At 49.6% G+C, this 50,926-nt stretch overlaps 6 protein-coding genes across 9 annotated transcripts in view; 3 read left to right on the top strand and 3 right to left on the bottom strand.

Annotated features, from left to right (window-relative positions):
* The first annotated feature begins 3,014 nt into the window (after positions 1–3,014).
* Positions 3,015–4,376, top strand: b3galt1a (UDP-Gal:betaGlcNAc beta 1,3-galactosyltransferase, polypeptide 1a). Its single transcript, XM_047031187.1, has one exon. The coding sequence runs from the start codon at positions 3,276–3,278 to the stop codon at positions 4,260–4,262; it is 987 nt and encodes a 328-aa protein (XP_046887143.1). The 5' UTR covers positions 3,015–3,275; the 3' UTR covers positions 4,263–4,376.
* An 8,986-nt stretch (positions 4,377–13,362) lies between these two features.
* On the bottom strand, positions 13,363–27,209 carry abcb11b (ATP-binding cassette, sub-family B (MDR/TAP), member 11b). Its single transcript, XM_047031169.1, has 29 exons — positions 26,874–27,209; positions 26,647–26,732; positions 26,530–26,548; positions 26,390–26,419; positions 26,250–26,301; positions 25,426–25,766; positions 25,083–25,170; positions 24,739–24,872; positions 24,060–24,231; positions 23,725–23,849; positions 23,469–23,643; positions 23,102–23,215; positions 22,748–22,858; positions 22,208–22,333; positions 21,837–22,040; positions 21,440–21,610; positions 20,849–21,050; positions 20,067–20,142; positions 19,718–19,838; positions 18,806–18,970; positions 18,536–18,640; positions 18,274–18,435; positions 17,410–17,613; positions 16,895–17,136; positions 16,411–16,567; positions 15,996–16,193; positions 15,524–15,730; positions 14,892–15,038; positions 13,363–14,552 (listed from the first exon to the last, which is right to left on the bottom strand). The coding sequence occupies exons 2-29, from the start codon at positions 26,720–26,722 to the stop codon at positions 14,352–14,354; spliced, it is 4,125 nt and encodes a 1,374-aa protein (XP_046887125.1). The 5' UTR covers positions 26,723–26,732; positions 26,874–27,209; the 3' UTR covers positions 13,363–14,351.
* A 1,701-nt stretch (positions 27,210–28,910) lies between these two features.
* Positions 28,911–31,997, top strand: LOC124474754 (retinol dehydrogenase 7-like). 4 transcript variants are annotated; one of them, XR_006956854.1, is made up of 6 exons: positions 28,912–29,029; positions 29,546–29,985; positions 30,383–30,641; positions 30,997–31,160; positions 31,376–31,683; positions 31,838–31,997. XR_006956854.1 is itself a non-coding variant. In XM_047031171.1 (5 exons), exons 2-5 carry the CDS (start codon positions 29,673–29,675, stop codon positions 31,597–31,599), a joined length of 960 nt encoding a protein of 319 aa, XP_046887127.1. In that variant the 5' UTR covers positions 28,911–29,029; positions 29,671–29,672; the 3' UTR covers positions 31,600–31,997. The 4 variants fall into 4 exon arrangements, 3 of the variants coding, with proteins under 3 accessions (XP_046887127.1, XP_046887128.1, XP_046887126.1); XM_047031171.1 differs by having other exon boundaries at positions 28,911–29,029; positions 29,671–29,985; positions 31,376–31,997; XM_047031172.1 differs by having other exon boundaries at positions 29,649–29,985; positions 31,376–31,997.
* Positions 31,998–32,065: 68 nt separating this feature from the next.
* Positions 32,066–34,781, top strand: LOC124474755 (putative claudin-24). The gene is made up of 2 exons (XM_047031173.1): positions 32,066–32,135; positions 32,851–34,781. The coding sequence occupies exon 2, from the start codon at positions 33,181–33,183 to the stop codon at positions 33,850–33,852; it is 672 nt and encodes a 223-aa protein (XP_046887129.1). The 5' UTR covers positions 32,066–32,135; positions 32,851–33,180; the 3' UTR covers positions 33,853–34,781.
* A 3,504-nt stretch (positions 34,782–38,285) lies between these two features.
* LOC124474853 (claudin-34-like) lies at positions 38,286–40,114 on the bottom strand. The gene is made up of 2 exons (XM_047031311.1): positions 40,041–40,114; positions 38,286–39,616 (listed from the first exon to the last, which is right to left on the bottom strand). The coding sequence occupies exon 2, from the start codon at positions 39,340–39,342 to the stop codon at positions 38,563–38,565; it is 780 nt and encodes a 259-aa protein (XP_046887267.1). The 5' UTR covers positions 39,343–39,616; positions 40,041–40,114; the 3' UTR covers positions 38,286–38,562.
* A 361-nt stretch (positions 40,115–40,475) lies between these two features.
* LOC124474939 (protein Shroom2-like) overlaps positions 40,476–50,926 on the bottom strand; it is a 14,338-nt gene continuing 3,887 nt past the window's right edge. Inside the window, 10 exon segments of the mRNA XM_047031404.1 lie at positions 40,476–41,930; positions 42,302–42,574; positions 42,909–43,095; positions 43,555–44,136; positions 44,617–45,291; positions 46,949–47,028; positions 47,255–48,925; positions 48,927–49,547; positions 49,623–49,758; positions 50,594–50,755. Of these exon segments, the coding sequence (XP_046887360.1) occupies positions 41,658–41,930; positions 42,302–42,574; positions 42,909–43,095; positions 43,555–44,136; positions 44,617–45,291; positions 46,949–47,028; positions 47,255–48,925; positions 48,927–49,547; positions 49,623–49,758; positions 50,594–50,755 (4,660 nt within the window). The 3' untranslated portion in view covers positions 40,476–41,657.

The raw sequence follows: 50,926 nt of genomic DNA, 5'->3' as shown, positions 1-50,926 counted from the left end.
TCACATACAAAGCTCTACACGGACAAGGACCTAGCTACATTGCTAACTCTCTTATAAACTACACACCAGCTAGAACACTGCGATCATCAAATGCAGGCCTATTAGAGGTCACCAGAAGCAGTCATAAGAAGATTGGTGACTCGGCCTTTGTCAATTACGCCCCAAAACTATGTAACAAATCACCCATTAATATTAGTAATTTTATCTCAGAAGGGTTTTACAACTTTTATTGGTTATATTATTGTTTTTATAGATTTGCTATTTTAATTATCACTTCTATTATTGTTTTTATTGATTTTATGTAAAGCACTTTGAGCTACAATTCTTGTATGAAATGTGCTATATAAATAAAGTCTTACTTACTTACTTTACCTACTCAAGGTCTCCAGCGAGGCTTCACAGCCAGGATTTGGGTGTAGCTCGTTCTGAGATGAACATTAGACAGGATGGAACAGAGGTCAAGGAGAAGGGATCAAAATCATGAATCAATGAGTCAGGCAGAGACAAAGATGGAAAGAGGGAGGGGGGAGACAGAGAGAGAGAAAGGGATATGGGGGGGAGAGAGAGAGGGAGAGGGAGAGGGAGAGAGAGAGAGAGAGAGAGAGAGAGAGAGAGAAAGAGAGAGAGAGAGAGAAAGAGAGAAAGACAGGAAGGAAGAGAGGGGAAAGACAAAGAGAGAGGTGAAAAGAGGGAAGATGTTCATGGAGATTGAAGTGTGGGGGCTCTGTCTGTGTCAGCTAGGATCCGGTAGGATCAGATGAGGGAGGGGGGGAGGGAGGGAGATGTGGCGGAAGTGGTAAACGCTACAAAGAAGGAGTGTGTGTGAGGGTTCGGAAACCAAACTTCCAACTTGGTTGTCATGACAGCACGATGAAGACAGTGATGCTTTGTCAGGAGAGAGGAGAAGGAAGAGATGGTGAAAGACGAGTGCAAGCAGCTGGATTCTACTGTGGCCCTAAATCACCCTGAACACCCTGCTCCTTAGCTACTGAACTGACGGAGAGGGGGGGGGGGGGGGAGTGGGAGGCAGACGTAAGAGGGAGTAATATAGAGTAGAGAGGGCTGCAAAAGGGAACCTGATGTGCGGCATCAACTGTGAGTGAAAAAGAGAAGGTGGGGGGGGAGCTCGAGGGAGAGGAAAGAAGAGAGAGAGGGGAGAGGGAGCTTGAGGGAGAGGAATGAAGAGAGAGAGGAAGCTCGAGGGAGAGGAATGAAGAGAGAGAGGGGAGAGGGAGCTCGAGGGAGAGGAATGAAGAGAGAGAGGGGAGAGGGAGCTCGAAGGAGAGGAATGAAGAGAGAGAGGGGAGAGGGAGCTCGAGGGAGAGGAATGAAGAGAGAGAGGGGAGAGGGAGCTCGAGGGAGAGGAATGAAGAGAGAGAGGGGAGAGGGAGCTCGAGGGAGAGGAATGAAGAGAGAGAGGGGAGAGGGAGCTCGAGGGAGAGGAAAGAAGAGAGAGAGGGGGGGGATTGGGGGAGAGGGAAAAAGGAAGGAAAACATCATGAGATTGATCAAAATTGTCCCCAAAAAATGTAAGGGCTTTGAGAGAAATGATGCAAAAAGTGCAAGATGGATCATTCTGCCAGAGAGAGAGGGAGAGAGAGGGAGAGAGTGAGGGAGTGGGTGAGTGAGTGAGTGAGGATAACGACAGAGTGAAAAAGAGGAGCCAGATAATGAATGTGAGTATTTTATCCTCTCTGAACTGTAACAGATAAGGCTGGGGTCTGACCAGAAGTACAATGGCAGAATAACTGTATTAATATCGCTTCAGATAAGTACACAGCGCACCATCCCCAAAATAATCTCCCGTATCTCAGCATTATCATTCTGGCTCGAACAAAAACATGCTGTTCACCCCAGGGAGCGCCTGTGTAGCGGCAGGGCAGAGCGGCAGGGCAGAGCGTCCGGGTACGGCACGCTGAGAGGATTACGTCTCTGACAAATAAGTGACTGTGTAAAACGGGATTAAATTCCGCTCGCCCCTTGTTACGCGTTGTTACGAGTGAACGATCCATTCCAGTTTCCTCACGCAACACACAAACCACAGGCACACACCACACACACACACCACACACACACACACACACCCATATGGCCCGCTTACATATCACAGTTTTCAAAACAGGAGCTTAGGCCCTCATGCATGTGATGGGAGGGGGAGGGCGTGGGAGAGAGAGAGACAGACACATAGAGACTAGGAGAGAGACAGAGAGAGAGAGAAGGAGAAAGAGAGAGGTACTTGGAGAGAGTGAGAGAGAGAGTGCGTATAATACAGGACCAGCAGACAAACTATTCATTAGGACAATTTCATATTCTTCTCTAGCACAGGAAGTGATTAAACTACTGGGCTACTTTTACTGTGTGTGTGTTTTGGATGAGAGAGGGAGTGTGGTGGGTGGATAATTGCCTGGTACAGCATTCTAGAATGTCTGATGCCAAGCCACAATCTCTGCAATGTTGTTCAGTCCATTCAGTAAGGAATGCTCATTACTGATGACTAAGTTTCACCATGCCAAGATCACAGTGACATTAAGGGAGAGGGATGGAGAGAGAGATATAGGGAGGGAGAGAAATAGAGAGATAGAGAGATAGGAACACAGGGTGGGAGGGAAAAAACAATATGGAGATGACTACAATTAAGCTTGAGGACATTTTCCATCAGTCTCGCTTTCCCTTGGAAAGACGTGTTGTTGATGTGCTGGTCCACATCTGCCCCAGGGCACACATAAACACACTTTACAGACACCAGCCGTCTGGCTGACGAAGACACATCACTGACAGATCATGGTTTAGAGTGTGTTAAACCAAAACCTTTTCTCTTTTATAAACATAAAGCGGCAAGAAATCTATTACATGTGACATTTATGATCAGCAAAGAGAAATTATAGACAGCAACTATATTCTTTTATCATGGGTGTATCACTTAATGTAATTACTGGTTGTTTTGATGAACTAAGGTAAAAAAAATCTTATAATTCTAAATATGATGTTTTTATCCTTCACCAGGTTGGACAGAGGAGAAGTCAGAGCTGTTGCCCGAACAACAGGGACGGACACTAGCAACACCATGGCCCCTCCCCAAAAACTCACCAAGGCTGCTTTTCTAAGTAAACTAAATCCGTAGACTTTAAAGTTAAAAGAAATAGAAAATCCACAAAGTTTCGCTGATTCATGTCAAAGGTCTTGTAGAAGGAAGCCTCTCGCTTCTCTTGGAAGCAACAGATGGAGGCTCTGCCTCTGGGTTTTCAATGTTGCTAACGCTAGCCGAGTGAACAGCTATGCCTTCAAAGGTCTCCTGTTTCTACCTGTTGACCGTGGTTTGCTGGGCTAGTGCTCTGTGGTACCTGAGTGTGTCCCGGCCGTCCTCCTCCTACCTGGGCCAGCTGTCCATCCCCATTCGCAAGACAGCCAAGCTCCACAAGAACTCCACCTACAGCAACATCCGCTCACGGCCTCTCAACCCGCATGACTTCACCTTCCTCATTAACGAGCCCAAGAAGTGCGAGCCCGATGCCCCCTTCCTGGTCATCCTCATCAGTACCACCCACAAGGAGTTTGATGCCCGCCAGGCCATCCGGGAGACGTGGGGTGACGAGAGCACGTTCAGCGACGTGCGCATCGTCACCCTCTTCCTCCTGGGCCGCAACACCGACCCGGTCCTCAACCAGATGGTGGAGCAGGAGAGCCAGATCTTCCACGATGTTGTGGTGGAGGACTTCATCGACTCCTACCACAACCTGACCCTCAAGACCCTGATGGGCATGCGCTGGGTGTCCACCTTCTGCCCCAAGGCCCAGTACGTCCTGAAGACGGACAGCGACATCTTCGTCAACATGGAGAACCTGATCTTCAACCTGCTGAAGCCCACCACCAAACCCAGGAAGAGGTACTTCACGGGCTATGTCATCAACGGAGGGCCTATCAGGGACATGCGCAGCAAGTGGTACATGCCCAGAGACCTGTACCCCGAGAGCAAGTACCCCCCGTTCTGCTCGGGGACGGGGTACGTGTTCTCCGCAGACGTGGCCGAGCTCATCTACAAGACCTCCCTGCACACCAGACTGCTCCACCTGGAGGACGTGTACGTGGGGCTGTGCCTGCGCAAGCTGGGGGTCCACCCCTTCCAGAACAGCGGCTTCAACCACTGGAAGATGGCCTACAGCCTGTGCAGGTACCGCAGGGTCGTAACTGTCCACCAGATCTCACCTGAGGAGATGCATCACATCTGGAACGACATGACCAGCAAGAAACACCTCAAGTGTTAGCTACGCTGGTAAGAGGCTGTGGAGCTGTGCCAAGCAGGAGAGACATCATCACCCTCTCCTCTTTCCTCTTCCCCCTTCTGCCTCTCCCTCCTCCTTCTTCCTCTCTCCCTTCCTCTCTCCCTCTCCCTGCCTCTCTCCCTCTCCCTGCCTCTCTCCCTCTCCCTGCCTCTCACAGCTTCTCATTGGCTATGTATAGCACATGACACAGTGCGTATGTAACTGTCTGACCTTTGTCAGGGCATCGGATAATTTCACCTTTTTACCAGGCCGGGGCTATTCTCTTCACAGATAACCTCTCAATCATCCAGCACTGTATTATTCTGCTCACTGAATGTCTAACCAGTGTGTCCGACTAGCAGGCTTCTTACTCCTTCACGCAGACCAAATCAAACAGAGGATATTACCGCGGCTACAGCAACAACCTGTCTCGTCTGTTCATAAGTTGAACAAGCGTGTAACAAAAATCAAATGACTGTATATTCCACTGTCAACAGTCTTAGCAACAGAAGATACAAATCAGTGAAGGCTTAGAAGCTTAGTAACAGAGCTGATAGAAGAGTGATTAGCTTGGGTGCTTTCAGAGTCATAGACACACAGCTTGATAACTGCTAACATAGATATCTCCGTCCCCTATGCACTGAGATGGTACCGGTGCAAAACATAAGCTGCACCGATACACACTAATACTCACTAGGTCATCTGTAGGGTTGATGAAGAATGTATTCTGTTCATTCCGGTTTTACGAGATCATGTATTGTATATGTGGGATGTACTGTTTGGTACGGTTTTAGTGAAGACCATGACACGTGCTGTGTTTATATCAGATGATGATTCATCGCCGTACTGATCATACAGGTGATCTTAGATTGTGAGAAGACCATGTAACAGTCACTTGTATGACTTCAAGGTCCTGTTTGCCTCTGTAATTAAGTTGTACATTTTTATTTTAAAGATCAGACATATTTTCTTACTGCTAATTCAGAGTTGTGCTATACATCTATCACCTATGACTGTATCTCTTGAACACCAGTGGATTTCCTTTGGGACAAACAAACAGCGTTGTGAAAATATAAACCACTTTGGGGGTGTCATTTGTCTGTGTCGTTTTGTTTCTCTCTTTCCAGCTGCTGTCAGAAGACATTGTGTTTTATCACAGTATTATTTGTATGACTTCGTGCAGAAGGACTCCATTGTTGTATTGCATTGCCAACTTTGTTCATGTTTGAGTGCATTTATTTTTTTGTTTTTAAATATTTTGGATTAAAAGATGTTTTACAAGACTTTGTTTCATTGGAATTGTGTGTGTGTGTGTGAGTGTGTGTGTGTGTGTGTCAAGCTCTGTAAAGGCATTGTGATGTGTCAAAGAGGGGGACATTAGGCTCCAACACCTGTAATGGGTGTGTCCGTGGTCTCCCCTGCAGACTGATGCCTGTCTGGCAGGAGAGCACTTTAGCACCAGCTCCTTTCATCCACGGCCCTCTGGTGTCTCCGAGGGAAGAAAACAGGAGAAAAGCTTCACAGCCAGGTCCCACAGGGATTCAGACACCTACGGTGCCTTAACAAATGGTACAAAATCTTTTGGGACTACAAAGAAGACTGTCTATATATGTACCATTCACTGAGAACCATAGAGCGTTGCAGATTGCAAGTACTGTTGTTTGTTGACTTTGGCTACCTTGCAGGGTTTGTAGTCAAGTCGAAATAATATCCTTTTCAGAAATTTCGTTTGTCAGTCGGCATCTGTGAGTTTTGCTCACTTATTTTGTCATCGCACAGTTGAATCTATTGTCTGAATTGAAAAACGAATGAAAAGCCTGCATGGTAAGTGAGTAAATAGCTTCTCTGTGGAGCATTTAATAGGGTAAAGCTCACAGAGGGTAAAACAAAGACTAAATAAAACAAATTCAGGGATTCAGGGAAATTAGCCTTGTAAGAAGCGGTGTAAAAAAATAATAAGTAGACCTCGTTAAAGAAAGGGAAAATTACACTTGTGTCATCGCTGTGACACAGTCGTAAGCGGTCTTGATTAGTTAATGCCTGTTGCTGTTATGTCATTAAGTATTACTGGTAGAAGCGAAGGCATGTGTCACCACACAACCGCACGTCCCAAAGTGTCACATAAGATTAGGACCTAGGGGTTTCTGGGCCATAGTAGAACGTGACAAATAGTAATACAAATACATTCGTTTTATGAGGGAAACATTTCATAACAGTGTAACTAAATTGAATTGGTTTTACTCGTTATCAATCCTCAGTATAAATACCGCTGGTTAAAGCGGTGTTTATATAGATGGTCGGCACATTGTCAGAGAGGACCCGAGTTTACATCCCGCCATGGGCAAATCCGGAGGAAACTACGGATGAGTGATGACACTTGTTAAACCGGCCTACCTACTCTGAGACAAAGCAACTGTTTCAGCACATGCTTTTAAAACTCTTCATGTGGGGCTGTGGTACTGTATAGGCTGAAGATCTCTGTTTCTAATGCATGCTTTTACATCAAGCGCGAAGTAAAACTAGCGCAAACAAAAACATGAATATGGATATCAGACATTAATATTGATATGTGCCTTCAGAGGCTCTGTCATGCCGTCCTTGTCGCCTGACAGACAGGATTTCAGGTCAAGATTTTTTTTTTCTGTCATCTTTTATAGATGGATGTGATTTAAATGGAGAACATACATCCGATGGTTAGCGCTGGGCGGGGTGGCTGGCGGAGATAAGTGCGGCGCCGTGAGGGGAAAATCTACGATGCCATGCCAATAAATTAACGGTTTAAACTGCAGAATGAACCCCCTCTGTCTGGTTTGATGAAGGGCAGTTACTCTTCACATCCCTCCTGTATGGGTTTCAATGCCTAGTAAAGAAGCTGACTCATATCAATGCTTGCAGGCCTGAAAACCACTATGAGTTGTGTGTGTGTGTTGTGTGTCTGTGTGTGTGTGTGTGTCTGTCTCAGCCATAACGTTAGTCGTTCGTCTCCTTGCCTCCTGCCTCGCTCCATGGTAGCTTCGTAGACTAGCTTACGTTTGCATGATATCCAAGAAATGAAGGCGCAATGACAAGAAATAATAATGATCATGCCACCAAATATAGATAAAACTACTTTATAAAGTAGGCTAACAAGCCTGGTTGGAAAATGCAAGAATTATTAGAAAAAACATATCTTTGGGAAGAAAAAGGGACTGTGTATGACGTAAAGTTGTTGCAACATGGGGGGTCTCAATGACCCAAAGTTAATAACAACATAACAGTGTAACAACAGTGTAAAAACAGCATAATAACAGTGTAATAACAATGTAGCCTAATACTTAGTGAAGTAAAGTACTGATACCAGAAAAATCTACTAAGTACGTACAGTAACAAATGATTTGTACTTTGTTACTTCCCATCTCTGGTGTTTATGTATGTGTAAGCTTGTGTTTGTGTGTGTGTGTGTGTGTGTGTGTGTGTGTGTGTGTGGTACAGGCCTAAATACCAGCAACTCATAAAGTACATCCTTTGTTTCATAGTTGTCAGAGCTAGGGTTACAAATACACTCAAAATCACATCGTCGCTCCATTAAGTAAAACACCAGCCTAACCCAAGGCTAACGACATTTAATGTTCAAATGCCTCCTTTAGTGCAGTACTTAGTCTGCGACAAAAACATGCTATCATTAACTGTAGCTTTCTCTGCCTGAGGGGCCTGGTAGCTTGATACGCGAGGTGTGGAACAGTGCATGAGTGTTGTGTGTGATCATATTACATGATCATAACTGTTAAGGCCTCACAGGCCTATTCTGCGTTTTAGCGCTCTGCTTACAGAACCCTGACCTCAGGCTAGGCAGGCTGCGCTCTGGTAAATCCTTCTATTTGTTCTGCTAGTCTCTGTGTGTCGCCCATCCAGGTCATGCCCTTGTTTCTCTGCTCGACTCTGCTGCGTTTCATGTCAGAAGTTCACAGCAGTGCTCCTAACCAGCCCAGACAGACTATACCTGAGCTCCGGGTAGCATCATGAATAAGGAATCATCTCAACGTCAGGCCCCGGTCCTCACAACACGCTCCGCTAGGCTGGAGAACTTGGTTCCTGATTTCTGAATACGAGTTCCCCGTATGCCCGTTTTTTATAAAAACGTATTCACACCCATATTTTCATTATTTACTATTCAATTTATTTGTCAATTTTCCACTTTCTCTCACATAGCCTGTTCCCCATTAGAGAAACAGGGTGTGGGTTGAGGGATTTAGGTGGGTGTGTGGGTGGGGTCAATGTAATGTGATACATAAAGTGGATACAGAATGTTTTGAAAAAGTTGAGCTGGTATCCAAATGTTATTAACTTAATATACTGTAATAGTAATGAAAACAAAAATGTATAATTTTGCCTAAGGCAAGGTCCTGTGATGAAACTAGATAAACACCTTCAGCATAAATTGGCTAACGGGTATTTGATTTTTTACAGCAGTTTGTTGGGCGGATGAATAACACTGTCATTTACACTCATTCTCTGTTGCTTTGGAGTCTGTGATTCCTTGCAAATCTGTGATACCTCGCGCTCAGGATCATCCACAGGGCCGAGAACGCATTTCCGCAAAGTGGTCGTTCTCTGCATTCAAGATTAAAGGGAAAATTGAGTTTCACAGTCATTAGCGGAGGCGAGTTGTGCAGACATGCAGGCTGCATAGAATTAGGTGCCTCATTTGGGATGTAATTAATCTCTATTAAAATCTCATCCATCTCGCTTTCTACCTGATCTACATCCTCCATGCTAGCTGCCACCAGAGCAACTTAGAGAGGAAAGGGTGTAACAGGAGTGGAGGAGGAATGGAATGAGACAAATGAAGGAGGGATGAAAAGAAGTAGAGAGATGGAAGGAGAGAAAAAGAAGAGAAGAGTAGAGGAGAGGTGGAAGGAGGTAGGGATCAAGAGGATTAAAGGAGAGATGGCAGAAGGGAGGAATGAAGAGGAGTGGGGGAGTGCGAGGAGGCGTGAGGTGGTGTAGAGGAGAGAGAGAGAGAAAAAGGGAGGGGTGAAGAGGAGTGGGGGAGTGCGAGGAGGCGTGAGGTGGTGTAGAGGAGAGAGAGAGAAAAAGGGAGGGGTGAAAGTGTAAATGATAGATGGAAGAAGGGAGGGATGGAGAGGGTAGGGGTGGATGCGAGGAGGGAGAGTGAAGGAGGAGTAGGGAGGTGGAGATATCAAAGAAGCCTCACGATCGCATTTTGGTGCTGTGAATTTGAAACCTCTTAAAGAAGAAGTGCTTTCCAATTGTACAGACTTTAAGCTCACCTCTTAAGACTGCTCGCTTGAGAAAAAGATGAATCTCTCCTTTTCCAACTCTAACCCACAGTAGCTCCTTCTGGTCTTCTCTCTCCCTCTCTTTCCATCTCTCTCTTTCCATCCCTCTCCCTCCCTCTTCCCCCCTCTCCCTCTCCTCCGCTCTCACCCTGTTTTTCTAAGATGACTGTGGGTGTCACAGATATGGGCTGAAAGCCTGTAATCAGGTAAACCAGCTCAGAAACTTGAAGACGCCATCTCTGTCTCTAACAGCGTTTTGTTGTTCAGAGTGGAGGAAGGTTCTGTGTTTACCAGGAACAGTGTGATAAAACGACATCCCAGCTACCAGGCACAGTGCAACAATAACAATAACTTTTCAGCCATAGTAGACAATTAGAAAGTACAGTGCAGCAAAAACTACTTTATATCTGAAAGGCAAATTCCAACTGTTTAGTTGGTTCCTCCAAGACTTGCGCAACAGGATCTCAAATGTAACATGTAGAGAGAACACGAGTGTACCTGATAGTGGCACTCTCTATGGTCGAAAGGTTATTCAGTTTTATTAAGACAACGTCTAATTCCTCATGCTACGTCGATTCCACAATGCTAGTGTATGAATGTATAAACTCTAAAAATCTCAAATCTGCACATGACAAAAGAAGAAGGCTTTGCTGTTTCTGTGCTCTTGTGTTGTGAAGGGGAACACATGGTTCTACGGTCCTCTGAAGGGGAACACATGGTTCTGTACGGTCCTCTGAAGGGGAACACATGGTTCTACGGTCCTCTGAAGGGGAACACATGGTTCTGTACGGTCCTCTGAAGGGGAACACATGGTTCTACGGTCCTCTGAAGGGGAACACATGGTTTTACGGTCCTCTGAAGGGGAACACATGGTTCTACGGTCCTCTGAAGGGGAACACATGGTTCTGTACGGTCCTGTGAAAGAAAAGGAGCGATGCTGACATTGTAACATATCAGCCTGTTTCTGTCCCTGTGCCTCCTGACTTGAAACACGGTGCTGCAAGGACTCAAAACATTCTCTCTCTCTCCCTTTCTCCATCTCTCTCCTTCTCTCTAATTCTTTCTCATTCTTTTTCTCTCTCCCCCATCTCTCCATTTCTCTATACATATATTATTCTCTATATTTTCTTTCACTCTCCCCATCTCTCCATCTCTTTAACTCTTGTCTATCATCCTTATTTTCAGATGTAGAACTGTGTGCACTAATCTGAGGCTTCCAACTTCATCACAATGAAGTTCCTGTTAATCAGCATCAGAACCCTCTGATCAGGATCATTCACGTTGTCAAAGGAAAGGATCAGTCTGGAAAATGTTATCAGACTTCAAGTATCTGCCAGATTAATCACTGTCATATCCCCAGCTCAAGGCTCAAGGTTGCCATGCCCCCTCTGCATGACTGTCTGTATGTGTGAGAGAGTTTGTAAATGTGACTGAGTGTGTATATGTGAGCGAGTGTTTATATGTGAGTGTGTATGTGTGTGAGCGTTTGCATGCGAGTGTGAGTGTGAGTGTGTGTGTGTAATGGGGCAGTTGGCAGAATAGGTGTACTAGTACTTGTTTGTCTGTGTGGTCGTGACTGTGTTGCTAGAAGGCAAAATGACAGTTTGAAAAGGCTCAGGACACGAGACACAAGGTCAGTGATACTGACTCATCAGAGGGGTTTTGTTTCTGGAACACTTCCCCCAAACCCTCGTCCACTCCGCTCCGCAAGATAATGGAATCTGAAATGAAGGGGTAGCGGTAACTCTTGTCTCTGGGGGACTGTGGGAGATGTGGCTGCTGGTGGTTGATGGGAGATCATCTGTGAATATGGTTCTTTATGGTTGTAATAACCTAGACTAGCACTGCAAGGTGATACACACACACGCACACACACACACATGCTGACACACTTGCACCAACACATTGAATACACACGCATTAGAATAACGATTAGATCATATATGCTCCAATCCTTCTCACACAGACAGAAAGTCATGCCTTTCTCATGCATGGGTACTGTTTAAACATGGAGATTATTGATTTGCTCTCTCTCGCGCTCTCTCTCTCGCTCTCTCTCTCTCTCTCTCTCTCTCTCTCTCTCTCTCTCTCTCTCTCTCTCTCTCTCTCTCTCTCTCTCTCACACGCACACAGCTGAATTATGTCATTGTCAGCTGAAAGGCTGCCCCCTGGGCCAGTATTGACTCCAAACACACAGTTAAAGAGGCTCAACACTTACCCAATCATGACAAATCACCGTTCTGCATGCCTACACACCTAGCGGGGGCTGTAAAGATCGCTCGGGTGCGGATAAAGAAACCCTGACACAGAACCGTAGAGCCTTGCCTCCGCAGTAAATCCTCCTGTGATCAACGCTAATGTGGTCTGCATACTGTAGCCTCTTTTCCTTCTATTGACTTGTTATGGTTCAGTGTCTTCCGAATATTAGGCTACTAACTGCTTTCTCGTTGCCAGGTGTGTTGAATAGCGTTGGGTAGGCCCTAAAGATATCATCGGGGGAAATGTTGTTTCTGATTGGACTGTTGCGATCTTGCCGCACGCTGATTTGCATGTGTTAGCTACGGGGACTAAATGTGGGAAAAACACAATTGTGACTCCGTCATTATGCAAACAGGCTTAGCACAGAAATTATACCTTGTCAACCTCATAAAAAACACACACACAGAAACACACGTAGGCATACACACTAGCCTATACACACACATACACACACACACATTCACACACAGCATACAGACCTTGACAGTAGAATGTCTGTTAAAAACTAGGCCTATGTATTTTACTCTGGATTTCCCTTATATAGTAGCGCATTGTTTCGTACTCTCAACGGTCCCTGGGTTTACCATGCTAGCCAGCTGCACACCCACAACTACATGCTTTGTGGACTGGACAGGTTCTTGGAAACAATACGGGTCGATTTTGTGTCCTGGTGCAGATTGGAAGAGGGAACTCTGCCCCCTGCTGGATAGACAGGGGTATTGTCAACAATACAGGCCTTGGATTGAATAATGACAGTGTCTGGGCGGTGGTTATCATTTAGGTTAGCCTATATTTTATTATTTGATAAGGTTGTTGGCTGTTTGCTATTGATTGTAAATAGCTAGATATGAACGTCATCATTTTCAGTCAAAGGGATGTTTATAAAAGCTTTTCTGGAAGCGTATTTCGGTTGAGGCTGTAGTCTTTTGGTTGGTCTATAGTGTCTATACAAATCAACATATAGCCTTCCTCGAATGGCAATACCAATTTGGACATATTCTACCCTTCTCACCCTCAACGTCTTCAGGAATGCAGGCGACACTCGATTTCCATCACCCGTTTTTATGCGGCAGTATCAATCAATATGCTATTGGCGCTATGGCACGAAATCAAACGACCTGGTTTGGCGGCAGCGAGCAGCACAGATTAGATTCCTTCACCGGAATACTAATTCAAATGTTGTCATTCTGGATTGTTGTGATTAAGACTCCATTTCCCAAAGGTCCTGCGGTGTGAACACACATTACCGCTACGCGCTGGTCTCATCCGTCGTACCCCAGAGAGGCATATCGTGTCAAATCAACACCTGATAGCCCCCAGCGATAGGTAACCTTGTGTAATGGGATGTGGACGCAGGTTAGGGCTAGCCTGCTTGCCTTAAGTCTTCTGGGCAGTCTATGCCTTTATAAGAACCATTTTCGCCACTTTCATTCATCTCATAACTGGAAATAGGCTACATCGTTGTTCTGGGGCTTCCACACAAGGTGCGAGACGATACGTTTACAAAGTGGTGGTGCTCTGGTTTTTGAAAGCGTTCAGGAATTATAGTTTGGCGTATGTTCATGAAGCGTATTCTGTTTATTGAAAAAAGAAACATAAAAGGAGAACATTTAACACTGGTTACGAAAAACAGTACAATGCATTTGCCGTACAATGGTAGGGTAGGCCCCGATCTGTTTTTCGCAGCAAGATTACTCATTGTATGTTTGCATACAAATGGGCAATCTACGGTGGCCCTGAAGTGCAAACCACACCCCGTAATATGAGTACATCCCCCAAATGAAAATACTCCACCCCGTAGTGCGGCAATCAAACATTTTTACCTCCTAATAGACCAACTGAGAAACTTGTTTTCCAGCATCCTCTGAAAAATAAATCGTACAGGATATATCCTGTCCAAAAAATCCTAACAAGCTCAACATTGAAGTTGTGCTGCTATTTTCCTGTTGTTATGGATTATGCATGCATAATATATTTTGGTGAGATATGCCACAGCAAGTGGAATAAAATGTGTGTAAAACAACTTAAAACAGCCGCTGGCTTGTTTACCTACTTGATATTATAATGACTGACTTTTTATACCGTCTTAGAGACAAGGAAGGAGGATATGGAAACTGAGAGATAGTAGACAATCATCAGATGACCTCAGCGCTCACTGGCGTATCACTGAAATCCCTAAAATGGTTCTTAGCTATGCTGTTATTTTTCTAAATTCTGTCAATTCGAAACATTGAACAATTAGAACGCAAACGTATTAAACGTAAACATACTCAATTCAATTCACCTGTCAATAGTATCATTGAACTAAGTGTTTGTAACATTGAAACTCAATATACATATATATCTGACAACTTAAAAAAAGAGAAGATTATAAGACATTGAGCTTGATGACCAAAACCAATAACCCAGTGAAACCTCTTCTAGGTTCACCCACTTTCACCCTTCACAGCAAGACTCAAGCTGCGAAAATAAATAGACAGATCCGACTGGAGGGGAAGAGCATTTCCTGGTTCCGTTTCTGTCTCTTTTGATTGGTTACCATCCCTTTGAGCAGTTAGCTGATTGGTGCCCCCGTGGTGACTAGTTTGTAATAGGCCCCCTTGAGGGACATGAGGTGGTCATGTGATCCCTGCTCCATGAGGAAGCCTCGCGACATGACGGCGATGATGTCAGAGTTCTGGATGGTGGAGAGGCGGTGAGCGATGACGATACAGGTTCGGCCCTCCCTAGCTTTGTCCAGGGCATCTTGCACTGTCTGTAACACACACACACACACACACAGTTTTTCCAATAGCTCAGCACAGAGCGATGCATGTCCTGTGGTATCGTTTTTCAGAGCATTTACTGTAAGCAGCTACATGGCAGCAGCCACAAAAACCAAGATCGAATCTCAACCGCCTCTTATACTTTGAATATGTTGAAACGATCAATACATTTTGTAGTATTTGATTTAAACAAAAACACATTCATTCAGCGGGCGCTTTAATCCAAAGCGATTTACAAAGGGAACCTGTAACCCCTTGAGTTATACCGATCGTCCCTCCGATGTTGCTGTTTGAGGAGGGTGGTATGTGGTGTTCGTGAGGGCTGGTACCTTCTCGCTCTCCGTGTCCAGGGCCGAGGTGGCCTCGTCCAGCAGCAGGATCTTGGGGTCCCGGATGATCGCCCTGGCGATGGCGATGCGCTGCTTCTGACCGCGGGACAGCTGGGAACCCTGCGAGCCCACGTTGGTGTCGTACTTCTTAGGGCGGGAACATCAATAGGGGAGTCAGGTGGCTGAGCTGTTAGAGAGTCGGGCTATTAATCAGAAGATTGCCAGTTCGATTCCCGGCCGTGCAAAATACGTTGTGTCCTTGGGCATGGCACTTCACCCTACTTGTCTTGGGGGGGAATGTCCCTGTACTTACTGTAAGTCGCTCTGGATAAGAGCGTCTGCTAAATGACTAAATGTAAATCAACACTGAGAGGAGCCGGTGCCTTCCTTCAGCAGATCATGTTTTTCCTAAGGCAGTGCTTCTAAACCCTGTTCCGCTGTCCTGCAAGTTCTAGATCAGTGCTTCTAAACCCTGGTCCTCAGGGTCCGCTGTCCTGCATGTTCTGTATCAGTGCTTCTAAACCCTGGTCCTCAGGGTCCGCTGTCCTGCATGTTCTAGATGTTCCCCTGCTCCGACACTCCTGATTCAAATGAACGGGTCGTTAGCTGGTTAACGAGCGGCTCGTGCGTACCTCTGGCAGCGACATGACAAAGTCGTGGAGCTGGGCTTTCTTGGCAGCGGAGATCACATCGTTCATGCCCACTTCTCTCAGGTTGTCCCCGTACTTGATGTTCTCGCCGATGCTGCAGTCGAACAGGATGGGCTCCTGGGACACGATGCCGATCTTGGAGCGCAGGAACTGGACGTTGACGTGCGTCGAATCATGACCGTCGATGAGCTGAGAGGAGACGCAGGGAGATGGAAGGGTTAGGGTCGAGCTGCCTTGTGTTTGCGTTTACGGGGGGTGTGTGTGTTTGTGCGTGTGTGCGTGCGTATGTTTGTGTGTGTTGTAACATAACCGTGTGTTTCAGTGTGTGTGTATGTACGCACTTTATATGCATGTCTGTTTGTGAGTCTCCAGATGGGTGTGTGTGTGTGTTAATATGCACATCTGTACGCGAGAGTCTCCAGCTGTGCGTTGCCGCGGCGATGCCCCCACTCACCACCTTGCCGTGGTCGGGGTCGTAGAACCTCTCCAGCAGCTGGACGCTGGTGCTCTTCCCACAGCCGCTGCTGCCCACGAACGCCAGGGTCTGGCCGGGCCTCACCGACACGCTCAGCCCGTTCAGCACCTGGATGTCTGGTCTGGTGGGGTACGTGAAATTGCAGTCGATGAACTCCAGGTCGCCTTTGAAGTTATCCTGGTGGAGAAGAGAGAGAAAAGAAGGAAGAGGAGTCAGAGAAAAATAAAAGAGTGTTTCAAAACTTCTTCTTCTGCGTCTTTCTCCCCCGGCTCCCCAAAATGTGTACTCCGGGCCCCAAAATCCAGATCAAACAGGATAGTAGGGTTTCTACTGGGCCTCTGTCTGACGAGGGCCCTCGTCCTAATCTCCCCCGTCACGGCGCTCCTGAACACACCCACTTGTCTCCGTCCTGGCTGTACACGCTGATGGTGGGCACGCGGTCCAGGAGCTGGAAGAAGCGAGCGGCAGAGATCTTGGCCTTAGCGTAGTCTGGCGTGTAGGAGGACGCTCGGCCCAGCGCCGTGCCGCTGGTCACGATGGCAGAGATCACCCTGGAGCGGGAACACGGGGAACAGTTAACACACAGGTAAACACAGACAGTACACAGACAGGTAAACAGAGACAGTAGACAGACAGGTAAAAAGAGACAGTAGACAGATCAGACACACAGGTAAACAGAGACAGTACACAGACAGACAGGTAAACAGAGACAGTACACAGACAGACAGGTAAACAGACAGACAGACAGACAGGTAAACAGAGACAGTAGACAGATCAGACAGACAGGTAAACAGACAGACAGGTAAACAGAGACAGTACACAGACAGACAAGTAAACAGAGACAGTACACAGACAGGTAAACAGACAGACAGGCTCACCTGAACACCAGGCTGAAGTGCAGGCCCTCCTGCCTGACAAGGTAGCCTCCGAACCTGTAGGAGGCAGAGTTGGCCATGAAGACGACACACTGAGCGAAGCCGTAGCAGGCTCCGTACACTCTGGCCTTCTTCAGGGCGGCCTGGTAAGGACTCTCCAGCTGGGCCTCGTACATCTGGACGAAGCTCCTCTCCTTCCCCAGACCAGCGATGGTGCGGATGTTGTTGAGGGCCTCGCCGGAGATCTGGCATCGAGAGACAGGAATGAGCTGAAACCAAACGGACTCTGGAACAGTCGGAGTGATGTGATTACCGAGCAAAGACGACAAATGACATGTAAATGATGTAATGGTGTGTGTGTGCCTGTGTGTGTGTGTGTGCCTGTGTGTGTGTGTGCCTGTGTGTGTGTGTGCCTGTGTGTGTGTGTGCCTGTGTGCCGGTGTGTGTGTGCCTGTGTGCCTGTGTGTGTGTGCGTGTTTGTGTGCCTGTGTGCCTGTGTGTGTGTGTGTGCAGCCCACCCTCCCGGCTGTCTCCATGGCCTGCTTGTCCTGCTTAGCGAAGCCGGTCAGCATGCGAGCCTGGAAGCCTCCGGACAGAGCCAGGAACGGCAGGAAGCACATGATCACCAGGCTGAGCTTCCAGCTGAAGTAGAAGGAGATGATGACCGCCACCCCGATGTTGGTCATGGAGTTGACGATCATGCCGATCTGGGAGCCAGTAGCCTGCAGGGCATGGAGGAGGAGGAGGAACGACTCGTCATCAAGAGTTTGCAGGTTCAAAATCCCCCCTGGACATGGCTTTAGATAGAAGCATCTGATGAATGCATACATCATTATCACAACAGAGAGAGGAAGGAGAGAAGCTAATTCCACTACAACATTTGTGAACCAAAAACACATCCATGTGACGGGGTGCAGGAGGGTGCAGGGGGGTGCAGAGGGGGTGCAGGGGGGGTGCAGGGGGGTGCAGGGGGGGTCAGGGGGGGCAGGGGGGGTGCAGGGGGGGTGCAGGGGGGTGCAGGGGGGGTCAGGAGGGTCAGGGGGGGTTCAGGGGGGGTCAGGAGGGTCAGAGGGGGTCAGGGGGGGTTCAGGGGGGTGCAGGGGGGGTCAGGGGGGGTTCAGGGGGGTGCAGGGGGGGTCAGGAGGGTCAGGGGGGTCAGGGGGGGGTTCAGGGGGGGTGCAGGGGGGGTCAGGAGGGGTCAGGGGGGGTTCAGGGGGGTGCAGGGGGGGTCAGGAGGGGTTCAGGGGGGTGCAGGGGGGGTCAGGAGGGTCAGGGGGGTCAGGGGGGGTTCAGGGGGGGTGCAGGGGGGGGTCAGGAGGGGTCAGGGGGGGTTCAGGGGGGTGCAGGGGGGGTCAGGAGGGGTCAGGGGCCTCCACACTCACCCCCTGGACCATGGAGGCGTCTGTGGCCAGTCGTGTGGTCAGCGCCCCGGGGCTGTTCCTGTGGTCGTCGAACCAGCCCACCTCCTGACCCAGCATGGCGTGGAAGCCCAGTCTCCTCAGCCGGCTGGTCAGCAGCTCCCCCGACTTGGAGAAGGCGTAGCCCTGCAGACACACACACACACACACAGGAACACAGAGACACACGCACATTGTAGTCATCATCACCATCACCATGGAAACAGAGGAAGAGCCCAGGACGTACCTGAAGCATCTGTGTGAAGAAGGAGACCACGCCCACAACCACAAAGAACATGCAGATCCCATCGATCTCCTTCTTCTGAGCCACAGGGTCTAACACGGAGAACGTCTACACACACACAGGTACACACACACACACAGACGAACACAGACAGACAAACGCAAACAATGTTGAGCCCACATCACATTCTCCAGGAGTTTGAGAAAACGTTCACGTTAACCACCTCTCTCTCTCACCCCCCCCCCCCCCCCCCCCCCCCCCCAGGCAGCGTACCGCCAGGATCTGGCTGAAGAGCAGAGAGTACACAGGGTTGACCCCTCCGTTGATGGCGGCTCCGATGGTGCCCACCACCATGTAGGGCCACTCAGGGGCGTTGTACTTCAGGATCCTGGCTACTGGAGCTGGCTCCACATGCTCCTCCTCCTCCGCCACGGCACTCTGACCACACACACACATGATTATGCATACACAATAACATAAACACAGAGTCAGATGGCTGAGCGGTTAGGGAATCGGGCTAGTAATCAAAAGGTCGCTGGTTCGATTCCCGGCCGTGCCAAATGACGTTGTGTCCTTGGGCAAGGCACTTCACCCTACTTGCCTCAGGGGGAATGTCCCTGTACTGTCAGTCGCTCTGGATAAGAGTGTCTGCTAAATGTAAATGTAAACACACACACATGCACACACACAGATAAGACAAGCATACATATGCATACAAATACAGACATATAAATTACATGTATATAATTACCTATATATAATTGCATACATACATGCTCACAGTAGCCAGAAATAGATCCTTAATAAGGACCTCCATCAGCCGTGTGCACAAGCGTGAACTCACGGGGAGAGAGGGCGATCACACTCGCGTCACACTGTTTGACAGGAGGCGACAAACTTACATGGCCGTACGGTCAGTGATCCCGAGCTCTCTCTCACACACACACACACACTCTCTCCCTCTCACACACACCTCTACAACACACCGCCACGTGAAATATTCAGTATTATTAGATTTTTGTGATGTATTTGTTTGATTGTACAGCAGCTCATAAGGTTAGGACTTACTTTGTTATTTCTAGGTTTTGATTATTCTTATCGGTCTAGATGGGCTGTTAGCAAGGAGGAGCAGGGAGCCTAACATGCCTGCACTCGTCCAAACTGGCAACACTGACCCACACTGACCATTTTCCCATCGCCCTGGGAGACAGAGTAGGCCCTGGGGCCCAGCTCAGCGGCGATGGGCATCGAGGCCTCCGGGACGAGGCTGGACAGCTGGGAGCGGGACCTCTGGCGGATGGAGGCTCTGAGGGTCACAGGTCACCATCAACACACAGCACAACGCTCTGACACAAAATGGCTGCCAAACGTGACTGGTTTCCATTCAGCGTTACAGTAACTAGGCCCCATAATGGCTGCCAAAACACAACACAGTAGAATCCTCCCAAGGGAAGGAGAGCTGGGTTCTAGAATGTTCAAGTGAGGCTGTGATGTGGTGCTGTGGTGGCTGATGGGAGATGTAGTTCCTTGGTACCTGAAGCTGGTTCGGTAGCTTCCTGCCCTGGAGAGACTCTTTTTCTCCTCCTGTCGGGCTGCCTCGCTGTCGGCCACTGTCACAACACAGAGGGCAGAGGTCACTGCTGCGGTCTAGCAGGGAGACGCCACAACGTGCAACTATCCAGAGACCTGCTCTTGTACATCTTCTGTATGGATGTTTGTATTCATCTTTACATACAAAAATCATATTACATAAAAAATGTATATTTACATAAATAATGCATATTTACATAAAAAATGCATGTTTACATAAAAAATGCATCTTTACATAAACATACATTATTTAATAAAAAATACTTTTTTACATTAAAAGGTGAGGAGGGTGTGGAGGAGTGTGGAGGGTGAGGGCGGGCGTGGAGGGCGTGGAGGGTGTGGAGGGCGTGGAGGAGTGTGGAGGGTGATGAGGGGTGTGGAGGGTGTGGAGGGTGTGGAGGGGGATGAGGGGTGTGGAGGAGTGTGGAGGGTGAGGGCGGGCGTGGAGGGTGTGGAGGGCGTGGAGGGTGTGGAGGGCGTGGAGGAGTGTGGAGGGGTGTGGAGGGTGTGGAGGGTGTGGAGGGGGATGAGGGGTGTGGAGGGTGTGGAGGAGTGTGGAGGGTGAGGGCGGGCGTGGAGGGTGTGGAGGAGTGTGGAGGGTGAGGGCGGGCGTGGAGGGTGTGGAGGGTGTGGAGGGGGATGAGGGGTGTGGAGGGGGATGAGGGGTGTGGAGGGCGTGGAGGGTGTGGAGGGGTGTGGAGGAGTGTGGAGGGTGTGGAGGCGTACTCTGGCGAGCCTTCTGGTTGAGGGCCTTGTCTCCCTGGCTCTGCAGGGTGACCAGGGTGAAGTAGACCCCCTTCCTCTCCAGCAGCTCGTTGTGCTTGCCCCGCTCCACGGCCCGTCCGTGCTCGAAGCCCACGATCACGTCTGCGTTCTTGATGGTGGACAGGCGGTGGGCGATGGAGATGGTGGTACGCCCCATACGGACCTGGACACACATCCAGAACCACGGTTGAAATATTTTGGATTTTGTGCAAGAGACCGTTTCTTTGCTTTGTTACTTCAAAAAGTGACAGATCAGGCTGTCTCACCCTAACCTTAACCCTCCCCTTAACTCCCCTCCCCTCCCCTCCTCTCCCCTCCTCTCCTCTCCTCTCCTCTCCTCTCCTCTCCTCTCCTCTCCTCTCCTCTCCTCTCCTCTCCTCTCCTCTCCCCTCCCCTCCCCTCCCCTCCCCTCCTCTCCCCTCCCCTCCTCTCCTCTCCTCTCCTCTCCTCTCCTCTCCTCTCCTCTCCTCTCCTCTCCTCTCCTCTCCTCTCCTCTCCTCTCCCCTCCCCTCCCCTCCCCTCCCCTCCCCTCCCCTCCCAGATGTGTCTCACCTTATCCAGGGCCTCCTGCACCACAGCCTCACTCTCGTTGTCCAGGGCTGAGGTGGCCATGTCCAGCAGCAGGATCCGGGGGTTCCTCACCAGCGCCCGGGCGATGGCGATGCGCTGCTTCTGCCCGCCGCTCATCTGCCCTCCGCCCTCGCCCACCATCGTGTCGAACTTCTACGTGAGCAGAGACCAGGGTTTCCTCTGGTGAGGAGCTGAGTATGACCTGTGCTACCTGTGCTAGTGTCTGTGTATCTACACGTCTTATGTTTTAGGTTGGTTTATCCACCGGGAAAGTAACATGCTTTGTATGTCGATTAACCTCAAGGATCATTAATGTTTTAGGTGAACTACATTTTAAAAGGTAATTCAACCTAACTACGGTGCTGTTGTCTCAACCTACCTGTGGCAGGTCCTGGATGAAGTTGTAGGCGTTGGCCTCCTTGGCTGCCATGACGATGTTGTCCATGGAGACTCCAGGGCGACCGTAGCGGATGTTCTCCGCGATCGTGGTGGCGAACAGGACGGGCTCCTGCTCCACGATGCCGATGAGGGAGCGCAGCCATTGGATGTGGAGGCCTCTGATGTCATGACCATCCAGGGTCACCTGGAGCAGAAGAAGAAAAACAAACAATGTCGACAAAAAGCTTCCTTTTTTTATTTTTGGACCCAAAGTGTGAGTCTATTTGTTTATATACCCTTAAAGAAACAGACGTTTGGACTGCATAGATAGAGATGTGTTGTATCCTGGTGTCCATGGCTAGCTAGACGTACCATGCCCTCTTTGGGGTCGTAGAAGCGTTGGATGAGCTGCACCGCCGTGCTCTTTCCAGCTCCGCTGGGGCCCACGAAGGCGGTCGTCTCCCCAGACTTCACCGCTACGCTCAGCTGGTCCAGGATCTGACTCACATCACATCAGAAAATCACATTTTGGTTGTTGAGCACTTTTTACAAGCAATGTCACAGATGGCTTCACAGAGTCTTAGAGAACTGCATTTAAACTAATCTAAACTCTCAAGGAAGACGAGGAAAAACTACCTGTTTTTAAATTAAAACATTTAAGAAACCGTCCTCCAGAGGGGACTGACAGACATCCAGTTGTCTGGCTTTTTATAAGTCACATATGACAAGAATGTAAAGCATAACTCGCCAGGTTTCTATCTATACATGTTAAATATTAATTGATTCTAAAGCGGAAGCCATGACTGTCACTGATGATGTCACTGATGATGTCACGTCTCGTGAGATCAGGAAGACGAGGGTTGGATCTAAGCAGGAAAGAGGTGATGAGAAGCAGGTGTGAAGACTCTGTACCTTGACCTCCGGTCTGGACGGGTAGTGAAAGGTCACGTTGTGAAACTCAATGTCTCCATTGACTTTGTCCAGTTTATACCCCGCTTCAGAAAAACAGTCGATCTCTGGCTCCTGCCTCGCGGAGACAAACAGGCGAATGAATAATCAAGTTAAAAAAACGTGGAGCAATGGAGAATACACCTACATTCAGGCATACAGGCCTGACTGACATTATTAAAAAAAACAGGAGAATGTAGAAAACAGGAAGGGCACAGCTCAGTGGTATAGAATACGACAGATCAAGAGGTTGCAGGTTCAAATTCCCCTGGAGGCTCAAAGCGTGTGCTGGATGAACGTTAAGGTAAGGGTTCCCACCCGGTCGATGGTCTCGAAGATGATGGTGGCCGCGCCCCTTCCGGAGGCGAAGGCTTCCAGGCAGGGAGACGCCTGGCCCAGGTTCAGAGCCGCTATCAGTACGCCAAAGAACACCTGAGAGAGAGAGAGACAGAGAGAGAGAGAGAGAGAGAGAGAGAGAGAGAGAGACAGAGAGAGAGAGAGAGAGAGAGAGAGAGAGAGAGAGAGAGAGAGAGAGAGAGAGAGAGAGAGAGAGAGAGAGAGAGAGAGAGAGAGAGAGAGACATGCAGCTAAGGGCTCAGGCTGGATTTTAAACCAGGCCGCTGTAGTAAGGCCTACATGGTATACACACTTATCCGGTAGCAGGGCTCAGTGTAAGGTATGTTACCTGCAGCAGGGTCCCAGGTGTGTACTCCCCAGAGTCCAGCACCAGACTGGAGCCGTACCAGAAGGCCAGAGCGTAGCACAGGAAGATGATGAACCACATGTAGCCTGTGAAGAAGCCCATGATCAGCCCCTTCCTGATGCCCCAGCGCTGCGCCGACAGCAGGTTCCTGTCATACCTGGGCGACGGGGGGTCAAAGGTCAGAGACAGGGGATGTCATACAGAGGAAGGTGAGAGTGAAGTTCTGACGCTGCTGTACCTCTCCACTTCCTTCTTCTCCCCTCCGAAGGCCGCCACGGTTCTGATGGAGGACAGGACCTCATCGGCCACGGCCCCTGCCTTGGCGTACGCCTGCAGCTCCTGACCTGTTAGCTTGGCCACGAACTAGGAGCAGAACAGGAGAGTTAGGGAGCAGAACAGGAGAGTTAGGGAGCAGAACAGGAGAGTTAGGGAGCAGAACAGGAGAGTTAGGGAGCAGAACAGGAGAGTTAGGGAGGAGGAGAGGAGAGGGGGGGAGGAGGAGAGGGGGGAGGAGGAGAGGAGAGGGGGGAGGAGGAGAGGGGGGAGGGGAGCACAGCACAATGTGAGTCTTACCAGAGCCATGAGAGCAGCCCCTACACCAATCAGAGGACTGGCTGCGATGATGACCAGGGTGAGCTTCCATCCCTTCACGAAGCCCATGAGGAAGCCACACACGAAGGTGGTGAAGCGCTGGATGAAGATGCTCACCTGGTCCGCGATCGCATCGTTTATCTTATTGATGTCACTGTAATGCACCAAGGACCAAAACAAACAAGTCTGTGTTTGATAGTAATCATGTCACTTAAACCAAGTTCTGGGTAGTGTACTATGCCATGTATTCATTCGGCAGGTACTTTTATCCAAAGGGATGTACAGGCAGGAGTTTGAACCTGCCAACTCTTGGTCAGCTTAACAACTCTAGCACTAAGCTCTGTACATTAAGGTTCAGCCGTCCTCTGTACATTAAGGTTCCATGAACTACTGTGCAACTACTGCATAGGAGTCACTGGTTCAGTGTGTTTCTTTGGAGTGAATGTACAGTGTGTGGTAAATAAACACATAATAATGATGATGGCCGGGTTTCCCAGATTCGTTAAGAAGCTCTTAACGCTAACATCTTCTTAAGAATGTTCTAAGAGCGTTCTAGAGCGCTCTTAGAACGTTCTTAAGACACTCTTAGCGTTAAGAGCTTCTTAACGGATCTGGGAAACCCGGCCAATGCTTGTTCCTTTTCTTCATGTCTTCTACTCACTCTGACATGCGGGTGTTCAACTCCCCCACAGAGTTGCAGTCAAACCAGCCAATCTCCATCCTCATCACCTTACTGAAGTACATCTTCCTGATTATCTGTATCTGTCTGGCTGCAGACGACACCCAGAGGGAGATCTGCCAATCAGAGCACAGGGAATCCATTCAGATCGCTCCGTTCTGCCAATCAAAGCACTCGAACACGATAAGGCGCAGGCAATAAGGACCCAGAGGCTGTTTTGTCACACTAGAGAATATCTGGAGGATCTCTATTGACAGGCCCTAAGGTACACAGACAACAGTATTTGAGACAAAATCCATTTTGAGATTTGTGTCTGTCAGGCTTACCTGAAGGTAACCCAGTAAGAAAACAGCCGTTCCTATGGCAACGTAGTAGTAGGCGAAATTGGTCATCTCATATTCAATATCCAGGAGCCTGTAAACAAACGACACAAAGGCATTAGACGAGACAACAGGATATAAACCCTGTTAGCCTTCATTCAACGGGCGCTTCAGAGAAGCTCTCAAACACAGACAAACATTTTCATTATTTTTATTCATCCGGCACCATTTCTAGTTCACCGCTCTCCATCAAGACAACGAGACTTGAAAATGGACGATCACAACAGAGACCCTCTCAGTCTCCCAGAGAGGCCTGTAGATCTCTCCAAGTCAACCAACCCCAGCTTACCCACACGACCGCTCTCCCTTTGACTGGTTCAGGAGGGCCCAGCTGGACTGGTTCCCCTCCCACACCACAGTCTGGTTCAGGAAGTTCATGACCGTCTGGTTGAAGTGGTCGGTGTGGTTGTGGTCGTCCGGGCTGGTGTAGTTCTGCCTCCACTGGATGGTGTTGTTGACGCACTCCTTCCTGGGGTCGCTCAGCTCTGTTAGCTCGATGTCGTAGTCGATAAAGGTGTCGGTCAACATGCCGAACACCAGCAGCATGAGAGGCTGGGCGGAGCCATGGAGCACCGCACAAACCCCGCCCACCGTCATCATCAGAACCTCCCTGCAGCTGGCGAAGCGGAACTGTAGACGCACACACAGTCACACACACAGGCATACACACACACAGGCACACACACAGGCACACACACAGGCACACACATAGTCACACACACACTCACACACACAGGCATACACACACACAGGCACACACACAGGCACACACACAGTCACACACATAGTCACACACACACTCACACACACAGGCATACACACACACACACAGGCACACACACAGTCACACACACAGGTATGCACACAGACACACACACAGACACACACACAGTCACACACACAGGCATGCACACACACAGTCACACACACAGGCACACACACACTCACACACACAGGCATACACATAGACACGTAGACATATGTGCACACCCAGAGACACACACACACATCCTTTACATGAGGAAACACATCTGAACACAAAATAACCAATTGAAAACAAAACTAAAATACTTTGAAGAACAGCAGGTTTCAAAGATGGATTCAAAGTTTTACCAGCTGGAAGAAGCCAACTCTGATAGCTGCTGCATCATCCTGGCTCGAAGACCTGAAACAATGTGGACAAATATGAATATGTACAGAGTTCCCAAACAGGAACATTTGTAGAAGCAGGGTAGGAAATAAGTACAGCTCACTTTGTGTCCTGTTTTGGGGATGTCATGGACCTGCACAATGACAGAAAGAACTGAATGTGAAACTTGATGTTGTTTTATGGTCTTGCGTTTCTCACTATGTATGACAAATGGAAATGTGTGATGAATACTTTCATACTTACAAGTAGGAGCCATTTGTCTCTGTAATGTGTAGACCATACATTAGACACGTTTAATTTATGAACAATCATTACTGGGGAACAGCAATATCTTAAATATACAAATAAATGCAATTATACCTTCGTCAGATAAATCGTAGCCGTTATTTTCGAGTCCGAGTTTTTTGATGCTGCGTAATTTCACAGATCCAGGCATCTTGGATTGTCTGGAAATAATGCAAAGAGACGAAAATGTAAATTCACAGAACAGTCATGTACAGTAACTGAACATTTAAACAGCAGCAACTTAACATTTGTAGAAGACTTGAATATCAAGTTAGACCAAAATCATCAACAGATCAACTCACCCACCTGTGTCTGAACACAACCGCTCAACGAATGAAATATCTGGAACAATGTCTTGGATCCCAGCCAATTTGGGCAGAGCCAAAAAAATCTTAAATTCAATCCCAAACTATAAACGTTGGCCTCATTCTAAAGGTAGTCCATTGACACTATAACAACTCCTCCAGGTATCAGCTTGACAACACAGACAGTGTCCGCTTGAGGATGGTTTTGTTCTCGGGGGCGTTCGAGCCAGTGTCACTTCAGGCTTGTTGAGGCCTTTATTCCAGCGACTCGTGCACGCATAACTGGAATTTGGGGTCACGCGATTCGTTTGGAGGTAAGTGTCCTGTGGGGTTTGTTGCCAAAGAGGCCGATGAACCCGCTGTGTAAAGACGAGCAGGGACAACTACCGGGCAAACACATACCTGTCTCTGACACTGTAACCAAGTAAACAGCTGCAAACCACACTGAAATATGTTTCGATAAATCCTTTTAGCTGTGGGGTTCTTCTGCTTCAGGAGAGCTGTCAGATTGTCTGCCTACACTTCAAAAGGAACTGCAACAAAAAGGTTGACAGATTGACTGTTGTCCTTAGATTGTGTATTGAGTAGACATGCAGTAGGCCTACCTAACACAGGAAATAAAATCCGTTGAAGTATTCTGTATTGTCACGGGTACAAAGTCAGATCTAACATATGGGCAATCTGGGCAAGTGCCCTTGGGCATAGAGGGGCCATCCGTGATCGGAGAATTGTATTTCATTTATATTTATTTTTGTGTACATCAAAACAGTCTACACAAGGCCTTGGTCCTCGACCTTGATAATTATCCAATCAGAATAAAATAAAAGTTGATTACAAAAAAATTAAGTATGATGGGGGGGGGGGGGGGGGGGGGGGGCATGAGCTTCAATGTCCAGGGGCCTTCTGGAGTACTAACCTGGCCTTGCATGGGCCTTGTGAATGTGGGTAGAAAATAGAGGCAAACTCATGCAGTTCCAACACTGTGTAGATTACTACCTGTACTGGTGACCTGTTGTCAGGACTTGTTAAGAATGGTGCAATCAGTACAATTTGTTACAAGTCAAAATCATAGTTGTTGTCAGGCTACAATAACATGTCATAAATAACGGCTGTTATTTGTGAGGTATGTACACATTAGGTTTTTATGAAAGTGAACGTTCTGAGTTGGATTTAAACACAAATAAACACAAATAATAAACAGCATAGTCAGAGTTGAGAAACGCTCCACACATCCCTGAGGTCATTGCTCTCAGTGTTGCTCATGTCAAACTGCTCTGAATGCTTCCCAGCATCTGAGACGCTCGTTAAAACATTATTAGGCCTACGCAGGGTATGTGCGAGTAGCAGAATTTACGCAAACATGTTCTCACACAGACGGATTCTGTTTGACATCTTACACTTGAACATGAATATTAATTGTATTTAGCATTCAATTTTTTTTGTGGAAAATGCAACAACAACAAAAAACTTTCGAAACTTTTTGTCGCACACAAAACGACACAAACCTTTCCAAACGTTCTTTTCACATGCACAGTGAAAGCAGGGCCTCTAAATGTAAAGGAGAGGAGACAGGAGGAGAGGGGAGATGAGAACAGATAAGCCTGTAACAGAGTAAAGCACAGCAGAGTACAATAGACATACAGTAGAGTCCTCTTCAAGTACTCATCAATAATGTAAAACTTTTTTTTTTAAACCTTTTTTGCAAGTATTGTGTCAACCTTTCAAAACTTTTTTCAAATCTTTTATGTAAAAAAAGCTATTTCCTAAACGCCCTAATAGAAGACAGAGAGCAACATTTAACAACCGCCGCGTAGGCCTACTGACCGATGTCAGTTTGTTACATTTTACATACTATATTAGCCTATATTATATACTAGCCTTTATTCATTTAGACGACGTTTATATCCAAATGGCGGTCTCGTGCGAGACGGGTTTATTGTTGTGTATGTTGAGGTATTTGACGTCATCTAGTGTTCGGTGTTTGTATGACAGTGTTTCTAAGAGGGTCTTGTGAAAACGTTTAGCGATAAACGTCGGGATTTAATAGGCCAGATTTGACCATGTGATATCCTTGCTGTAACAAATTCGGGTACTTGAGTTTAACTAACAAGGACAACTATTTCCTTGTTGTGAAACGACGACACAGTTATCAGGTAATTATAAAACATTCTGTTGACTGATTTGTTTTGCTAACTAGCAGACAACAGTTGGTCCTATTTGTCCCAACTAAGTCGTTGCCTTGTAGTCTTACAGTAATAGTTCAAAAATCGTAGTGGTGTGACATTTTAAGAAACTTGAAGCGTCTTAAACACAACATCATCATGTTTTTGAAGGTTTGCCTTTGTTTTTGTGCAATGTGTAATATGTAGTTGAATCGTGTGCAAAATAATAATTTTATTTCACTTTATAACGTAAGATTATTTTGCCTACTTTTTAATTAGGCTAGTCGTTTTATTTTTTATAATCTGCTAATGCATGTGCATTTCTTCCAGTATTCCAAGACGTTCAGATTTTAACCTTAGCAAAAGTGCAGTTATGCGTTGATCATTGACAAACTACAGATGCATCAGATAGCGTACCCCAGTTTGCACTTTGAAATTGACACAACTTCTGATATTCATTCAGCCTTGGGCATTCTGTCTGATAACTGCTATTTTGCATCCTGCAAGTGTTTGGGAACCCTGGGATTATCACAAACGCAAAACAGATTCAGCCCTGCGAGTCCCTAACAGGCGTTGGGATTCAGTTTGATTGTGGGTCGTTGATCTCCAGAGACAGTCCTCTCCACCTCCAGACATGTACCTGTACCTGCTGGGCCTGGTGGTGTGCTTCTACCTGTACCGCTGGGCCAGGGAGATCCCTCGAGTCTCTGACAAGTCGGACAAGTACGTCTACATCACAGGATGTGACACGGGCTTCGGGAACCTCCTGGCCAGACACCTGGACAAGCTGGGCTTCAGTGTAATCGCTGCCTGCTTCTCGGAGAAGGGTGAGGAGGATTTGAGGAAGGCCTGCTCCGAGCGCTTGACCACTGCTCACCTGGACGTCACCAAGAACGACAGCATCAGCAAGGTTGCAGCCTTCATCCAAGACAAGGTTGGGGCGAGGGGTGAGTAGGTTGTGTTGTGCTGGGTTAGGATCAGGTGGGTAGGTTGTGTTGTGCTGGGTTAGGATCACATACACATGAACTATACCCAGAAGCTGCGCTTGGATTAGGTATAAAGATTAAGCAGCTGTCAGACGTTTTCCTACGGAAATATATTTGATTTTATTAATCCAGTAATGTCCTATGTATTTTTACGTGGCAAAACTGTTAATAATTACTTAACACTCAGACATGGACACAATGTGTTCATCTAGCAGAAGGGTTTCATACTAAGCAGTATACAGGGGTGGTTTCGAACCTGTGACCTCTTAAACTACAGCCAAATCCTCCACACACACACTGTGCTATACCCATCCCCCTGGATCAGGTGAACCCTAACTGGATGACCTTTGACCCCCAGGATTGTGGGCTGTGGTGAACAACGCGGGCGTGGCCGTGCCCTCCGCTCCCTGTGATTGGCTGACCATCGACGACTACAAGTCCATGCTGGAGGTGAACCTGCACGGGGTCATCGCCGTGACGCTGAGTGTGCTCCCGCTCATTAAGAAAGCCCGGGGTCGCGTGGTGAACGTGGCGAGCGTGTTCGGCAGGATTAGTCCGGTCGGAGGGCCGTATACCGTCTCCAAGTACGGGGTGGAAGCCTTCAACGACAGCCTCAGGTACTTACACACTGTAGGCTTCTTAGAAATAGAAATAGTACATTTTAGGGTATATTTTCATGTATTTACGTAGATTCACACGTGGTTTGGTAATGTTCACACTGCTGCTGTTTGTTCCAGCTTGCGACTCTGAATTCTTGCAAGCATCCGAGATGTGTTTTTGTTTTTCTTACTCAGTCTTGCTCCAGCATTTGTTTGAAGTGATATAAAGATCAGTTGTGTTTAGGATCTGGGCCTAGCGAGGGATGAGAGTGGGCTGAGACAGCCAGCAATGACAGCCTGCTGGTTTTGGAAGCGCCGTTAGACAGGGAGACAGTGAGTTGTAACACAGTGTATTAAATTATGTATTTTTTAGGTTGAACATGAAACCTTTTGGGGTGAAAGTCCTGTGTATCGAGCCAGGCTTCTTCAAGACGACGGTGACGGACTCTGAGGTGCTGGGGCGCAGTGTCAAGAAACTGTGGGACAAACTTCCTCAGGAGCTCAAAGACGAATATGGACATGATTATCTGGACAAGGGTAAAGTCTATCCTCCATGAAGGGTGGTTTTCTAGCTCCCACAAAAAAAAAATAAGAACAGAGCAGACCTCACATTTAGATTTTTGTTGTTGTTGTATAAAATGAAAATCTGCATTGTTAAAAAATCTTTTGAAAAGGGTTCAACTCGATGGTAGCCATTTAGCTAACCAGTATTATAGTACCCAAACAGCTTCTCCTCTCGTCTTCTCCGTCAGTGGAGGTGGTGATGAAGCAGAAACTGGCCCAGATGTCCGACGGTGACCTGATGAAGGTGGTCAGCTGTATGGAGCACGCCGTGTCCTCTTGTCACCCTCGCAAGCGCTACTCTCCTGGCTGGGACGCCAAATTCTTCTGGCTGCCCCTGTCCTACATGCCCACTATGGTGGCTGACTACCTGCTCCTCAAGGAAGCCATCCTACCCGCAAAGGCCGTCGCATAAAAGCCGGTTCACACTGGCCAAACAAGCCAACGGATGTCGGGTTGTGTTGGTTTGGTGTGATGTGTCTGTTGGTGTTGGTTGTTGGACAGCCGACAGTAGAATGCTTTTGAATGTTTGGTGTTTTTTGGACATCGTTGGGTCAGTGTGAACGGGCCTTGACTCAGCACTTCACGCTGTGAGCAGGAAGAGGCTTGAAAGCTGCAACTGCTTGTTTTTATCAAAACATTTTATTTTACACAACATTGTATGTCCTGCAGTGTATATTTTAGCCAGTGTCCTAGACATTCCTGTAGTCATTTGGAACTTGTTTTAGTAACAAAGACAGAAGACAACATTGTATCATGGTAAAACCTTATACTGGCATGTAACTAGTCCATAAAATAATACTCAAAGCCAAATGTTTTCTGTATTTTCTTTATTGTGACTAATGGGGTTTGGTCTTGTGGCAGGGTTTGTGTAATTTGGAGGAGGAGATTATTTCATTTGAAGTCCAACCTTGTTGAAGATTGAGCCCACCTAAACCTGAGAAACTCAAGGTCAAGAGATAATTTTACTTTAAACAGACAATCTGTTAATCGCATTGTCCTTGGTTTTACTGATATGGATTCTGAAAAAGTGAATCACCTTCAGTAATGGATAACCAATACACTATTTTAGTAGAATAGATTTGTCAATATTTTCCTTCAGCAAATCATTACTGATGACAGAAAATACATCTAACATAAGGCGACCAATGATCAGAAACACAAGTTGAGACATTGTGACACAAGTGTCTAAAGGTCACAGTGTCTTGTCTTGCATGTCTTTAACAAGGACAAGCACCGAACTAGTAAGGAATGTGTGTCCCAGTTCAGACAGACTTTGATAGATGTACACAGGCGTGTTAAAATGTTATTTTACAATGACTTTTATTCTATGAATGTGGAAACACTGACCCCCCACACACACACAGACACACACACACAGACACACACAGACACACACAGACAGACACACACACACAGACACACACAGACACACACACACAGACACACACAGACACACAGACAGACACACACAGACACACAGACAGACACACACAGACACACACACACACACAGACACACACAGACACACACAGACACACACAGACACACGGTTGCCAAAATGACTAAACAAATGGAAGGACAGGAGCACTAACTGTTAACTTTACATGTTTGTTTCTGTGCTGTGAAAACTACAACTGCATTTTGATAGCATCCTGTCTTTCAGTTTACAGCATCCCATACACTTTACACAGTGTAAACAGCAACAGGGAGAGAAGACAGAGTCGGATAGTGAAAGAGAGAGAGAGAGCTGAATGGTGCTGTTGTTCCCTGTGTTAGCCTCTCACTTCCTCCTGTCCTCTGGCAAGGCATCGTCGGGTGCCTCTGAGGGGAGTGCAGCACGTCAGAACGCTTTCCTCTCCGCCCCAGCCGACGGGTGTGTGTTTGCAGCGAGGGCTTAGAAGCTACCCTCTGTCAGCGCTAATCAGGCCCCTCACAGCAAGCCAGGACTAGCAGCCAGGGGCAGCAGAGCTGAGAGCCTCCGGCTTCGGGGGCCATGGACACGGGCGTGTGCGTTCTGGAGCTCCTGGGAGTCCTGTTCTGCATCGGGGCCTGGCTGTGCTCGCTGGCCACCACCACCATGTCCACCTGGCTGACCCTGTCCACTGACCTGCTCCCCACAGAGAGCTACGAGCTGGGGCTGTGGAAGACGTGCGTGGTGCAGGACCTGGGGGGGATGGAGTGCCGGCCGTATGACAGCCTGCTGGGGCTCCCTCCGGACATCAAGCTGGCTCGCATCCTCATGTGTGTGACACTGGCCACAGGGCTGCTGGCTCTGCTCCTGTCCCTCCCCGGGATTTACCTCATCAACAGCTGTGACAGCAGACCGGAGGGGCTGAGGCTCAAGAGGACGCTGAAGATGCTGGGCGGGGTGCTGTGCCTGGTGGCCGGGGTGCTGTGCCTGGTGGCCGTGTCCTACATCGCTCACCTCACCGTCTTGAGGTTCTTCGATGATTCGGTGCCGGCTGTGGTGCCGCGGTGGGAGTTTGGCGACGCCTTGTTCTGTGGCTGGACCGCGGCGCTGCTGCACCTGGTGGCGGGGCTGCTGCTGGTCGCTTCCTGCTTGTGTCTGCAGGAGGAACACTGTGCCCTGGCCGTTCCCCTGCAGAGGCTGGGGGGGCGAGCGGACAGTCAGGCCGCCCGTAGGAAGATACCTGAGTATGTTTGACCACCACCTGTGCCCTCTCTCTCTCCTCTGTCTTTCTCTTCACCAAGGTGAAAGAAACGCTGCTTACTAACTTCCTATCACATGCTTGTCTAATTATGTTTCTCGAGTATATTTGCTGGGACAATGCACACCGAGCTGCTATTGTAGATATATTTTCACTTTTATTTTTGTATCCTATCGCTCAAAATATTGGGGCAAATATATCAAATGGAAACTATTGATTTTGACCCACAGATAATTTGTTCCGTCGTCATATTGGTATTTTATGTGATCGTGTTTCCTCCGTTGTTAGAACTGAATATAATATGTTAGTTCTATATTATATAATAATATTGTACTGTAGGACACTTATATCACACTACTGTTCGCTATATATTTGACCTGTTCAACGTCTGCAAGCTACATTTTATTGCCAATGAATGTTAAGGAATCTCCTCCTATCAATACCACTTCCCCTGTCTCTGTCGACATCCCAGCACAATAAATAGTGCCAGTGTTGGACACACGTAGGCTTGATCGGGATCTGTCACGGCAGTTTTATTACTTGTAAAGTTAATTATCTCTTTATGGGAAATGTACCTCAGAACAGATTGTTTACTGGCAATCTCTTCTTGGTATGAGTAATATTTTAATTATCTAGCAAGGAATATGTTGATGATATTGGAAACTTCCCAATTAAGTAGAGGAACCTTTTATGCAAATAGTTTGTTTTATGACTTGCTTCCAGCGGCTTATTGGTTGAAAAGGCAGTCAGTCTTTTGATGATTGATGATCTGATTACATCCATCTCATTGTTTCTGACCAAGGTGTCAACTTCACCTAAATTACTTTGATGCACAATATCAAAATACCCCGCATCATAGCCCACGTGGAGCGCTTTAATTTTGTACATTCAAAACTCATCCTAAATTCTGCTCATTTTCACAATCCTACATTTCCTACACAGGTTACCAAAGATACTGTTATGAGTTCTCGAATAAAGTTGTATTTATCAAATTAGACTATCACTTTGTTTGAGCAATTCACTTCATCGGTTCATCTCACTTACAATTGTACAATTATTTTTCCATTCGCAGACGCTTTTATCCAAAGCGACATCAAACAGTACCGTAGATAATCTAGGACAAGTAGTGCACAGTATTTTAACGGTTCTTGCCAAAGAACAGTTTGTATTAAAAAAAAATTACCAGACCCAGTGCAACACCAACATCACAAATAGCCTACATAATTCAGATTGTAGTTGACACATTGTCACAAACGAGCTCCCGTTCTGCACATGCCCAGTTGTTCCTGGAGGCCTCCGGTTGGTCGGTGTGTGATGTGAGGTGACGGAGCAAATCCAGCGGAAACAGAGTTTATGTCTGAACCCTGCTGGTCGCCTCCTCAGGCCTTCGACAAATATGTGCCTAATGGGCATCTCACCTCAAGGACTACACGGGAAGAATGTATTACGAAGTGCTCACAAAACTCATTACTTTGGCAGTATTACGCAGGCTCGTTAAGGCCGTGTTTTGATTAATGCTTTTCTATTTCTTGGTACATCTCGTCTTTTTACAGTGTTGTAATTGCGGACATGCCTCTGTGTCCGTCCAATCCGGATCACTTCCGTCCACCGGCGCTGTGCCTGGACTTTGAAATGTTCCGCGCGCCACAGCCTGTGTCCATGTTGTCCCTCTGAAAGCTGCCTTTGTTGCTGCATAACAATGAAATCATTCTAGCTCGCGATGCTAATCTCAATATTTATCTCGAGCTGTGGTTTGGTTCACATCAGAGAAGCACATGGATCCGACCCTCTATGTTAAACAGTGTGTTTGGTTTGTCACGTTACTTTAACAATGAAAGTTAACATTAAGCCGTTTCAGATTCAACGACCGCACAAAGTCTGTTCAGTTCTAATACTGCCTGGTTTGCTTTGCGCAAACCTTGTTCTGTCACATGGAGGACCATTGTGGTGGTTTAGGGTTAGGGTCAAAGGTTAAGGTCTAAAGGTCTGAAGTTCAGGAGATTTCTGAATCCATGTATTCAGAGCTGTTATCTCTGAATCTATTCTCTCATTCCCAAACAGCAATCGGATGTCACACAAGTATTCAAATTAACAATGCAAATAAGCTGATGTTATGAATAGCTTTAGATTGTATTTTACATCTACATTTTGCAAAGTACAGCCTTCCTCTATGAGTGTGCTAGGATCCAAAACGTTCTCCACAAGCTTCTCAAACACAACCAGTCTAACTGGCACAACTTAACATAGATCTGCAACCAGACCAAACACCTCCATGAGGTGTGTCCCATATCTCTGCTTCTCTCTATCTCTTTTACGAAAACATGCACAAGCAAAACACACACACACACCTCTATCCACAGACACACACACACAACACACCCTACACATACTCTCACACAGACACACGTTAAACAAGAGCATAGTTCACTGTCAGTCCTCTCAGTAACACAACACAGGGGTGAGGGGACGGGGTGGGGGCAGAGGGGGTGCGCGGGGGGGACGGGGGGGTGCTGGGGGCCAGCAGGCCAGGACGTCACGTCCATGGGAACAGTCCCCTTTGTTGTGCCCCCTCTCCTGCTTCAGGAGATCTGTTGCCTCGGTGTGGACCTGCCTCTCTCTTCACACTGCCTCCCTCTCTCTTCACACTGCCTCCCTCTCTCTTCACACTGCCTCCCTCTCTCTTCACACTGCCTCCCTCTCTCTTCACACTGCCTCCCTCTCTCTTCACACTGCCTCCCTCTCTCTTCACACTGCCTCCCTCTCTCTTCACACTGCCTCCCTCTCTCTTCACACTGCCTCCCTCTCTCTTCACACTGCCTCCCTCTCTCTTCACACTGCCTCCCTCTCTCTTCACACTGCCTCCCTCTCTCTTCACACTGCCTCCCTCTCTCTTCACACTGCCTGCCTCTCTCTTCATACTGCCTCCCTCTCTCTTCACACTGCCTCCCTCTCTCTTCACACTGCCTCCCTCTCTCTTCACACTGCCTCCCTCTCTCTTCACACTGCCTCCCTCTCTCTTCACACTGCCTCCCTCTCTCTTCACACTGCCTCCCTCTCTCTTCACACTGCCTCCCTCTCTCTTCACACTGCCTGCCTCTCTCTTCACCCTGCCTGCCTCTCTCTTCACCCTGCCTGCCTCTCTCTTCACACTGCCTCCCTCTCTCTTCACACTGCCTGCCTCTCTGTTCACACCGCCTGCCTCCGCTGGCCGCAGGAAGTCAGGGACATAAGAGGCTGCTAAGCAACCGCATCACTTCCTTCCTGGCTACCATTCTGACGGCTGGTTTTAGGTATGAAAAACTGGATGGTGCTGGAGGTAGAGCGGAGACCTTTCTCTCGGTTCTTACTGCACTACTGTACTTTGATTCAGTCCATGAATGGGACCCCCCTGACCCTCCCTGCCCCCCCCTGCCCCCCCCCCCGGCCTCCTCTCTTACTGAAGAGGACTTCGGGAGGACGCACACTTTGATCAAAGTTGGTTCCAGATTAAACAAAAACCTTGAAATCCTCAAGAGATTATTGTAAACGATAATCCCTCTGTTATTCCTCTTTTATCATTCAGAATCAGACGATTTACACCCCTGTGAGGCTTGGGAAGCCGTGGGACGTCTCCCGACACCTGCTGCCAGAAGCAGAAGCAGTTTGAGAACACCAGGCCAGAGCAGCTCCAGGCCTCATTAAGAAGGAAACACTGAGTCTTAATGTGAGCAGACAGGAGCTCACTGAGGCCAGCTCTGTCTGCGTCACACACACACACACAGCTCTGTCTGCGTCACACACACACACACAGCTCTGTCTGCGTCACACACACACACACACAGCTCTGTCTGCGTCACACACACACACACAGCTCTGTCTGCGTCACACACACACACACACACACACACATCCTGCTTTTGGATCAGACATCCTTCTAATCCCGCTGGCTCTCCTCTCGCCAGAAGCACACCTGGAAGGACGTGCATCTCTGTGGCGTTAGCTCCTTTACACAGGACTGATTCATTAAGTGCACGAAAGCTTTTATTTTGAATACACTTTCTGAAAAATATTTAAGCTCTCCTCATTTGGGAAAATCAAAGCCTTTTACTGGAGAATGTTTGTGAGGAAAAAAAGAAGAATCAAAAAGTTGAAGAAGAAACCATTTATTGTGATCCTGCATTTTCAGTGGCATGTAGGCCTACTGTTAGCACCAGTTGAAAAAATATAAAATGCATTAATGACATAATAACGCATGGTTATACCAGAATACACTCAAGGGACATTGCTGTTGTTGAGCTATTGCACCAGACCACTGGAAATATAGAAAACTAAACATTACATTTTATGTGGCGAGTTTGTGAAAATCCCTAAAACAAGGAATCAAAATGAACATTTTGAACTTGGATAAGGGAGGATGGATGTCCCTTCGGAGTGGTTGCGGAGACAAATTCAAGAATGTCACATGACGAAGTGCGTGTTCCCCCCCAAGGCTTGTAGCTTGTAAACACTATTGACGATACATTGACCGGTTAAAACGCATCAAAAAAACAGAAGCAGGCTGTATAGCCTACTACTAATAACAGGCCCTACATGTTTTCTTATTAATGGTAAAATAGTTAGCTGCAGGCTCATCATTCATCATGAAATGATCGTCTTCAATCAACACCGAAATGTTCTTCACACCTAAAAGGACTTGGATTCAAATCCAGAGCATCGTTCATGACTGTTTACAAGTTCTCGTCCGACTGAAAAGCGGGGTTGCCCCGAGCCTGTGACGGCCTCTGTGTGTACCGACCCGTCTCTACAGAGTGGCGAGACAGAGACGTTACGTGGCTTGTCATATCCAGGGTCGTCTCCGCCGGGAAGGGCTCTACACTGCGGCCTCCTTGGCCTAGCAGCCGGTAAGAGAAAAAGATGACCGCGCTGGCGATGAGCTGCATGGAGGCTACAATACCGACTCCGATTGCCGGGCCGGTGTGCTGCTTGACGGGGGCTTGCGGCATGTAAAACTGTTCCGGGAAAGCAATGGTTTGGTTCGTCACCACAGAGTTGAGGTTCCACAGCAGCGGCACGAGAGCCAGCATGGCAGCTAGCAGGCAGAAAGCGCCCGCTGCGGTGAAGACTTTCCGGATTGGAGCGTTCTTCTCCAATCCGAAGTAGATAATCCTCAGGCCGTACACGCCGAAGGCATTCCCGCACAGCCCCGCCCCCAGCGCCACCAGCATGAGCACTTGTGCAGCTGCAACTTCGGGAGGCGTGTAGTCTTCAGCCAGTCCCATTCTCTGACAGTACATGACTTTAAACTGCGGGGTGACCAAGACGTGGCTGTAGAAACAAACTCTCCACACGCCCACCCAGGCCACTCCAGAGGAGATCTTGGAGAGGTCATCTACCTGCCACACCCGCCACTGGACCAATCCCAGTGTCACGCCAATCAGGATCCAGCCCACCGTGCCCACCCATAGGCCCAGGCACTGAGCGTGTGCAGTGTGAACCAGGTAGGCCATGGAGGCTGTGATCGTTGCTATTGGCCAGTGAGTTGTTTTCACAGCGTCATCTCCAGAGAAGGGGCTCCTCTGTCAGTCTTGCCGCTCCTCCCACGAACTCCTCGCTCTCAGGATGCAGTCAGCAGAGTGTGTGTGTGCAGGTAAACACTCGCTCTCAGGATGCAGTCAGCAGAGTGTGTGTGTGCAGGTAAACACTCACTCTCACCTCACACACCTGACCGTCCCCAGTTACCGTCTCTAAGATACCTGGCAAACAGAGCGTCCGCTTCACTCTCTGGGAGACAAACACACACACACACACACAGTTAACACCACATGGTACAGTGTGAACCCAGTTGCTAACCCCTTCACGATGCGTCAGTAAACATGTTCCACCTGTCTAATGACAGACAGAATCAGGGTGTGTGAAGCTGTTAGTGCTGGATGGACAAAACTGAGTGAAGAGAACACAGTTTGTGTTTAGAGAAGGCAGGTTAGCCACAGGTTTCTGCATCCTTTCAAACCACGTACATGTTACACAGTACACAAACTGAACAACGATAAATTGTGATACAAGTGGCTGATTAAGCTAATTGAAAATGGAGGTGACATTTAGTGACAGGACGACTCAATCCAAACTCCAAAGAAAAAAATATTGACACTTAGAGAAAAACCCTGAACTGACTTAACGTAATTTCATTTAACAAACAAAACATTACCTCTTGTGTTGTAGTTGTCAGATGAACAGATGTCTGTAAATAAACCATGTGTTCTGGAAAGGCATCTAAAGCTGACCCACAGATATGTGTTGTGACAGACACACAAACGCTCCACTCCCTCATCCCTGCTTTCCAGAAACCAGTAACACTCCCATCCTGTCAATCATTGACCGCTCACCGAGCGAGCGAGCAGGTAGGAAGGGCAGGTGCATGATTTCCAGTAGGTCACATGCTCCATAAAGGACTTCTTAGGGACTCCTCCCATTAACATCCGATGAGGAAGACTGGAGGATGAACTGAGTCATCGTCTCTGAGTTCCTGTGGTTTCTTACACGTCTCTCTCTCACTGCAGACCTGTCCCAGCAGAAGACCTGGGCAGAAGTTTCTGTAAGAGGCAGGTTCAAATGCACAAGAAGAGTCTCTCTCGCTTTTCAAGAAACCTTTTTATTATTTTAAATTGATTTCAAATAGAGTTCAAATGGATGAGAATACACTGTGTGTATGGGTTTACACCGTAATGCAGTACAAGTGCACACCTACATCCTAGTCTGTGGTGTTCCTGGTGTTATGCCCAGGCACTGGTTGGTGTTGGTATAGGGCTCTGTCCAGGGGGACATTCAGGGCTAAAGTGCTGCTAACTCGCAATATGGCTCGCAAAGCCATTTCATCTGTACAATGACCTTTAAGCTCATTTATGACAACAGACAGAAAATCAATCCCTTTACAAAGACAGAAATAGAAAAGGGATTTTGTCAGGGCAGAAATGAAGGTGAGGTAACACAAATGTTGCTGTGTCATGGTCTAAGGGTGTTTGTGTTTATAAATGTATACAAGTTATCCAATATGTAACTATGCTTAATCACATTTCCGACCGCTGATCAAAACCAAGACATCTTGAAATCCAGGAAAACAGGTTATGTTTTCACAAAACCTTGACTAGAAAATAAGTGTGTGTTGAGTATGTTAGTGTATGATGGTGCATCAGAGGCCCTTTCAAAAGTTCTGGAAATATTCAAAAGTCTACAATAAATTACTAAAAACATATCCTGTTATTAAACACATGAATGATACAAAACAGACAGTCGACCTCATTCAAGGCCCTGGACTTCCCAGAGAATCATTCAAACACATACATCATGATACACACTCTCTCAGTTTCACCAGTTGGTTAGATTAAACAGCAACCGCTCCACTGTTGCAATGCCACAGAACCAGTCCCCCTAGTGGTCAGACCAGTGAAATACAGCTCCAGGCCGCCCCCTAGTGGTCAGACCAGGGAAATACAGCTCCAGGCAGCCCCCTAGTGGACAGTCCAGTGCTGTGCAGGTCCCAGACGCCCCCCAGTGGACAGTCCAGTGCTGTGCAGGTCCTAAACGCCCCCTAGTGGACAGTCCAGTGCTGTGCAGGTCCCAGACGCCCCCTAGTGGACAGTCCAGTGCTGTGCAGGTCCCAGACGCCCCCTAGTGGACAGTCCAGTGCTGTGCAGGTCCCAGACGCCCCCCAGTGGACAGTCCAGTGCTGTGCAGGTCCCAGACGCCCCCCAGTGGACAGTCCAGTGCTGTGCAGGTCCTAAACGCCCCCTAGTGGACAGTCCAGTGCTGTGCAGGCTGTGGAGGTTCAGAACAGCATCCTCTGCTCCAGAGGCAGGCTGTCAGTCAGACACTTGAGCTGCTCCTCGCCCAGCTTGATCTTGTCCTCCAGCTTGCGCTGCTCGATGATGAGGGCCGACTTCATCTTGACGAAGTGCTGGTAGTCGTCCAGGCTCTCCTGAGAGAGGTGGGCGGCCATGATGCAGTAGACCACGCCCTCCCGCCGGTCCAGGTTCTCCTTTAGCTCCTTGGCGTCCTCGTGCTGGCGAATCAGCAGCTTCCTCTTCTCCATCAGCGTGCGCTGAACGAAGGAGGGAAGGAGGAGAGTGTTAGAGAGAAAGCCAGAAAAAAACACAAAATCTCCATGTTCTCCCCAGCCCAGCCCCTACTAACCCTCCCTCCCTCTCTGCCTCCCTCTCTCCCCCCCTCTCTGCCTCCCTCTCTCTGCCTCCCCCCCCCCCCTCCCTCCCTCCCTCCACCCCCCTCCCTCCCTCCCTGCCTCCCTGCCTCCCTCTCTCTGCCTCCCTCCCTCCCCCCCCTCCCTCCCTCCCTCCCTCCCCCCCTCCCTCCCTCCCTCCCTCCCTCCCTCCCTCCCTCCCTCCCTCCCTCCCTCCCTCCCTCCCTCCCTCCCTCCCTCCCTCCCTCCCTCCCTCCCCTCCCTCCCTCCCTCACCTTCTCCTCAGCGGGGGCATCCCCCTCCAAGCTGTTGAGGGCGTTCTCCACGCGAGCCAGCCTGCCCGACAGGGACAGCAGCAGGCTGACCACCTTGTCCAGGTCGCCCACAAACATGCGGAACTTGTCCAGCTGGTTGGGCCTGCAGGCCTGCTGCACGGTGGCCTCCACCTCGCGGCCCAGCGCGTTGTTGTCCAGCACGTCCTCCTGCACGCTCTCCCGCGCCTCGCGCAGCACCTGCAGCTTCCTGCTCAGGCTGTCAATCAGCTCCTGCTGCAGGGGGGCGGGGCATAGGTAGTGGTCAGACTGATAGGTCAACTTTAAAAATATATTTAAATATAATAAATGTGTTCAACCTTCAAAACTTTGTTCAAATATATTTTTTTTACAGTGGAGTATAGTACAGTCCTCACGAAGTACTCATCAATGATGACATTTTTTCATTCAAAATAAAACAAAATATTCCTTTGAAAATATATTTTCAACCTTTCAAAAGTTTTTTTTTCCAAAATATTTTTGTAACCTTTTGAAACACTTGGAATCCCAGCATTTCACCTTTGGTAAAATGCAGTGACCCAAGGGAAGGAGCTAAACTAACGGCGGCTACCTTCTTGCTGGCCAGGTTAGCATCCTCCTCCTCCTCCTCCTCCTCCTCCTGGTCTGGCTCCTGCATCTGCTCCTGCATGCCCTTCATCTTGATGAGGAGCTCTGCTTTGGGAGCAGACGTGCTGTAGTAGGAGGAGCTGGGGACCAGGGAGACGGAGGCAGACACACCCAGACCCTCCTCTTCGTCCCTGGGGGACGAGAGGGAGGGAGAGGGGGAGGGAGGGCGCGAGAGGGAGGGAGAGGGGGAGGGAGGGCGCGAGAGGGAGGGAGAGGGGGGAGGGAGGGCGCGAGAGGGAGGGAGAGGGGGAGGGAGGGGCGCGAGAGGGAGGGAGAGGGGGAGGGAGGGCGCGAGAGGGAGGGTGTGGTTGAGCGTTAGAGAAAGAAAGACAGACAGAAAGATGGAGGAGATGGGTCAGTATTGGTGCGTCTGAAAGTGTCAGAGCAACGCTGCAGTTCAGGTTTTACCCAACAGAGGGCAACAAAGGAATAAGCAAGTTCTAAATCTAGCTGTGTGGATGGTGGGGGGTATGGCTCAGGAGATGAGAACTTATCTACAGATAAAAAAATCCAAGGTTCCCCCACCCCCCCACCTGCTATATATAATAATGTAATAAATATTCTGATGATGTAATCCATTGTCTTGTCACCTGTTGTCTGCGGCCCTGGGGGAGGTCTGCTTGGGGCCGACCTTCCTACGCTGGTGAGTCCCCTGCAGGAGCTGCTGTCCCTGGGGGAAGATACCCTCCATCAGGTCCATGGTGGTCCTCCTCCTGCTCTGGTCCAGGATGTCAGCCAGGGAGCGATCCCTGCCCATGATGTCCCGGGCCAGCTCCTCCCTCTTCAGGTCCTCCTCACAGCGCCGGCCCAGGACGGTGATGCACGGAGGGAGGGCAGGCGGAGGCCCCTGGTCCTGGTTGTGATTCTGGCCCTCGTCTGGGGCCCAAGACAGGGCCTCCTTAGCGGGGCTGGTATCTGGTGTGCTGAGGGGGCGTGTGAAGGCACAGACCAGGGCATGGGAGCTGGGCTGGGGGTGGGGGAGAGGATTGTGGAGGTCCAGGGGGCCTAGGGGGATCTCCGGGGAGCAGACACCTTCTGGGCCCCCCTGAGGACCCTGGAGCAGAGACCGGTGACCCTCTCTCTCCTCGCTGCTCTCAGCATGGACAACCTTCACCGGAGCCTTCTTCTCAGGACAAGACGACTCCATCACACTCTCTATCCTGCTGGCTGGCCTGGACACCACAGAAAAGACACAGAAAAACAACAAAACATGAACCATTGTACTCTACCCAGTAATTACATCCTCCTTAATTCCCCACTAACTCTGCGAGGCTTTGTCTAGTTTGGGGGGATCTGTGTGTCAAGCTCGAGGCTTGCTCTAAGTCCTGCTCCGTCCTTCCAGTGGAAAGATCTCGTCATCGATCCAGACTAATTAAAGGGCAGTCATAAGACAGAATCAAATTACAGCCCTCTCTTCCAGGCTCAACGGCTCGGCTAGCCATGACACCACGGTAACGCCTGTTTCACACCAGAGCAAAATCAGATAGATTAAAAAAAACAAACAAAAAACAAAGAATCTAAGATGTAACCACCAGACAGAGGAAGTGAAGAAGAGTGAATACTGGTAGACCGTGCAGGACAACGGTGACCACAGCTGTACGTGACTGTGTGTGGCAGGTAGGAGGCGGCTGAAACAGAGCTAAGCTGCTTACCTGGTCTGAGTCTCATTCTGCACGGAGAGCGAAGCCTTGTCCACCAGCGTCGGAGGAGCCTCGCTCGGAGGGGGAGCGGCGTGCGTCGAGGGGGAACGCGCCCCGTCTGACGAGAGAGCTCTCAGCGTGTGTGTTGCAGGCTTGGAGGAGAGAGGAGCGAAGGAGGAAGAGGAGGAAGAGGAGGGCGGTGGCTCTGTAGCTCCTCTCTGCCCCTCCTCTTCCTCTGACGCCTCCTCCTCCCCCTCTGGCCGTCTCCCCGCTTCCAGACCAGAGCCCCTCCCAGGGCAGGGAGCGAGAGCCAGGGCGGTGCCCAGAGAGGAGCCCCTGACTGGGGCAGGATCCAGCTGGGTGCCAGGGTGGCTGGACCAGAGCCCTGGATGAGCCTGTGCGTCAGGCAGGAATTCCAGGGAGGAGGCTGTGGTTTCCAGGCCCACGTGCGGCCTCTGTGGCGGGGGGAGGCTCTTGGGAGGCTGGCTGGCTGGAGACGCAGGGCTGGGGATGTGGGGGTTCAGGGGGAGCGTGGGGGCGTGGTCTCCGGGGCCTGGCTGGAGCGCGTGGTCGGGGGGCGGGGATGTGGTGGCCTGTCTGGAACAGGAGTGGCTCCAGGGAGGAGACGAGGGAGGGATCTGGGGAGACCGTGCTGGCCTCTCTCCCCCTCCACACTCACTGGTCTCTCTGTCCATGCAGAACAACCAGAACAACTCTGTTAATGATGTGTTCATTTAGCAGATTCTTTTGTCGTAGTGGTTGTGGGGATTTTAACTTGGGACTTCTTGATCTGCGTTCAGAAGCTCTACCACTGAGCTAAGACCACAAACCACAAAATCACTCCCATAATCCCAAACCTAAGAAACAAAACTAAAAGTTATATATATATATACACACATATATATATATACATATATATGTTTGTGTATTTGTCTGCATGTGTGTATGTGTCTGCATATGTGTGTGTCTGCATGTTATTTTGTGTAGATGTGCGTGTGTGTGTCTGTGTGTGTGTGGGTGTGTGTGTGTGTGGGTGTGTGCGTGTGTGTGTCTGCGTGTGTGTGGGTGTGGGTGTGTGTGTGTGTGGGTGTGTGTGTGTGGGTGTGTGTGTGTGGGTGTGTGTGTGTGTGGGTGTGGGTGTGTCTGCGTGTGTGTGGGTGTGTGTGTGTGTGGGTGTGTGTGTGTGTGTGTGGGTGTGTGTGTGTGTGGGTGTGTGTGTGTGTGTGGGTGTGTGTGTGGGTGTGTGTGTGGGTGTGTGTGTGTGTGTGGGTGGGTGTGTGTGTGTGTGTGTGTGTGTGGGTGTGTGTGTGTGTGTGTGTGTGTGTGTGTGTGTGTGTGTGAGCCAGGAGGAGGATCAGGTAACATGTGACCTGTAGTCTAAGCTGGGCGTGGGTGGGTCGTCCTCAGAGCTGATCACCTGAGCCCTGCACCCCCCCCCCCCCCTCCCCTCCCCCCTCCACAACTCACCACACATTGTTCCCAAGCCCTTGTTAATGCCAGACTTACTTTCCACTTAAGATAGAGATCTTTCTACATGAGACCTGTCAACATGATAGACCTGTCAGTCTATCATGGCACATGGAGTCCATGAAAACACCTGAAACAGGACCCGAGGTCTGCTAAGGGATGTGGGAGGGGAAGGGTGGGGGGTGGGAGGGGAAGGGTGGGGGGGGGGGAGGGGAGGGTGAGGGGGGGGGGAGGGGAAGGGTGGGGGGGGGGAGGGGAGGGTGAGGGGGAGGAGGGGAGGGTGAGGGGGGAGGGGGGGGGGAGGGGAAGGGTGGGGGGGGGAGGGGTGGGTGAGGGGGGGGAGGGAAGGGTGGGGGGGGGGAGGGGAGGGTGAGGGGGGGGAGGGGAGGGTGAGGGGGGGTGTTTAGCTCGGTGGTAGACCATTTGACTGCAGATCAAGAAGACCTGGGTTCAAATACCCCCCAGGGTATTGATGTGGTTGAGACTGTATCCTGACAACATGTTATTATTATTATTATTATCATCATCATATGACTGATGTGGATGAGACTGTATCCTGACAACATGTTATTATTATTATTATTATCATCATCATATGACTGATGTGGTTGAGACTGTATCCTGACAACATGTTATTATTATTATTATTATCATCATCATATGACTGATGTGGATGAGACTGTATCCTGACAACATGTTATTATTATTATTATTATCATCATCATATGACTGATGTGGATGAGACTGTATCCTGACAACATGTTATTATTATTATTATTATCATCATCATATGACTGATGTGGATGAGACTGTATCCTGACAACATGTTATTATTATTATTATTATCATCATCATATGACTGATGTGGATGAGATACCTATGGGGGTAGCAGGGATGGTCACGCCTGTGTTCCAGGGAGGACTGGTCTGCAGCTTCTCTCCAGGGAACAGGAGGGTTCTGGAGGGGAACAACACAGTTACTGCTGGGGGAGAGGTTTCAGGAGAGAGGAAGGGAGAAAAAGCTTGATGAATGGATGAACTAATGGATAGACAGATGGATGAGTGAATAGATGGATGGATGAGTGGATGAACTAATGGATAAACAGATGGATGAGAGGATAGATGGATGGATGAGAGGATAGACAGATGGATGAGTGGATAGATGGATGGATGGACAGCCTTACCTGTCCATGAAAGTTCGCAGAAGGTGACGAGCGTGACCTCTCGTGCACACAGACCGATTTCTCCTCGACCTCAGGGTCCAGAATGTTCTCAGCAGAGTGGTACCTCCCCTGTGTCCTGGTGTCTGAGCTCTTCCTCTGCATGCCCCAGGTGGCCTGGTACTCGGCGAATGTTCCCAGCCTCTGCTGGTCCAGCAGGGCCTGCCTGCGGCGGGGGCTGAGGGGGTTGGGGTCTGGGCCCTGGGGGTGGAGCCAGGAGGAAGGCTCCCCAACATGAGCCAGCCTCCCGCCCTCCAGGGCCTCCCCTGACAGGGTCCCCTGTCCTCTGCCCTCTCCTGGCTCCACCGCGCCGGCGCTGCCGCAGCTCTGCTGGCCCGGCTTCGGTGGCGGTCTGGAGAAGGCCGGCTGTGCCAACGTCGTCTCGAAGAACTTCTGTCGGTCTACGAAGGAGCCTGGGGTCTGGATCCGAGAGCCGCCCTCCACCCCGACCTTGTTGATCTGGTCCGGCTCAGAGAAAGAGTGCATCCTCTTGTTCAGGGGGAAACGTTTCCGGCCGCCGATGCGAGTCACGTGGCCGCTGCTGGACGCTTGCTTCCCCGCGGGGGGATCGGCTCCAGGGGGCTCCAGGTCTCTCCTCCTGAAGGAGGTGGCCTGGAGGACCCTGGCCTGGGCCTCCTTCAGGTGGTCCTTGTAGGAGGTGGAGAAGGAACCCTCTGAGGAGGAGGAGGTGGAGGTCTTCTCCTCCGCCCGCTCGGAGCAGCTCAGGGTGGCCGCGCTCCGGCTTTTCTGCAGCTGGGCTCTCTTCAGCTGGATCTCGTTGCGGAGGGTGGTGGCATAGCGGTTGCTGCGCCTGGCCAGTTTGCCGGTTGAGAGCTCAGCGGGGGCTTCGCCGGCGGGCGGCGGTGGAAGCGGTCTCTCTACCAGGCTCCTGCCCTCCTGGACTAGGCTGTGGAGCAGAGGGGTCTTCTGGGGGCAGAACCTCCGGTCGTCCTGCACCGGCCAGGGGTCCTGCGGGAGGTCCCTGGGCGGGCTCACCTTGGCCTCGCTGGGAGACGACTTCCTCCCTAGGGTCTCCACATCGAGCCCCTTCCTCGGACCCGCCTTCTCCTCCGAGCTGGCCTTGCCATTGGAGGACAGGCCTGAGATCGCGTGCCCATTGGCTGGTCTGAACTGTCCGTTGTGCTCCCTGCTGTCGGCGTGAGGCGGTGGAGGTTGAGGCGGAGAGTACCTGATCTTCCCGCCCATCTGCGAGCTGGAGGAACTCTTGTCATTGTGACTGAGGCGTCGGTTTGATTCTGCATTCATCCTCCAGCCTCCTCCCCCTCCTCCTCCTCCTCCCCCTCCTCCTCCGTTTGCCTTGGCCTGCCAGACTGGGCTCTCTTCCTGGTCCCTTGGCTGCTTGGCTGTGATGCAGTAGTACCTGATGTGGCCCCCGAGGTCTGGGTACTGGTCGATGGTGGAGGTGGACAGGGAGGCGGTGGAGGTCCTGGCCTGACCGGGGCTGTTGGTGGGGAGGTCCTGGAGGCTGCGGTAGTAACTACCCACACTCTGGGGCTTGGCCGGAGGTGCCACCCTGGTGTGCAGGTAGAAGGTGCTCTCGTCGCTGTACTGCCTCTGGTGGTGGGGAGGCTGGGTGAAGGGCGACGGGCTCTGCCTTATGTCTAGGCTGGACTGGGGAGAACATCTTGTTGGGGTTGAGCTGGTCGTGTTTGCGGTCTTCCGCCGCTGCGCTGGGGTGGAGGAAGTCCTTCTGAGGGGGGTTGTAACTGCGTCGGGCCTCCGAGGGATCCTCCTGATGGGGGCTGGGGAGGCCCCTGTGGGTGTCCGACAGCCGGTCCATGCTCCTGCCCTGGAGCTTGGAGTGGGCATACACACCCGGGCCCTCGGGGTAGGGGAAGACCTTGGTGGCAGCGAAACTGTCGCTGCGTAGAGGAGGGGGTGGGGGTGGCGAGGAGGAGGAGGAGGATGAGGAAGGGGAGGTTTTCCTCCTCTCTGGAATGTGCCACACGGGACCTATGTTGGACCGGCCTGAGCTGGAGAAACGAGACCCGGGCTGGTCCTCGGCTCTGGGGCTTTCCCAGCCTCCGTTCCCCAGGGGCAGCTGCAGGAACCGGGGCCGCTCTCCCGGCCTGGCCGCCTCGTTCTGGAGCCCCTTGTAGAAGATGTTCTCTGTGCTGGAGCTGTTGGCGCTGGGTTGGGGGGGGTCCGGGGGGCTGGAGGTGGCAGAGAAGCAGCTGAAGCTGGAGTCTCTCTTGCCGGGCGTCGGGCTGCTGAGCCTGGGGGGGGGAGGGGCGAACCTGGGGGAAAGGGGGGGGAGGGGCGAACCTGGGGGAAGGGGGGGGAGGGGTGCCCCTGGGGGAAGGGGGGGGGAGGGGTGCCCCTGGGGGAAGGGGGGGGAGGGGTGCCCCTGGGGGAAGGGGGGGGAGGGGTGCCCCTGTCTTTCCATGCTGTTCACAGAGCTGGACATCAGGCGCAGGTTGGCGGGATCTCCAGACCTGGGGCCGGGCCTGGACACACACACACAACACACACAACACACACACAACACACACACAACACACACAACACACACAACACACACAACACACACACAACACACACACAACACACACACACACACACAACACACACACAACACACACAACACACACACACACACACAACACACACAACACACACACAACACACACAACACACACACACACACACAACACACACAACACACACACAACACACACACAACACACACACACACACACAACACACACACAACACACACAACACACACACAACACACACAACACACACACAACACACACACAACACACACACACACACACAACACACACACAATACACACACACACACACACACACAACACACACAACACACACACACACACACACACAACACACACAACACACACACACACACACAACACACACAACACACACACAACACACACAACACACACACACACACACAACACACACACAACACACACACAACACACACAACACACACACACACACACACACAACACACACACACGGAGAAAGTACAGAACATGATCAAGGTTCTGATGTACATTGTTGCCATAAGTCAAGAAAGGTTCAGTATTTTGGTATCTGGTCGATCGTTTCCACACTAGCAACGAATTGCAAACCAAAACCATCTGAAGGTAACACGTTACCATCTGAGTAACTATTGAGGTAACGCGAATATGACATCAAACCTTACTATTAAGATAACATGAGATGGAAATCAATGACATTTTACAAATAATTTGAGTTTGGATGTGTTGTGGCGGCTTTGCGGACGGTTGTCAGACGATCAGCTCACCTAGCCTCATGTTTCAGCTGCCATACCGGCTCGGGGGCGGGGGCAGGGGGGCTCTGGGCAGGGGGGCTCTGGGCAGGGGGGCTCTGGGCAGAGGGCTCTGGTTGGTCTTCCGTCAACTTGGCTGAGTGCCAGGAATGAGGCCGTGATACTGGTTCATCACTCCTGCACAAGAAACAAGAAAGCGAATGAAACTATACGAAGCTACCGCTAAACTATATCCATCGTTCCAACACGCACTCCGAACAAATTAATAAAACAACATCAGGGTTTTTCTCCCCCCAAAATTTTAAGGTCACTCGACAGTTAGGCCATAGGCTACGTACCCCTTGAAGC

This window comes from Hypomesus transpacificus, chromosome 12 (assembly GCF_021917145.1).
Source record: "Hypomesus transpacificus isolate Combined female chromosome 12, fHypTra1, whole genome shotgun sequence".
Taxonomy (NCBI): Eukaryota; Metazoa; Chordata; class Actinopteri; order Osmeriformes; family Osmeridae; genus Hypomesus; species Hypomesus transpacificus.
The sequence above is the reverse complement of the archived record's forward strand: the minus strand, read 5'-3'. Positions and strand labels throughout refer to the sequence as shown.

Coding starts and splice junctions, on each gene's coding strand:
- LOC124474754 (XM_047031171.1), top strand. CDS start 29,673: ATGTACCTGTACCTGCTGGGCCTGGTGGTGTGCTTCTACCTGTACCGC. Junction 29,986..30,382: donor AGACAAGGTTGGGGCGAGGG/GTGAGTAGGTTG, acceptor TTTGACCCCCAG/GATTGTGGGCTGTGGTGAAC. Junction 31,161..31,375: donor ACATGATTATCTGGACAAGG/GTAAAGTCTATC, acceptor CTTCTCCGTCAG/TGGAGGTGGTGATGAAGCAG.
- b3galt1a (XM_047031187.1), top strand. CDS start 3,276: ATGCCTTCAAAGGTCTCCTGTTTCTACCTGTTGACCGTGGTTTGCTGG.
- abcb11b (XM_047031169.1), bottom strand. CDS start 26,722: ATGCCTGGATCTGTGAAATTACGCAGCATCAAAAAACTCGGACTCGAA. Junction 17,614..18,273: donor ACGCCTCCATGGTCCAGGGG/GTGAGTGTGGAG, acceptor CATGCCCTGCAG/GCTACTGGCTCCCAGATCGG. Junction 17,137..17,409: donor CCATGGAGACAGCCGGGAGG/GTGGGCTGCACA, acceptor TCTCGATGCCAG/ATCTCCGGCGAGGCCCTCAA.
- LOC124474853 (XM_047031311.1), bottom strand. CDS start 39,342: ATGGCCTACCTGGTTCACACTGCACACGCTCAGTGCCTGGGCCTATGG.
- LOC124474755 (XM_047031173.1), top strand. CDS start 33,181: ATGGACACGGGCGTGTGCGTTCTGGAGCTCCTGGGAGTCCTGTTCTGC.